The 60,948-nt window shown below is 54.1% G+C and overlaps 1 protein-coding gene across 1 annotated transcript; it reads right to left on the bottom strand.

Annotated features, from left to right (window-relative positions):
- Positions 1-389: 389 nt before the first annotated feature.
- SLC25A33 (solute carrier family 25 member 33) lies at positions 390-29,458 on the bottom strand. Its single transcript, XM_045859946.1, has 7 exons — positions 29,192-29,458; positions 16,923-17,102; positions 9,140-9,217; positions 6,800-6,900; positions 5,148-5,214; positions 2,145-2,425; positions 390-868 (listed from the first exon to the last, which is right to left on the bottom strand). Exons 1-7 carry the CDS (start codon positions 29,242-29,244, stop codon positions 666-668), a joined length of 963 nt encoding a protein of 320 aa, XP_045715902.1. The 5' UTR covers positions 29,245-29,458; the 3' UTR covers positions 390-665.
- Between the last annotated feature and the right edge of the window lie 31,490 nt (positions 29,459-60,948).

Raw genomic sequence — 60,948 nt, 5'->3', positions numbered from 1 at the left:
CGCTGGTAAACAGTTCTGTGACACTCTCACCTTTGGTTCAAACTGGGGACAGAGGATTAACTCCAGGAGAGTGCACGTAGTTTAAAATATTTAATGTCAGAAAGTTGTATGGTTGTTTTTGTTTTTTTATTTAAACTCAGCAGCCCGAAAGCTTGGACCGTCAACCTGCGTGAGACTTGGGAACGTACAAAGGGGCATGGCCAGGCAGTCTGTCCTGGTCTGCCCGGGGCCGCCAAAACGTGCCGCCCCACCTGTCTCGCGCCACACCCGACAGGTTAGAAAACAGCCGTACGTTCGCTCCGGACGTTCCGTCTGCCTTTTGAGGGTTACGTTCCGCTCAAGTCCCGCAGTTCCCAGTGCAGCGAATGTGACAGAGGACACGAGCCAAGTTTATACTTAAATTAAATAGCATGATTTAATTTAGTTGCTGCTGAATCCTGAATCCTCTTAAGTTAAAAAAAAAGTTATAATTAACTATTAACGTTAATGAATTTAAACCTTCCAGAAAACATGAATCCAAAAGGAAATGTCCAGCAGGCGCCGCGAGCCACGTCCTTCGTGGCCTCTCCTGTTGCGGTCTCGAACATCCTAAACATCAACGGAAAAGAAAAGGTCTCTCGCGAGTTTTTCAGTTTTGCTCTCCCACAGCACCACGCGCTGGCCGGTCACTGGGGACGGTCGCCCAGCAGGTACACGATGAGCTCGTAGGTGGACAGCACGATGGCGGTGTTGGGGATCTGCCGGATGAGCTGCGCGAAGAGGCCCCGGTAGAAGGCGAGGTAGCCCTCCTCCCGGAAGACCAGCCGCGCGGTCTGCACGAAGGACTTGTACTTGGTGCCCTCCTCCCGGAGCCGCGTCCTGATGACCTCTGCAGAGAGACACACGCGCTTTAGGCGACAAATAAGCTGCATTCCCAGGCCACGCGAGGAGCCGTCTCCAAGCCCAGCTCCGCCCCTCTGCCACCCTGGTTCCGTCTGGACAGAGTCGTCACAGAGACAAGGAGGAGGAGGATCTGCTTAGAACATTTTCCAACTCTGGGAAACCGCCCAGTAGGGATGTACACACGAAAGTACAAAATAACCTGGACGGGGTTTTTTAAAATCTTAGTTTGAATGGGATTTAATTTTAAGATGGTTTCTGGTTTTCTACTCCTGATTAAGCGAACACTATACTTTCACCGAAGACGGAGTCTGTGTTAAGCATGGCGGTATCTTCCACGAGACTGTCTTTCCAGGTACTCCCCAGCTTTCCCCTCCTGGAACCCTCCTCTGCTGCGCCCATCCAGCTCAGACCCTGCTGCCACCTGCTCCCCCAGGCCTCCGCCCACCTGGCCTGCCTCCTCCTCTTCCCCCAGGCCTCCACCCACCTGGCCTGCCTCCTCCTCCTCCCCCAGGCCTCCGCCCACCTGCCCCTGCCTCCTCCTCCCCCAAGCCTCCGCCCACCTGGCCCTCCCTAGCCCTGCACCACAGCAGGACACGGCCTGGCCCCGCTCACCAAGCAGACCTCTGCACAGGCTCCTCCCTCCCTACCGGGAAGCCTACCCTCTCCATCTCTCCTCCATTAGCCCTGAGGCCACAGGCAGCCCTGGCACACACCGGGGCATCAATTAACTGTCACCGAGCTCACCACACACGTTTGTCATAGCTGATGGTAAGGGAGGCTTTTGAAAACAAAGCCCGTTTTTCATGGCACAATAAACAAAGCTATTTTAAAAATAGTAGGTCAGAAGTATATCAGGCCTATAATTCTTTAAAAAAATAAACCCTGGGGTAGCTCTACTCAGCATTCTATTCAAAGTGAAAGCTGAGAGATTTTTTTTTTAAAGCTTGGCTCCTATGTCATTTTTTTAAGAGAAGGATTTAAAACAAAATCCAGATTTTTGGCTTCTCTGAGGTCATCAGAAGCCCCACAATGCCAGGCCCACATTCTGCACAGCAGGTTTTTGGGACGTCAGCTGGCGCCGAGTGACGCCGAGTCGCTGCCGCTCGCAGGACCGCGCGGGCACGCAGGGCGGAGGCCCCTGGAGTCGGTGGGTTCCGCCGCCAACTGCCACCTGCAGGCGTCTGCACTGCAGCCGGCTCCGGGGACTCTGAGGAACGCGGCCGCCCGACGGCTGTCTCCCTGCCGGGGAAGGCGGCACGTACCGTGTGGATAGGCGATACAGGAGGCGCACCCCTTGGCGACAGCAGCAGCTGCCATAAGTCCAAAAAAGTTTGTGGAATTCTTCTCAGCCCCCTTCGGAGGGGGGGCTAACGGGGTGTCTTTCAGACACTTCTTCAAACTTTCGTAGATCGCGAAGCAGATGACGGTTTCCGAGATGCCCGCGTACGAGGCGGTCAGCCCCCGGTAGAAGCCGCGGACGCCTTCCGTCTGGTACACGTGGCGCGCACACTGCAGCGTGTTCATCTGCTTGGAGCCGCGCACCCTGGGAAGGAGACCGGACAGGCCGTCAGAGCACACGCGTGAGCGGGCACCGCCGCTGCCTGCCGCCGAGGGGGAGGGGAACCAGCGTGGAAGGCGCGTCCTCCTGCGCAAGAGTCCCAGACGCACGCGCACAGCCTCCGACCTGACCTGGAACGAGCTATGTGGAGGAAGCCATTCATCACCGGGGAAATGCAACCAACTCAATCAACACCGTGCAAACACCTAAAAACAGACCCGACAATGAAACCGGGTGCGCGTGCCGGGTCAACACTGCCGCGAAGGCAGGCCGGCCGGCCGGGGAGGCGTGTGCGGGGGGAGGCCGCAAAGGTGGAGCGTGAGGACAGCCGCGGCAGAGGCGCCCGCCTCCTGGATGTCCCAAAGGACACCTCCCAGCCTCCGACAGCGGGGACGGTGCACGGTGCTCCGTCTTACCGCTGCTGGTCTCCGAACGGGGCACCTCGGCTCCGTCACCTCCAACCTCACAAAACCGTGACCGCCAAAGAGACTACACAACCGATCACGGGCCCGGGCAGACTGCTCCTCCCCCGACGGAGAGTGGTTGGGGACCGCCGGGACACACACTGAACCCTGGGACCTGGCAGCGTTCCTGCCCGTCAGAGTCCCCCCTGCGTGATGGGTCTCCCCGGGTCTCCCGCAGGCAGGCTGTTCCCTGCGCCCTGGCCGGGCGACCTTTCTAACGCGAATCCCACCACTCCCCGCTCAACCCCCTCCTGCGCTGTCTCAGCCTGGCGACCACCAGCATTTGGGGCCGGGGAATTCTCCGCTGGGGGCTGTCCTGTGCACTGCGGGGTGTCAGTCCTCTTCGTGACCCCTACCCGCTCCATGCCAGCAGCACCTCACCTAAGTGTGACAACTAAACATGTCTCCAAACATTGACACGTTTCCTGGGGGGCAAAGCCCCCCCCGGGACCACCCACGACCACTCTGACGACTCTCAGCGGCCCCCTGAGCAGAGCCCGGGTCCAACTCCAAGTGCATTTCCAGGGCTGGAAGGACAAGCCCCGCTCACTTCTCCAGCCTCCCTTCCCACAATTCCCTCCCCCTCCAGCGCTCTCGCTGACGCGCACTCGACCACCGTCCCGTCTGTCAGCTGCTCAGAATCACCGTGCTCTCCTGCCTCCAGGTCTTCTGGGCACACGGCTTCCTGCCTGCAGCCCTCTCCACGGCCGGCTCTTTCTCAGACGGCCGCGTGGACGTCGCTGCGGCAGGAGGGCCTGCCGGCTGCCTCTCTCCGTCCTTCCGGCCTGGCTTGCACCAGGGACCCTGCGGGTCCTGCAGTGCGCAGGGCCCTTGCCCCACCAGGACAGATTCTATTTTCTGTGAAGCTGCGTTTCGGGGAGGCGGGGCCTGTGCCTTCTCCGTGCCGCCTCCCCAGGGACTGGTGCACGGGAAGCGCAGCGGGGACACTCCCGGTCGAGGGACAGGTTCACAGGCCCACGCGAATGAGGCTGCACTGTCTCCTGAGCACGGTTCCTACCAGGCCGACTTAGAAGGGTGGACGTGCCGGCTCTCAGCCGACATGAGCCCTTATCCACCACCAAGCAGAAGAGGTGCTAGGACACTGAGCACACAGGGCTTGGGGGTGAAGTCCAAGGTCTCCAGGAAGGGGTGCCGGTCAGAAGCGGAAGGACAGGTCGGTGCCAGCACAGCCACGAAGGGAGAAGGGAGTCCTGGTCAGGGCTGGCTGGCTCTGGGCATGACCACACGAGAGCACATGGTGTTTTCTAGGAATTGTGAAGGACCTTGAACAGTCCGCCAAGGAATTAGGATTTAACCCGGAGAGTAACTGAGATTCATCGAAGGATTTTACGTGGTTTGTTCACACAGGCCGGACCCGATGCTTCTCAGAGGGCCCCTTCAGGCAGAACGGGCGGGGGAATAGAGAACCAAAGGCCAATGCAGGGGCCACTGTGGCCGTCAGGAAAAACGAGCCCCAGCGGCTCCCTACGTGCCCTTCCGGGGCGTTCTTGCTCTGCCCTCTCTCCTTCCCAGGTAGCTCCAAGTTAGACTGGATTCGCTAGCAGTGTCCAGTGCCCCCCCCCCCCAGGGTTCTGGGCAACACAGTTACCCAGGGTTCCTAGACAGAACCCTATCACAAAGCCTCACTAGCCGTCACCATTTATCTGAAAGTACGGTAGTTGCTGGGCCGCACCGGACTCGGCACATTAAGTAGGTGTACCGCTACACCGTAACTTAAAAACCATGGACGACTGGTTTCCACTGCTTCTGCCCCACAAGGGGCTGCAGGTGTCCCGGGCCACCCAAGGAGCCCACGGCCCGAGAAGGGGCTCCAGGGCAGACACCCACGCAGGGAGGGCCTTGTGGATGACCACGGCCTTTGGAGGTCTGAAGGCTTCCGCTGCTCGGCCCTCAGTGGCATCTTCCCACGGGGAAGAGACACACCCGGCAGAGCGCCCGCGGCGGCAGCTGGGGCGGGGCCTGCGCAGAGCCGGGACCCCCGACTGTTGCAGGGGGTTGGCACTGCAGGCCAGGGGCCACACCGGAGTGAACTCCTGACCCTTCCTGTTGGTCTCCGTCCCCCAGGACGCTCGAGAGCACGACCCCCAAACACAAGGAGCTGCTACACGTGCTCCCAGTCGGAAAGGACAAGGATCCGCGCGCTGCACTCCATCCGCAGAGGGGGCTGGGGGAGGCCACCCCCGAGAACTCTCAAATTAAGGAAGCAACCGTTAGTAACTTACTTCCGCTCTAGCTGCATCCGGGTTTTCACCATCCATATAGGATTCATTAAGGAATTTGTGACAAACGCTGGAAGAAAAAAAAAAAAAGAACAGCACATGTCATCATCGAACACGGCCAGCGCAGCCTAAGGCGGTCTGCTCCGTCCGACAAACGCTGAAGTCGGCTTTCGGTGGCTGAGCAACACAAACAGGGAGCAGGTCAATCTCTGTCCTGCAGACAGCAGCCGCAGCCCCCTGGGCAGTCGCAACCAGCAGTATGTTGGGCCTAAAAGGAATCTCTCCAATTTCTAGCTCCACCTGGTGTTCCCAGCCTCTAGGTGGTGCTGTTGGCATTCCTGCCACAGTGGTTCCTCTGGTTAATGGGAAACCGCTTTGAACACAATTTATAAGCATCAGGTCCAGAGGTAACTTGCTTTAAAAAGTTGCTGTCCTAATCCAAAAGGCTGCCTTATGGCAAACTTAAAAGAGAAGGAACTAAGTCTCCCTTTAACTGCACCCAAACTTAGACACTTTAATATCCGACTAATCATTTCAGGAGACTGAAGTTTTAACACTGATCTGCTTACTGGAGAACCTCTTTCTTAGCGAGCTTCCCCCACTCTGACATTGCTAACCAGGCCAGGCCAAGCAAACACAGCCCAGCACGGTGACCCTTTTGAAACAGATAAGCCAGACAGACACCAGGAACCCAGACAGTGGACTAAACACCTGCCTCCAGGTGCGCTTTAGGTACCAAGGGTTCTTCTAAGTGAATTTTGCAAAAGTAGCAAAACCGATGAACAGCGTTTAGGTTAGGAGCCTCAGAAGACAAGACAGCACACTCCCTCCTCAGAGCTGCGTACTCAGCCCCTACGCCCTTCTCGTGCAGAAGCAGCTCTGTGTGATGTCCTTTTCTGCGGGGGTCCAGAAGTTATTAGCTGTAACTATTCAGAGGGGTACTGGGACTTTTACTTGACACTAGAGAGACAGACAGAACTGCATACACTTCACAGGCTGGCAGAAGGTGGGAATTTTCCATAAAATGTCAATTTTAGTTCTTTAAAATAGCTTTCTAGTTAAACAGACATAAGCTTTATACATAAAGACACAGCCTTCGCTCAGCAATCTCCAAGTCAGTGTTTTCTCCCAAGTCTTTTCTGGGGGAAATCACGTTGTAAATTTCCTGTAGAGTAAGTGGGATGACCCCTTCAGAAGAGGAGTGTGCTGATCTGTCCCGGCCCACAAAGGACCCCCAGTCCCACCCCTCATGGAATGCCACCCCTTGGTCACGGAATCCAAGTGTTAAGGACAGAAGTCCCAACTGTGCCCAGGGGAGTCATGGAAAAAGAGCTTGAATTTTAGAAAATAACAATGAAATAGACATGAAAAACACACTAAAATTACTTGAAAAGAAGCATTACACTGACTAGCATGCACGGAACATGGACATTCTGAGGAAAAATAAAAAGTTTTAGTGATCAAAGAAAACAGGAACCAAGTTACAAACTGATTTAAACACTCAATTTAATCAGTTCCAACATGAAGCTTCAGAAAAATGATCTCAGGTGCAGGGGACGTACAGAGCTCATCCCCAATGCCTGGAAAAGGTGGCCGGGCACCAGGTGCACATTGGGAGCTGAGTGCCCCCCCCCCCGCCCCGCGGGGCAACGCACCTGCGGAGCCGGCGGAGAAGATGTGCACCGTATTGCTGTTCGGCACGAACACGCCGTTGAACTGCTCTTTGGCTTTGGAGTAACAGGCGAAGTACACGGCCCTGTTAGAACAGAGAGAGAGGGCCGTGAAGACGTCGGTCTGGCCCTGTGAACACGCCCGTTCCTCCGCAACCTCTGAGAAGTTTTGGAAAATAAAATGGGCCAGAAGTTAACATCTAGCCCCAAGTGTGACCCTGTCTGTGCTGAGACCCAGCCCCACTTTGGCGCCTGTGGCAGGCCCCGCCCATCCCCCCGGTATTCAGTGAGACTGAGCGCCCCAATTAATTGAGGAAAATGAGATTTTGATGATAAACAAAGCCCATTTACATTCTTCATTCGGATAAATGCCAATCCTCTGAGCACAACACAAACCGTAACTTGGAAGATTTGCAACGTTTCTAAAATGCACCACACTCGTTCTGTGGTGACCTGGACGTCTTCTGGGTGACTGAGGGTCACATGGGCGCAGCCACCGGCCCGTGGGCATGAAGAGCTCCGCCCACTGAACATCCCGGGGGGGGGGGCCCCCAAAGGCAACCACGGCAGGTGGGGGCCGGCCTCCCCCCCACCCCCGCCCTGTCTTCTCCTCCCCCTTCTGTCTTGTCTCCCGTGCAGTTGGGGGAGGGCCTGGCCGGGAGCTTCCCGGCTCCCTCACCAGCAATGCCAGGGAACAGGCTTTTTTTCCCCAGCTTCTCAACAGACCATAGAATATATTTTTCAACTCGGGACCCTGACTACTTGTCATTAGTGTGCTGCACAGCAGCCTTCTGTTTTCTTCTGGGTCCCAGCCGGCTAAATGGGTGTGGCGGCAGGAATCAGGTTAGCAGAGGCTGCCAAGTCGGTGCTGCCCACGGCCGATAGGGCTTAGCCTCCGTAACTGAACGCTTGTACGTCACGTGTGTTTGCCGTCCACTGATAATCTCATAGACTAGTGCTTTCTTCTTTTTATTTTATCGTTACTTCTAGTCCTCACCCAAACGTCTGTTCAATAGTTTTAGAGAGCTCGGAAAGGAGAGAGAAACATCGACAGGCTGCACCCCCCGTCCGTGCCCCGACCGGGCGCGGAACCTGCACCTTTTGGGCACAGGACAGCGCCCCAGTCAACGGAGCCGCCCGGCCAGGGCCAGCCCTTTCTACTTTTTCGGTAGAGTGTGCTCATGTGCTATGAAATTCTAACGGAACAAAAGGGTTTCATAAAAACTAGCATGAATGGTTTGCATATAAACAAATCATTCTGCTGATCTGTGTGTAAACTGGAGCCTCCATCTGCAAGAATTCTAGAAGCTTTTCGTTTTTACCTTACGAAACAACGTTCTCATTTTTGTTACAAAGGTTGGTTCTTGAAGTCTAATCGAGCATCGCACGGAGCGACGTGCGAGTCCCATCCCTGCCACCCAGCTTCCCTCCCCGGGGCTGATTTCTAGAAGCAGCTTCCTGCCCCCTTTTCAGGGGTGACAGGACCCTCTCTCCCCTCGCGGTCTGTCCTCCGCACCAGCCCCGCCCCGCCCCTTCTACACAGGTGGGGACGTCACGTATCTGGGGTCTCGGGCCCAGGAGCCGCTAGCCACGTGCCCACGTTAAGTGCTTGAAACGTGCTAGTGAGGCTGAGGAGCTGAATTTTTTCTTTTAATTAATGTAAGAGCCCACATGGCCAGTGGCTATTGTCTCTCTCTGGACAGTGCAGATTAAAGGGAAATAGGCCTTGTAACAAAAATGAGGATGTTGCCTTATGTAAAGTAAAGCCCAGATTCCTTCCTTTAAAACCCCCTCAGGTCAGCGCTCCCAGGGGCACGCGGATCACCTGGGGGCCCTGGGGGGACGGGGTGCTGGGGGACGCTGGCTGGGCTCCGGGGCGTGGGCTGGAAGTGCGGAGGAGGAGCTCCGCCCACCAAATTCGGTAATACACCAAGTCCAGGACATTCTTCCGTCTGGATAAAGGCCAATCCTTTGAGCACTGATGTATACGGTGACTTTTAAAAGCTGCGGTATTTCCAAAACACGCCACGCCTGTCCTGTCTCATGCCACAGCGAGTTGGGCGTCATCGGGGTGGTGGGGCGAGGGTGATGCCACTGACCACGTGTCACACTCACTTAGAGAAGGTCCAGGGACGAGAGCAGACCCATTTTCAACTTAGTCAAATGACTAGAGTCTCTTTCTCACACACGCACTGAAGACACACCCACAGTCACCACTATTTCCATCTGCCAGAAACCGCCATCCGGCAGCACGGCCCGTCCGCAGGAAGGGACCCGCTGCACGACAGACCTGTGTGGGGACCCAGCCGGAAGTCTAATGCTTACCTTGACGGTGCGACTCCAACCAAATTTGGACCCAAGCCTCTAAACAGTGACTTTGGTCCCTCCTTCTCCAAGATTGACCTGGGAAATAAAAAGAGATTCATCTGTAAAATCCTCAGGCCAGCCCTACGCGTCACAGTGGACGGCCCTCCCATTGGGTCCTCGAGTGAAGAAAGAACAGACTGTTCACAAGACCCCAGGCCTCACGCGAGCGCGCTGCAGGACCGAGCCGGGTGCCGAGGAACCGGCTAGTTGGCACAGGGAGAGCGGGCTGCAGACGCGGCAGTCCGGCCGCTGGCCAGACGCCCGGGGCCTGCGTGCGGAAGTCCCGTACGGGGCAACGAGCCCCGGAGAGTCGGACTCAGGGGACGGTGTCCTCATTGTGACAAGGTTCACTGTCAAACAGGCTCAGAGACTTCTTTGGATAGCGCTTCTTTTGGATTGGCTCCCTATTTATAGTAATCCCATCTCTGGATTTTTACCTGTTGTAGGAGAGCCCCAAACAGGGATATAAGCAATAGAAACACCTGATAATTTTCATGGGCTGAGTGGGTGGTATTTAAAGCCAAAGCCACCTATCTCAAGTTCAAAGAGAAGACTGTGCCTATTTCTTTTTTTTTTCACTTTTCCCATGGCGGTAACATATGCATAACAAACACTTTCACCATCAGACCATTTTCAAGTGCACGGTTCAGCGCACTCACACTGCTGTGCGACCATCGCCGCCGTCCCTCCCCAGACTCTTTCACCTCTCACACTGAATTCCACCCCCAGGAAACACTACCCCTCCGCCCCTGCTGCCCCCCCCCCCCCTGCCCTGGGCATCCACCGTCTTTCTGTCTCCATGGATCCCTCTGCTCCAGGAAGCTCCTGTGAATGGGAAGGCACAGTCCTTGTCCTCTCGTGACTGGCGCATCCCACTGAGCATAATGTCTCAAGGTCCATCCACATTGCAGCATGTGTCAGAATTGCCTTCCCTCTTTAAGGCTGAATAACATTCCATTGTGTGGCCCTGGCTGGTGTGGCTCAGTGGGTTGAGTGCTGGCCTACAAATCAAAGGATCACCAGTTCGATTCCCAGTCAGGGCATGTGCCTGGGTTGTGGGCCAGGTTCCCAATGTGCGCAACGAGAGGCAACCACACATCGATGTTTCTCTCCCTCCCTTTCTCTAAAAAGAAATAAATAAAATCATAAAAAACAAAACCCCAAACATCCCATTGTGTGGACGGACCACACTCTGTCCATCCATTTAACCTGTCACTGGACAGCAGGGCAGCTTCCACCTTTCCGCTGCTGTGACTAGTGCCACCGTGAACACGAGTGTCCAGGCACCTGCTCGAGTCCCTAGCTTGACCTCTCTCGGCGCACGCCCGGGAGGGAACCGCGGGGTCACGTGGCAGCACCTGGTTTGCGTCTCTGAGAATGTGCCGCACTGTGCACCACGGCGGCGGCGGCGGCGCCGGTCCACGTTCCTACCCACAATGCACAGGTTCCCATCCTCCGTACCCTGCCACATGAGTCAAAAAACAAGACTGTTGAGCTCAGTTTCTGACTAAAAGAGACTAAAAAAGCTTTAAAAAATGGCTAAATATTGTTTCTGACTAAAATTGACTACAAAAGCCCTACCAGGACTGCGGGGAACATCCTTCAAAGGCCCTTTCCCGCTCCTAATAACGAGTCTTCAGGCTGGCCCAACTTGCTTTCTTCATTGGCTCAGTTTCCATGGCATCCAAGAGAATTTACCCTGTTGAATTGGGGTTCTGATCCAAGCTCCTTTTCTGACTAAGGATTTTCTTCACTTGGTAAGCAGTACTTCCAATCTGACAGCATTCTTAGTCGGACAAGTTCAGAAATAATCACAGTGCTTTCAAGAAAGTTTATGGAACGTTTTACCTTCATTATGACACGGAAGGTAAAAGAAAAAGATACCTTTCACTTTATGGAAAAGATATTCCTATAAAATTAATTGTGAAGTGAATCCTGCCAGTTCTGTTTCTATTTCTACCGACGTGCCCCTGAGGACATGCCCACTGACTTTTTACACAGAGGGCAGGGGGGCAGGGAGGGAGGGAGGGAAGGAGGGAGGAACACGGGGTTAAGTGAGAGGAGCCAGATGCAGGAGGCCACAAGCGCATCTTACGACTTAGTGTACAGGAAAAGTCCAGGAGACAGATCTATAGTGACAGAAAGTAGATTAGTGGTCAGCGGCCTAGGGCTGGGACTTGGGGGTGGGGGTGGGGGGTGGGGAAGAGAAAACAGTTAACTGTCTGCTTTAAATGCGTAAGTTGCATGCGAATTTTATCCTTTTATTTATTTATTTACTTTTAGAGGGGGAAGGGAAGAAGAAAGAGAGAAACATTAACGTGTGGTTGTCTCTCGTGCGCCCCCTACTGGAGACCTGACTTGGCCCACAACCCAGGCATGTGCCCCGAGCTGGAATTGAACTAGAGACCCCCTGGTTTGCAGGCCTGTGCTCAATCCATTGAGCTACACTAACCAGGGCTGAATTTTATCTTAATAAGCTATTAAAAAAAGAAAAAAGAAGAAGAAAAAACCACGGGGATGGCTGGGGTGGGGGGGAGGGGAGGGAGGAAAATGGAGACAACTGTACTTGAACTAAAAAAAAAAAGAAGAAGAAGAAGAAGAAAACACCCACAGGGAAGGAAGAAAGAAAGGCTCACTGAAAAAGGCGCAGAGAGTGGACGAGATGGGCAGAAACAGAGTTTGAACGAAGTTTGCGCCTTGTGCTGAAGCCGTCACTTACAACCGACAGCTGAGCGAACCGGAGCAGGGGCTGCAGATGGGCGAGAAAGGGGTGCGCCAACGCGGAGTTCCCTGAACTTGGAAACTGCTGGCTGAGGCTTTAAGGGAAGACTGTTCTCGGGGAGCACACGCTGCAGCACGGAGGGCGCAGGGGCGTGACAGGTGCGACCTATTTAAAAGGTGGCTCCAGGGAGGCGGGGACACGCAGAGAAGGAGAACGAGAACGAGAACGCGGCGACGTGCCACACGTCGGCGACGGCAAGTTATCTGTGCTGTTCCTGGCAGTTTTCCGTAAGTTTTAAGTTTTTTTTTTTTTCAGAATAAAAAGCTCTTTTAAAACAATAAGCTACCCGCTCTAGGGTGCAAAAACACTGGCCTCACGAGGCCTGCCCAGCAGTCGCGGGGGCAAGGCCGGGGGGTCCAGACGCTCCAGGGGGTTCTGCGAGCCCGACGGCGCACGGGGTTGCTGGGGTCTCCGTGGGTTTCCCCGCTGGCCGAAAGCAAGTCAGCCGGCCCTTCACAGGGGCGTGAGCATCCCGTGTGCCCAGCTTGAGACCCTGTCTCCTCCTCTCTCTTCCCACAGGACTGTGCTCTCAGGAAGCCAGGCTCCCCGAACAAGAACTTTCTTCACTGACACCTTGGAGCGACCTAATACGCCTTCCATCTTGTAAAAGACTTTCAAATGGTCGGCATATTCAAAATGCCTGACGTCTAGATCGCAGCTGCAGTTCCCGTAAACACACAGGAGCCGCCCCACCACAGCGGAGGGCTCTCCGGCCCCGGGAAGCCCGTGGCCTCTCATCTATAATGCAGCAGGGGACGAGCGTCCCGGAGTGACCCAGGCCTCCTCGGAACTGCGGAAGGGCTGTCTCCATAGTGACGCACGCTAACAGCGGGCAAAAAGTCAGCTCCGTTACATAATTCAAACTTCTAACCTTGCTGTGTGTGTACAGAACTTTTCTGGAACAATCAGAAGTTCCTGCTATAAATGGTGCACTTCGGCCTCAAAAGAAAGCATGTTAGGATCCAGACTAGTTTTCCCACAGCCTTAGACACTTCCGTTTAGGAAAGAAATGCAGAAAGCAGCTAGGGTCTTATTTGGGGCATTTCACCGTCACTGGTTTTAGATCACAGCCCGAGGTGAAGAGCTCAGCTGAACACACCAGCTTCATTTTCTGTAAGTTGGTGACTAGATCACTAATAAATTACTTTTCAGATCAAAAAGGCTCCTGAAGAAAAATTACCTGAGTAATGTAAAGAACAGGAAGAACTCTGATCTAAAAAAACAAAAAAGTAAATCGTAAGGCTTTTTGGAGCAGATACCCAAAGTGAATCGATATGTTATTCCCATTTGGCAAACTTAACAGCGAGAGCCTTTTTAAGTAAGTGTATTAAACACACAGAGGCTGAGACACGAGCAAACACTGGTTTGCATTTTGCAAAGTAAACTTCCTATAAGCCAATTCCGTTGTCTGAGGTCGTTTAAAGAGGCACTTCCTGGAAGAGGAAGACCAGCGAGCGGCCTCGGCGCCAGCACCGCGCCTGCGCAGGGATGGCTGCTGGGAGAACGGGAGAGCAGTCCAGTAGCAACCCAGTGGGGAGACCAGAGGCGGCTCAACCAGTGTGATGAGAGAGGGAAGGGCGGTCACCTTCTCCTGCACCACCGACCCCACAGGACAGCCCTGCACGTGCCGCCACCCGGTCTGCACGCGAGTCTGAGGGTCAGGCCACTCCCAGGACCTGCCAGCAGGAAGACAGGCCTGTCCGCTGAGGAGCGAGCAGGCTCTCTGTAGCAGAGCATGGTGTGACATGGTACTCCCCTTTCTGCCTCGGCTACCAAGAAACCCAGGTGTAAATCTTACATTTAAGAAGCACAGGCCGTGCGCAGTATGGCAGTGGCCAATATGCCTTATTTGCACGGCTGGGTATGTGTTGAACTCTTCATATGCAGTATCTTTCTGATGTTCCAGAATCCATTCACTCATTCAGTTCGTACTGAATGCCTGCTGGGTGACAGCAAGCATTCCCAGTGATTGGGGACACCTTGGTGACCAAAATGAATCAAAGTCCCCGACTCCAAGAAACCTCCTCTCTGGTGGGGGCAGGGAGAAAAAATAAATAATACGAACAAGCAAGCTCTCCTCTGTGCTGGACGGAGGTTTAGTGCTGGGGATAAAAATATGGCAGGAAGGAGGGACGGTGCACGAGGGGAGGCTGTTTTAAATAGCACGGTCACTGCAGGGCCTCCCTGCAGAGGTGACATCTGGGAGCCGGTCCCAGGGCCCCCGAGGCGGGACGTGCTAATGCTAATGTTCCTGACCTTTTAAAGGGACAGCTGAAGGGGTGCGGGAGGCGCTATGTCAGGGAAGGGAAGTCCCAGGAAGGGACAGCTCTGTGGAGATGGGCAGGCCACAGGGCCAGGAGGAAGGGGCAGGCCCTGGAGGCATCGGAGCGAGAATCGCGGCTGGCGACAGACAGGGACCGGGAGGGGAGCAGGTCTTGGGCCGGACCAGGTGGGGGCTCGGGCAGTAACCCGGGTGGGGGCCCGGTGGCTTCCATCAGGACAGCAGCAGAGAAAGCAGAGAAAAGGGGTCACAGGTAGGGCGTGCGTCTGTGCAGTGGGCAGAAGCAGCTGCTGGGGGCAGTGAGGCTGGGGAGCTCAGTTCTTCACAAGTGACGCTCTGGATGCCACCACACCCCCGAGCGGAGATGTCACACAGGCAGCCGGACGTATCGTGTGGCCCCGGGGAGAGGTGGGCTCAGGGCCCTGGGCTGTCGGGCTGCTGCAGCCGCAGCAGCGAAGGAAGAGAAGCCACAGGGAGCGGGCGGGCGTGGCCCCAGGAGACGGGGCCGGAGCCCTTGTCTCCAGCAGAAGCAACTCGGGAGTCTGCCGCTTTCACACGTTTCTTTGAAGGTGGTAAATACACATCAAAAATGGCCTCACCAAGTCATTTAACTCCAATTTGCGGTTCCTCTTTTATAAAGTAGGGTAACGTCATGCCTGATTGCTAACCTCACAGGGTTGGTGTGAAAAATCGATAACACAATACTACATAAAAACAGCCATTTTTAAATTGGAAGCTATTACATATCAGCTGAGAATCTCAATAATGTACATATATCAAGCTGCAGGACTAAAGCTTTAACAAAATAGCTCTTGGGCGAGAAGTGCCATTTTACAAACACTTTTCTAACAAACCAGCATTTTAACAGGGTTTTTACTTAAAACTCTCTTCTTTCTATTCTGATGTGAACACGGACTCGAGGGTTTTTTACCAAGCATTCATGCGGAAGGGGCGTCTCATTACTGCGTGGTTGCAGCTGCGGCTGCGGCTGCGGCTGCGGCTGTGGTGGGCCCTGCTCCCGGGTTTTAAACGACAGAGAGGCTCTTTTTCTCTGATTTACATTTCAATAAACAATGGTCCTAATTGGGGAAGAGATACACGGAGAGAGATTTATTGGCGCTGGAGAGACACACACAGCAGAGGTGCAGAGCGCGCAACCGCAGTCAGCTGACCCACAGAAACGGGCTCACGTGCCCCTCCGCCCTCCGCGCTCCGCGCAGCAGTGTCCCGGTGACAGTAAACCTGTGAGCCCTCCACCAGTCACGAGTTGTTTGGGAAGCACGGCGGGAGGAAGTCCATCTTGGCTATTAATAAAGTTGGCAAATTATGTCCCAAGCACTTTATGTTCCTCTGAAGCAAGGTGTCATTTGAGACACTGCCACTGCCCAACTGTATGAAAAGGCCAACCGGGATGGGGACGTTTCACAGCCGTGTCTTCTGGAGGATTGTGGGGGGCTGTCCCTCTCCCTCCTGAGACCAGAGCGGGCCTGCCATCCGCCTGTCTCCTGGGCCCGGCCCCGGCCTGCCGCCTCTGGGGCCCCCCTCCCCTTCGCAGGGTTTAACTTGAACAGCGGACTCTCCTCGGGTCCGCAGCCTTCCTCTGGGAGGGCTTCTGACGCCCTCGCTCGGGGCCGTGCCCCCAGCCGCTGCTCCCGCGCCCAGTTTTGCTCAATGAGCTTGGATGCGCCCTCGTCCACGTGCTTGGCATGGGTGCCTTGGAGGCAAGCTTTACAAACAGAACGTACCCAAAAATAAAGTCGGTGCTTTCCAACTCATTCTTCCTTATCTAAAATGTGACTGAACTCTGTCCAAAGGGCTACGCGTTGCGGCTCTTCGGACAGCGCATTTCCACTTTACTGTACCTTTGTCCGACGTTTCCCAGCTAACCCAGTACCCTGAGCAACAGCAGGGCCTTTCCCGGGGACACACCGTCGTCCCGGGGCGCGTTTCAGGGATCTGACCAGCAGGTGCGGGTAAGTTCAACCAGCGCTTCCTGAGCGTCTCTTTTAAAGCATGAGGGCCCAAGGTGAAACTCGGACATCGTCATGAGCTCTTCTGAATCTCTGATTTTGCCTTCAGCATAGATGCCGATATGTCAAATTCAACTTATATTTAGCTACTTCGTAAGTGAATGAGACATTTTTAATGCAGTAAAAATAGTAAATGAGGCAGGTAGCCTACGTATGAAACACACGTATTAAAACCATTTTATACTAAATATATATCGAAACTTCTCTATAAATGTAAAATTATTTCCAAATAAAAATTAAAACACTGAAACATTTTGTTTCCAGCTCACTCCCTCTTAAGATACTCAAAACCCTTCCTCTGGTAAAGTTTGAAATTTTTGATTTCATCCCACCACGCCACAGTCTCCTGCTAGGCCTCGGAAGGTTCTGGGCAAGAGCACGCTGGCGAAACGATTTGTGTGTGCATCTCTGATCTGTTCCGCCAGGTCTGCTCTGCCTGCCCCTGGATGGCGACCACGTGCACGCCGGGTGACCTGCTGCCCAGGGAGTGAGGTCAGAGTTCAAAGGTATTGGTCCAGAAACCTAATTCTTTGGTTTGGACAAAGGCTGTACAAACAGAACATCCCGTTTGATGGGCTTAGTAAACATTCTGGACCGATAGCGGGGGCGGGGGGTCTGGCGGGGGTCCAGAACGGGGACTGGACTTACTTCAGAACCTGTAGGAGTCCGGGCGTCACGGACGTTGGCCTCACCACTCCAGCTCCACTGATGGTCCCCAGATGGACCTGCGGATAGTAGACGGTGCGAAGGGCTAACCTCGAGGACTGCAGCCTCGTCTTAATGACTTCCAGGGGACAAGTGAAGATAGCGCCGACCGTGCCCCCGCACCTGCAGGGGGAGAGAGCACAGCGGGATGAGAAAAGCCCCACCCTCCTCTGCACAAAGGGAAAGTGAAATCCAACTTCCCTTCACTAGCAAAAGAGGACCTGTGTTCACTTCCTAATCAGAACATACTGGGCAGTAAAATAAATATACAGTTGGAATCCCAGCAGCTGAAGAAATAACTATCGTTGACGTGTTAGCACATCCTTTAGGGCTTTTCACGACTGGCTTTTGAACCTCCCCTCCCCCGAGATCCAGACACTGTGAGTGACACTCCTGCTGTCTGTGCCGGCAGCGCACTGCTCCCTGTGTCGACATGCGAGGCTTTAACCAGCTTCTGACCATCAGTCAGTCAGTCGTGCTGTTTCCAACTTCACTACCAGGTTGCAATGAGTAGTCCAGAAAATGCATCGTTTCTCAGTCAAATAAGTTATTTAGATAATGCTACTACCTGAAAATCAATGTGTACTACGACAGACTTTTATTAAAACCTAATTAATGTGGACTCCACTGAAAATTAAACCAAAGCTTGCCTTTAACGACAAGAGCATTTTCCTCTGTGTTTTCATCAGCCACCCTGTCTCTCCGAGTCAGGGTTCCCCTTGATAATTTCTTCACGTCAAAATATTAGCTGATTTAAAAACTTAAGAAGTTTTCTTTGAGACAACTCTCCTTCCCTCTTTTCTCATACGGTAAGACCCAAGAAACCGGGTGCTTGACGGGCTGGCGGTAACTCAGCTCGCGGACCACCTAAAGCCATCCCGCCCCCCAGCGACGCAGGCCCCGCTCCCGGGGAAGCACAGAGGCGGCCCAGGACCCGCGTCTCCTCATCTCTGCATCCCTGGCACCGGCCATCAGAGCTCCCGAGCTCACAAACAGTGTCTGCTAAGCAACGGAATTACTCAATTGAGGTTTCAAGGAGAGGGTCTTTTAAGGGATCCGAATGTTTGAAGACAGCACCTCCTGCCTGCCTGCTAGCCCAGGTGACTGTCCCAGGGGCACTGGGCTGCGGTACGGTGGCACCTGGCACGACGGGTGGCTGACTAGAAACGACACAGCATCAGCATCTCTGACTGGGAAGAGTCACAGCAGGGGCAGGAAGGACAGCCCTGGTGGTGCAGGGAACATTAAGTCAGCTCCCCCGCACCCCCAGGCGTGCAGTCCCCGCACAGCGCTTCCCAGTCAGGGCCTGCAGCCCCAGGGAGCGAGGCAGACCCGGACAACAGCCGCAGTGCTGGGGGCTGCCGGCTGCAGCGCTGGCGTTCCCACTGCTGACCCACCAACCCACTGACTGTCTCAGGACGAGCATCCGACCCTCCCACAACCCACACAGCAGGGGCTGTGACTGAGCCTCAATCCCCCCGCCCAAAGGAATCTCAATGTCAGAAAAAGAGAGTAAGCGTAGAGATCTGGGAGGCGTGGGAAGGAAAACAGGCATTTTGGGCTATTTAGGTAAACCTGCTTCAAAATCAGGATGGTAATACTTAACCTAAGCTAAGCTCCCCTGGGGGCCTAAGCCCACGGACCGCAGAAGCAAGGCAGGGGATCCGTCAGAAGAGGGTGGGTGGAGGGCTGGCAGGGAGGCCCTGGCATAGGACACGGCCGGCGTTCCCCCATAGGCCGCCCGGGGACTGGGGGTGGTGTTACCTCTACTTTGCAGACGGGGACCCTGGGTCTCAGTGAGCTTATACACCTTCTCCAAGTTGCAAAGCGGTGAAGCATCTAAACTGCAACCCAAATCCAGATTCTAGGCTGCAAAGCCTGTGTCCGACCCACCGCACTCGGGGAACCCTCTGGGGATTCCACGGAGAGACGGGCGCCGCAGGTAGTCTGCTGGCTGATGGACACTGCGTTCACTCACACTCAGAGTGGAAACCTGTTGCTCAGGTAAGCAGGACTTTAAAGCTGTAATGTATCCTTTTGTGCCAAGAAAAAACTGTGAGCTGGGCTGAATGCTGTTCCATGTAACTGGCTCCAAGCCCCAGAATGTTGCTGAAGAAAACAGGCTCCGAGGGGAGCGTTTGAAAACGAGGTAAAAGAGTGACTTCCTACCATGTCTTTTCCCGCAAAATAATTACTCTTATCTATTACCATAACCAAGTGCTTAAAAAGTATACTTTATTTTATTACTATTTTTTAAATTTTTATTGATTATTTTTAGAGCGAAGGGAAGGGAGGGAGAAAGAGAGGGAGAGAAACATCAATCAATGTGTGGTTGCCTCTCACATGCCCCCCACACCGGGGACCTGCCCCAAAACCCAGGCATGTGCCCTGCCTGGGAATCAAATCAGTGACCCCCTGGTGCACAGGCTAGCACTCAACCACTTGAGCCACACCAGCCAGTATATTTTAGCCCTGGCTGGTGTGGCTCAGTGGATAGAGTACTGGCCTGCGAAACAAAGAGTCACTGGTTCAATTCCCAGTCAGGGCACATGCCTGGGTTGCAGGCCAGGCACCCAGTGTGTGGGGCATGTGAAAGGCAACTGCACATTGATGTTTCTCTCCCTCTGTTCCTCCTTCCCTTCTCCTCTGTCTAAAAATAAAATAAACAAAATCTTTAAAAAGCAACAAATTCTTAATAAAAAAAAGCTTTAAAAAGTGTATTTTAAAAACACTGGAAAACTTATATGCTACAGAGTAAGACAAAAAAATAACTGAAATATAGTTATGTTCAATGACAAGATTCCATACCACTATACCGGCCCGCCCCCTGAGAGTTTCTGGCTAACTTCTTTCATCAGAAAGTCAACAAATTCAAATATGACACAGGTCAACCACCTTTGCTTTGTCCCCAAGGCAGCTGCCCTTCCTATCTGGCCAACTGTCATCCAGATCCATACCCCTGATCAAAGGATGGCCTTGAGGACAGCATGTATGCTGAACAAGGCAAATGTCCCGTGATCGATGATCGATGAGTCGGCGGACTCTTTGAGGGTGGCCAGCCCGGCTCACTCTTGCAATCACTCCGTCACCCGCTGCACGCCGTGCCCAGTTGGGAGTGGGCGGCAGTGGCAGGCAGGCCCCGCCCAGCCTTGCAGACCACCCACCTGGAGGGCACACGAAGGCCCTCAGAAGTCGGCGCTCCCTTACCTGCTGGGAAAGGACTCTTAGGTAAAAGACATGTCCAAAGGGTATTCTAAATCATTAGGCTGTGTTGGGCAGGCATTCACCACAATACTCTTAATTAGAAGAAAACAAGTTCTGATATGAAACTGAAGTTCACAGCAGAAGACTCCAAAGAGTCTTTCTGAAACTTGAAACATTTCATAGGAGAATTTTAAAAGGATCTTTCTGTTCAACGTTTTTTCTTTCTTCAAGAGCTAATACGTACAAAATACTCATCAGTCTGGGAAGACAAATGAACCAAAACACTGGCCCTGGCCAGGAGGCTCTGCTGGTTGGAGCATCAGCCCACATGCCAAAGACTGCAGGTTTGACCCCCGGTCAGGGCGCCTGTGGGCGCCCACCTGTTGGGAACCGCCCTGCCTGGTTTCAGAAGCTGTAACCCCCCGCCAAGGCTAAGGCTGAGGAAATGACCTTGGACCGTAAGCCACCAAGGAGACAAAAGCTTATCTCCCTGGCAGGAGCACCGCTTCTGCTGCTTCATTCATAACTGAACCCCAATGCTTGGTCGGTTAGCCAATGACAGGTAAGAGTCCCCAAGGGGGGAACGACCTAAGACAGGCACAATCAAGTGGGAGGCCCCCAAGGAAGGATTTTGGGGGCTACAGCAAAAGGGGGTGATGGACCCTTGCCCCTTGGCTTTGACACAGCCTGAGTCCTCACTGTCTGCAAGAAAATCTCCTTATCTTTTGGCTGCCTTACTTCCCTTGCTCCGCCTATGCCTGAAACAATGACGGAGGGTGGTGCCGCCCTGTGCAGGAAAGGGCGGGTTCCCCGGGTGATCAGGCCTCAGAAAGAATATGTAAAACCCTGTGAAACCTGCTTTGTTCAGAATGCTCTCAATTAACTGATAAGGGTCCAAAGAAGAAGTAAGTTTGTTCCTCAAAGTTTTACAGCTCTTTAGCTATCTGACCCTGACTCAGAATAGGCCCTCAGAGTTCCTTGTTATCTATTGTTTGATCCTCGCTTCCTGGCTATGAGTAATGAGCTTTACCTGAATTCCTGTGCAAACGAACCCAAAAAAAGCCTGCTTGGGTGGGAGAACGGGGCACTCTCCCTCAGGGGTGCTCTCCCCTCGGGAGGGTGGCCATGGTGCTCCCCACCAGAGAGAGTGGCCATTCCGTTCCTACTTCCCCACAGGACCTGGTTGTCTCTGTGTATGTTTTTCTCGTGTGTCGACGAGCCATCCCCAGCATTCCGAGGTCACTGCCGGTTGGTGGTCGCGACACCCACCCACCAATGTTTCCCCCCCTCTAAAATCAATAAACATAGCAGGAAAAAAAGAAAGAAAAACAAAAAAAAAACTGGCTTTCCAAATTTTTCTAATCATAATTCACCATGCTGGGTCCAGAGCACTTAAGAATACAACAAACTGCATTCTTTGTAGAAGGGTTCCTGTTAATTCTTAATTATCTGACATGAAGAAACCCTTTTGTGTCAGCCTGGCTCCCAGCCTCGGTCAGCGGGCTGGGAGGAAGCCCCACCCACGGCGACCCCGCAGCAGTTGCACCCAGGACCGCTCCGGGGTCTCCGGTCCGAGAGGGCAGAGGCCTCGGCCCTGTGGGCCAGCCCTCCCCCCACTGCTTCCCCGCGGTGCTCCGCTGAGCACCCCCCCTCCCACTGTGACTCTCAGCCGGGTTCCATGACTGTCGGCTGGTGACTCAGCTTCTTAAGTTCAGTCCCACCTAAGACTTCAATCTCAAACCTGACTCAAGACCACAGCCGGCTGGACGTGGGGCTCGAGGCTGTGCGGTCCACTGTCGCGCCTCGCCTGTCCCGCCTCTGAAGGTGCTCGGGCACGGGGACGGGAGAGGTGAGCGCCCTCGGTCAACGGTCTCGGCCTTGCTGCGGGAGCTCCCTGGCTGTGACTGTGTCGGTGGCCGCAGCCCATGTTACGACTTCACTGAAATGGTGTGTGACCTCACCAGGTGCCCCAACACTGGGAACCCCCAGGCTGGCCCCACCAGTAGTTCCTCTGCCAACTTCCTTCGGCCTCACTCGGTCTGGGAACCCTGCGAACACCACTGGGCGCTGTTCCTTCCTCTGGTCCGCGCGCTCCCCGACGCCAAGCCGGCGGGGCTCGCTAGCGTCCTTCCGTGCCCGCTGAGGCGAAGGGACTGATACGCGGTAGGAAGTCCCCCCCCACCCCTGTGTCCTTCTCATCCTGCCAGCGCGGGCCAGCGCAGGAGCCCCCGCCCGCTGCAGGAAGCCTCTGGCCACAGAGCAGGTGACCCGCCTCTCAGCCCTACCAGCTCCCTCGGTGCACGGAGCCCACGCCACCAGGGGCCGGGGACAGGAAAGGGGAGAGTGACGGGAAAAGCCTCTCTCAACACCCCACACGTCAGTGCTGACAACTACAATCTCCCCGCTCGGTGTGTGCGGTCTGGGGTGGAGCGGCTGGCAGCGGCCGGACTTTGCCCCCTTTCCACGACCTCGTGCAGGCTCCTCTGGGCTCCGCTCCGGTGCCGGCAGCCGTGGCTCGGCCAGCAGAAAAAGTCACATTCAATATCCAGGGACATGGTGGCACAGTGTCGGCCTCAGGAAACAGACTAATTCTGATGAGCTACCAATGTTTAAGACCTCCCATGTCCAAAGTGGGAGACACAGTTTAAGGGGTGTGCATAATGATCCACAGACACGCGGGAGGAAAACAGCGCAGAAAGAAATACATTCTCATTATGTTAATCATCATAACCTCTCCCATTTAATTTCTATGTTGTGTACACATTCTCTGATGTGTATAAGATCAACAGAGCAATATAAACACACGTGGGGACAGGCACAGACATTTCACTCCCAGGGCTGTGCGACCAGAGTCTGAGGACCACTATTCCAGACCGGCGGTTCTCGACCCGTACAATTTCACCCCCTCCCTGGGCCACTGGCAATGTCTGGAGGCATCTCTGGCTGTCGATATCGGGGAGGGGGCACAGCATCTAGTGGGTGGTAGGGAGGCTGCTAAGCTCCCCACAATTCACAGGACGGCCCTGCCCTATGCGGAGCAAAGACTCATCTGGCCGAGGCTGAGAAACCCTGCTCAGAGCAGAGAAACGGACGCTGTACCTGAAGGCAGTGTAACCAATGTGGGGGCCGCTACTGCCTGTCTTCCCAGCATCCACCCCCTGTTCCTGTCTTAACGAGACCCCAGATTTCTTCAGCCACACAGTTTGGACGGGACAGGACGGGACGGGACGGGACCCATTTCTGTGTTTAGCCCTGACTCAGCAGCGGGCACACAGCTGAGCCCGAGCAGAGTATGGCTGGGAGCACCGGCTGGTTAGAGATGGGTGCGCGCCCGGGTTGGTCCCACCGGAGTGGAGCTCCAGACTGTTCCACGGTGGGGAGGCAGCAGGAGCTGCCGTGAGCCACGTTGTGTGCGTGAGGGACCGACCCGGGAGTCAAGCAGGTGTTTCTAGAAGGCAGAGTGGTCCTCTGGCTCACACAGTGACCCCGCTGAGCTATTTAGGTGAGCCCTGACTGAGGCCTGGCTTTCTCTGGAATTCCAGTGCACCTGCCAAGAATCAAGCAAGGGGGAACTCAATTTTTTCTTGTTTAGAACGGAAAGCCTCCTGAATGAGTCCAGTCCAAAAAACCTTCCGCCCAGGCTTTTTAGGAAAGCGCTTCAAGGGTTTTACTCTTATCAATAATCCCCTAAAAGGGAGTTTCTCACAGCTCTGCGGAAACGCCCTGGACGGTCCTGACTTCGCCCCGAGGTAACGTGCTCTGGTCCCTGGCGGCGAGTCCGGAGCAGGTGCTCTGGGCGGGTCGTCAGCAGCACTACGGGTTTGAACTCCGGCAGGAGGACGTGAGGATCTGTCACAGCAGCCGGCTCCTCCCTGACACCTACTTGGCCTGACTTCCTGAAAAATCTATGACCTCGATTTGTCGGTGCCCTTTCCCTCATTTACGGCTTGTTAGTTTTTCTATAAAAACATCCCTCCTCCCATTCTCCGCCTTACGTCTTCCTGCCCGGCACTGAAGTCCTGTGTTTATTACCTGTTTATTTAACTGTTGATCTTTTTACCCACACAGGCTTGGCTTGATTTTTCCCTGGGGACTGGGCTCCTCTACTCCAGTTTACAGCAGAACGAAGCTATATATATGCGTACACACGTATATATACACACACATGTGCGCATATATATATATATATATATACTTTTTGTTTTACTTTGGAGTTTCTCGGCTAGATTACCTTTTTCTCTGTTTTTAACATATCTTCGTTTTTTACCTTTACAGTTTTTATTTTTTTAATTATATTTTATTGATTATCCTTTATAATTTTTAAAAGCTGAATTTATGGGGGTGACATTGGTTAATTGGTCATATAGGTTTCAGGTGCACATTTCTATCATACGCCATCTATATACTGTATGGTGTGTTCACCGCCCCAATGTGGGTTTTTTAAAAAAAACGATTTGAGAGGGAGACAGAGAACGTCGACGTGTTGTTCCACTTCCTCATGCACTCACTGGTTCATTCTTGTTCGTGCCCTGACTGGGGCTCAAACCCACGATCTTGGTGCATCGGGATGATGCTCTAACCAACTGAGCTCTAAAAATTTTAAATCATGCGTACAAATTTTTACCTTTTAACCCTGAGTTTCAAGTAACAAGTGTCATTTTTAACTCGATGTTTTCAACAAGAACCTCTGCTTCCTACAAACACACTGGCTCATTTTAGGCGCGGCGGCCAAGGCCAGGGTGCTCCTTGCGACAGTGCCACCGGCACGGGGTCCGGCCGGACGCCCGACCCCGGTCTCCGCAGCTCTTCCGCAATCTCCTCTCTCCTCTGCCGGCTCTGCAGTCCTTCAAAAACGCCAGTCCTCTCAACATAGAACTTTCTGGCATAAGGTTTAGAAGATTCTGATTATGCAAATTCTGCATTCACTCAGTCAAAGAAAAATGCATACTTTTTGATGCAACTCATTATCCTTTAGATGCCATTTCTTGTCTTTTATCTCATTCAGAAAGAAAATTTTAAACAGCGCTGGGAATACATTAAAACCACTATAATATTTTCTGAACCTTAAGAGAATCAGTATCTATCACAAATACACAAATCCAAAATAATGTCACCCTATGCCAATACCGTTTCAGCAAACCTTAATATAGACCCATGTTCGTCATTCACAAATAATTGTAGTACTGCTGCTCTCAACTCGGGACACGAATTCAACAAAGCCATGTCAATCTGTACTTCCAGGCATGACGCACAACACCTTTTGTTCACTCAGGTGACCACTGGACAGGTACCTGTTCAGCCTCTGCAGCAGGTGGGGTGCTATACTTGGGATACACCAGTGAGGAAAACGGACAGGGCTGCTATCCTCACAAAGCTTAAATTCTAGCAGGAATCTTTTATCCGAACACCACACAGTTTTTAAAAGTGTTTAACAGTTTTTAAAAGTGTTTGTTATATATATGAAATACACTGGATGAAATCAATGTATAGTCTTGGTATACTAATATAAGCCATATATAAAATACTACATGTACCTTATATTTGTCTTATCAACATTTCTTCAAGCATTTGAAATGTCTTGCATCTTCTCTACATTGCCCCCTAGCAACTATATTAACACGTATCTAACACTTCAAAAGTAACCGTTAGCTAATACAGATTAAATCTGCAGAGAAAAACGCAGTATAGGGGTACACAAGGTGATGGCTGTCCATAATAGGGGTGGAGGGAAACTGGATTTTGAAAATACCTTGGATTATATATATTTAAAACCTCAAAGGCATACCACGTCCCCACTAAGATAGATATTAAGGACTCTACAAGTACGTGTGATGACAAAAGGAAATTTCACGCCATAAAAATGAGACCGGAAGCACATAATCCAGGCCATTAACCTGCACATGTAATGACGGCTTCGTCTATTTCAGGGGCTGAGCACGTCCCTTAAATCGCACGCTGCGAGGCCACTGCTTGTTCAGCAGGGGAAGGGTGTCACTAAGGCTGCATGGACAACCAGAGCCCCCAGGGCGCTGGACAGGAAGATTTAAGGGGTTTTTCTCGACAGACACACGGCCTAGACACAGAGGGGCCACTTCCGCGGATGAGCTGGTTTAGACAGCAGAGAAGGAATGGCAGGTTGTGCTGCGGGGTAACAATAAAACCTGTGTGAGCACATCTTGTGTTTAGACAAGGCTACCCAGACGTTCAGACAGGAGGAAAGAAAGCAGGAAGCGGCAAAATCTCTAAAAATACTACAAGTCAACATCCAGTGACTGCGGTTCACTCACGCAGAAGTCGCCCGCCCTAAGAGACGGTTTATGAACGTGCCGGTAGGTAGGTACCAGACGCCTTAAAAATGTGTTTTAACTCAGCAGATGTACTTCCGATGGTTTGTCCAAAGGAAATAATTACAGAGCTATACACATCACATACAAGGAAGCCCAGTCGCTTGTACTGGCTAAAAACTAGCAACGAGAGATTAGAAATTATGCCGTCAGCGTAAGTAAGTAGCCCCGTGGTAAGCATCCTCACTGACCCCCGGGCCTGGGCTTGGAAACTGCCTCCTTCACTGCAACTGCTGCACGGCGAGGCTCCGTTAGAGGTGCATGCACAGAGCTCACCGCCTACCCTGCTGTCATTAAAACGCAATACGGCACTAGGCAGAAAGCAATTTTTAAAAAATATGAGCCTACTTTAAAGCTAACTACAGAATTACATTCTGTACGCACACACGTCCACAGAAGCTTTTTCTAAAGTGCTCATTTCTAGGTGTTGGTTTGTGGGTGGTTTTTCTTTCAGTTCTCTGCTTTCTTAAAGGGAAACACTGTATTAAGATGATTTGCAGCTTAATGTGGGAGTCTTTCCATCTTTGCAAAGAACCCACAAAACTGTCTTTTTAAAAAGTAATTAAATCTGAAAGACTATTGAGTTGTTCTGAGGGCAGTTCTTATTTTCTAGGACCTAAAATTAATTTTTAACCACTCATAAGCCTGATCCCTAATACAATATTTATTCAATGTCATTAATTAGTGAAAGCATTAAGCTTGGTAGATGTTCGTTTCTAATGGCTGGTCAATAAGCAGGAGAAACGTGACATTTAAAAAGTGAGGGCTGACCTCTTTTCAAAGGAAGTGAGCTTCGTTTGTTGGAAAGACGCCAGCCTGACCACACAGAAACTGGTTACTTAGAACAAAGCGGCGTGTCATCCACTGGACCAGGCAGAAGCACTGGGCTGACTGATTTTAACTGTATGATATACCCATTCCACACTGGGCTCCTACCATGTTCTTCCCTAAAAGAAGTGCAAGTACTGTATTTTAGGCTAGCGGGAAGGAATCTAAGTCCATTTAGTTACTGAGAGCACGCTTTTGGCAGATTTATTTTCTTTCTGGAACATCTACTAGCGGCTCCGGAGTGCTGCTACTGCAGGAACCGACACCTGTTCAATTCGGGGCTTCGGGCTCTGCCCTAATGAACTCTCTGCAGTCTAATCAGTCCAGGGAGCTGTGCCGGCGCCGCCGTGCTCTTCCACCACCAGGCTCCCAGAGGAGAACCAGCAGCCAGAGGGCACTGTGAAGGGCGCACAGGGAGATTGGTCTAGACAGGGCAATCCATCCCACAGCCAGCCAGTCTCTCAGCACGAAACACAAAGAACTCTTTAAAAGACCCCCTTACCAGCAACAATAAATCAAAATCCCTGAGGGTAACATCATTAGAAAAAAAAAAAACCCTTTTTGGCTTGAGAAATGGCTTTAATAATACGGCCAACTTGTTGAAAATTTCCCAGGATGACAAACTAATACACTGTCATAATTTAGGAACTGTCCCCCCACCCAAGCTGAAACATCAAGGGGGAAATGAAGCGAAAGGATGAGAGGGAAGGACAGGGAAGAGATGAATAACTTCTTATTTATGAACAGCCACCTTTTTTTTTTTTTTGGTTGAAAAAACAAAGAAACTGACAGAGCCCCCACAATAAGAAGTACCTGGAGCTCAGAACCCTTTTACCATATTTTCACAGCTAAGTTTCCAACAGCTACTCGTTTGTAACATAAACATATCTAGGCGGCAGTCTAAGCTGCAACCAAAATAAGTCAAGGTGACAATCCAGAATAAATTCAATTCTATGCAGCCTGTCCTACACGGAAAACCTGCCTTGCCAGGCCTGTGAGGTCCTCAAATAAGACTCCGAACATCTGGAAGACTCGAAAAGGACCCAAAGCCACTGGAGGTTTTAAAAGAAAAAAACATTACTAATACTCAAAAAAATTTTTTTTAAAGTGTGTTTTCAGAAAAAAACAAACAAAGCAGCTCTCTTCCTGAACCCCATTACCTCCCAACCTCCATAAAAAAAAAATGCGCTGCCTCCATTACACACATCAGGAGCGTGATGATCCAACGAACGCAGCCCTGCAAACAGAAAACATCCCACCTTGGACGCGTCCACCAGCAGGAAAGAAGCAGGTCCACACGCCTTCCTGCCCTCGCTTTCCGCCGGGGTCCCCCAACGGCTCTCCCACAGGTTGCGGGCCAGCACCGCGGCCCGCCAGCACTCCCCGGCCCCCTGCCGACAGACCCGTCTGACCTCGGCCCTGCGCTACCCCGAGGACCTCCTGGGCCAACCCGAGCGTCCGTCGGACGGCCCGGGCCCCGCGACCGCGAGGGAAGCGCGGCCAGGGCGCCTAGCAGGGAGGACGCAGGGCAGCCGAGCCACCGCGGCCGGGCAGGACCGCCCCCGAGTGACCCTCGGCACGCCAGCCTGTAATTGTTTAAAAGGAGTGAAGGCTGGAGGCGCTGCGGGGAGGGGGGGGGGATGGGCGTGGGAGCGCAGCAGGTTCGGGGGACAACCACCCTCGGGGGAGGTGAGTCCCGGAGGGGAAAAGGCCGGCGCCTCCCGGGCCTCCTCACCGCCCCGACGTCGGGACTTCCTTCTCTGGGCGCCGGCGCTTCTCTCGGGGAAGGGACGGGAGTCGGCCGAGAGGGAGGCGGGGTCGGGCCGAGATGCTCACCCGCCGGCGAAGAGGTGAAGCAGCGTGTTTTCCTGCTGAGTGCCCGTCGCCATGGCCGCGCCGGCGCCGCTGGCACGAGGCAGCTGGAAGAATACCCGAGGGGGCCCGCTCCGCTCGTGCCGCTGCTCTCAGGAGTCCGCCGGCGCCGCCTCCATGCACGCGCGCCCCCACGACCGGCTCCCTCGGCCCGCGCCCTCTGTTCGCGGCGAGGTCCCCCCGGTCCCTCACCGGCCTCTGCGGCTCAAGCCGGGCGTCCAGTGGGACCACACCGCGCGGCCGTCACGTGGCGGGGGCCGGGCCGTGACGTCACGCGGCGGCGCGCGCCGGGGCGGGGAACGGCGGGGGTGTGGGCCAGGATCTGCGCACCCATTGGCGGGCGAGTGGACGTGGGCGGTGCGAGTGCACAACCCGGGGCGGGGTTCCGCTCGGAGCACAAGACTGGGCGGGGCCAACCCGGGCCCAGGCTGCTGGATGGAGAATCTGCCCCAGCGGTCTGCTCCCTCCCTGCTCACACACTGAGACCTTGGGACTGGCCAAGTCCGGAGAGCCCCTGGCCTTTTTACTTACTTAGCCTATTTTTCACTTTAGTTTGGGGTACTTCCGATGTGTAAAAAAGTATATCGATTATATACGATATCTCACCACCCAGCTTAGGGAAAAAAACACAATCAAAAGAGCCTAAAACTCCCCGTGTACCCCCAGTTATCATTTTGCATATATTTTATTTTTCTAGAAATAGCAGTATACGCTGCAATACGCTTTTTGGTCTATCTTTTCTGATCACCTCCAGCCAAGGCTACTGAGTTCCAAGCTTCTATATCCAAGCTGCTTCTCTACTTGTATGTGCTTGGGTCACTGTCAGACTCAGCCTGGCGTCTTCTTACCTCCAGGTCTTGATACCAGGCCTTCCCTGGCTACCCTTGCAGCACACCTACCGCAAGGCTCCGTTTCATTTCCTCGTATGGGTTTCTGCGGCTACTTTGTTGATCGATTTGTTTAAGATGTCCTGCCCCTGGAGCGTAAGCTTTAGAATTGCGGGGACCCTGTTTCATTTGCTCACGGTTGTTCCTGACGAGGTATCTGCAGCTAGTAATGCCCAAGAAATGAATGAATAAATGTCCCTAACCGAACTCATCATTTCAGTCTTTCCCTCCCCCAAACCTGTCTGCCTCTTTCATTTCCTGTCCTGGAAATATGACACCACTATCTGCACGGTCACCAACGCCAGAGACTTTCCTGTTACCTTCAATTCCATTCTCTCCCTCTCTCCTTCTCTTGTCTTTTTGGTTCTCCCCCTGCAGCCCTCAGCAGCCCATCACTCACTCCTATCTCCTGAAATTCTCCCACAGCCATCCCCTTCCTGGTGCTCCTTCTGCTGCGGCTGTGGTTTCAAGTTGAAAGTAGTACCTTGGCCAGACCAAGCTGCTAGCTGTCCCGAGTGTAAACACAAAGAGAGCTTAAGTGGAAGGGGAATTATGTGCAAACACAGGGGCTGGGGATTTGATTGCTGGGACTCTTTAAAAACAACTCTCGGGGGCAGTCATCCAAAATACAAATATAGTGAGCACTCTATATTAAAATCATTACTCCCAGGCCTAGAAAGGGGAGAGCCTTACCAGCTGCTCTGTATATGAGGGAAAGAAGGGAGGAAGGAAGGAAAGAATGCGGGCAGGAAGAAAAAGTGTTTCTCATGCTATGCGAATTTCCCAAATCCCTTGCTTTAGTTGCCTAGGAAGAAAGTGTTAGTGCTCGCTGAAGATTTATGAGGCAGAAGGACAAAGGAGGAGAAAGCAATGCCACCTGGTCAGCCAGGAGGGACCTGTTCCCATCTGGGTGAAATTTTAAACCAGAGGAGGTGCTGCCGTCCTTGGAGCACCGCCCTCCGCGTGGCTGCTGTCTCACACAGGCGTTTGGGTGTTTGGGACCCCAGGCCTCTAATGCTAAGGCAGCACCCAGCCTCCTGCCCTCTTTCCCCAAGAACCGCGAGTCTGCGGCTGGGCTAGACAGGGAAACAGGCCTCCCCACCTCCCTGCTAGTGATAACACTGACTTCTGGTTAGAGTTTTTCCAAGGCGTCTCGTGTATATTATCTTGTGGGATACTCACGGTGTTTGGCAGCCCTGTTGTTTTTGTTCCCTCTTCACGGACAGGCAGGACAGATTTGCTCAAGGTCACACAGTCAGTTAGTGGCTGATGCAACAATCTTTCACGCCTCCATGCCTTGGAACATGCCGTTACCTAGGAATCCCCCTTCCGTTGCCAGCTAGACAGAGGAAGCTACCGGACTCATTCATTCATTCAGCACACACTTACTGAGCTTTTGCTCGGTTCAAGGCAGTGTTCTGGGCTCAGGGGCGGGGCGGGGGGTACAGCAGGGATTAAAATGGGTAAAAATCCTTAGCGAAACAGTAGCAGTCAAACCCGGCAATAGATAATACATCATGATCAAATGAGATACGTCCCAGTAATTGGAGGTTGGTTTAACCTTCCAAAATCAACCAGTCCAATTCAGTCTATGTTGTGCATTGGTTTAATATGATGTCAAACCCACTTGTTCATGACAAAGAAAAAAAAGCTGCTTCGATATAAGAGTGACGTGAGTCGTGCCAAGGTGTCATCACCTTTGCGTCTGTTGTCACTGATGGGCAGGGAGCAGCCTTGCTGCGGAGGGGCTCCCCTGGGCCTTATTCCCAAGAACATGTGGAGAGGCAACTACGGCAAGGGGACATTCAGACTATAAATACTCAGAGCTTGTGAGGACTAGATGAGCGTTTCAGTTTGGACAGAGGGGACTCTCCTTCACTAATATAAAAAACGCCCCGAGACCCTCGGGGCACGTGTCCTGCCCTGGTGAGGTACTTCTGGAAGACAGCAGTGGTTAACAGCTTAGTCCCCCATGAGAGACATCAGCCTGCCCACCAACGCTGGCATCTTCGTTCCCTAGCAACGGAGCACCTACACTTTTGAGCTGGCAGCAGGAAGCCAGCTCTGCCATTGGCTGTCATCACTCCCAGCGCCTCCTCGTACAAAAAGATGCACCTCTGTCGAAATTTAAATTCTATTCTCTCACCTCTCCTTGCCTGGAACAATAAATAGTGCTATTAATCTGTCATTTCTTTGGAGTCTGTGATTTCTTTATTTGGCTTCTTAAGAGCTATTATCCTGGGTGCTGTTGGCTTGTGAAATTACTGTAATTCCCACAGCAAACCCATGCTAAATAATTTACTGGCAAAGACAAAACTCAGTGTCTAAATCATACTTTTGCAGCCTCCCAAAACAAAAACAGAAACAAAGCAGCATATTAGCAGAATAAAGGAGAAAAAAAAACAGGTGATCGTGCCAATATATGCAGAAGAAATGTGTCACAAAACTGAATGCCTATCTCTTAAAAAGGTTCTCAGCACACTGGGAACGAGACGGAATTCTACCACCTGATAAAGGGTGTCTACCACAGACCCACAGCTACCATCACACTTCACGGTAACGGACTGCCTGCCTGCTTCCCTAAGACAGGCAACCAGAAAAAACACCTGCTCCTCTTCAACATGGTCCTAGAGGTACCAGTCAGTGCAATAAGGCATGAGAAAGAAATAAAAGTAGAAAAGGTCAGAGAGGAAGAAGTAAAACTCCCTTCAGCCACAGATGACCTAGTTGTTAACTAAGAAATCTCAAGGAACCTATATAACAACTACTAGAACTACTTATGCAGCAAATTTAGCAACATCATAGGAGGCAAGGTCAATATACAAAAAAGAGCTATTTTTTGCTAGCTGCAAACAATTTGAATACTACATTTTTTAAATCTAATGTTAATACTATGAACAACACCAAGCTAAGAGTTTCTCGGTTTTCTTTTTTTTATTTTATTTTATTTATTTATTTTTAGGGAGGGAAGGGAGGGGGGAGAGAGAGAGAGAGAGAGAAAGAGAGAGAAACATCAATGTGCGGTTGCTGGGGGTTATGGCCTGCAACCCAGGAATGTACCCTAGCTGGGAATCGAACCTGGGACACTTTGGTTCCCAGCCCGCGCTCAATCCACTGAGCTACACCAGCCAGGGCTTCATTTTAAAAAATTCTATTCATAGTAGCATTAACAACAACAACAACAACAACAACAACAACAACAACAACAACCCAGCAACAGCAACAAAGAAGCCAGACATAGAGCACATGATTCCACGGACAGGGAGTTCCAGGGAAGACCAAACCAATGGGCAGTGACAGCGGACAGCAAGCGTCTAGGGCCGAAACTGGGTTGGGCAAGGGCTCGACTACAAAAAAGCCTGGAAGAACCTCTTAGGGTGACAGACGTGTTCTGCATCCTGATCAGGACATTTACATAGACTTGTCAACACGCATCGAAAGTTACACTTAAAGGGGTTACATTTTACTGCACGTGAATTACAAGTATTTCAATAAAGCTCGCTAGACAGAAATGAGCAAGGGACACCCGTAAAATGCACCATGATCAAGTTTAGAAATGAGTCAGGCCAGCACCGATAGTTACTCACAGAGATGCCCTCAGTGAGCGCTGCTGTCGCTGCTGTCACAGACCAGGGGACCACTGCCAGGCTTGACGGGGGGCAGGGGAGGAGAGGCTTCTCAGGTTTTTGGTAACCATTCGGTTGTTAAAGGGCCCCCCAGTTTCTGCTGACCAGTGGCTGGTTTCTGCCAGCCTTCTTTCTCCGACTGCTGGCTGTCGAATCTCTAATTGCTTCTTAACTACTGTTTTTCTGCAAAAGCTGCAGAAAGCTCCAACCTCACCATCCCCAGGGGCTGGGGTTTCCTATCTTTGCAAGGAATTGTAAGCAGCCTAAGGCTGGAGCAGGGCCTGTTTTTCTCCCGAGAGGTCCCGCCAAGAATGAGAGGACAAGCAAGGTCTCGTGGTCTGCTCCCGGGCAGGAGGGCCTGGGGCAGGCGGTGTGGTGGGAGCAGAGGACTCAGTCCAGCTGCTCTCTCTCCTTTGCTTTCTCCTCAACAGAACCAGCTAGAGCCAAATTTCAGCTACAGTGTTTTCTTTCTTTTCTTTTTTTTTTAAATAAAAGTTTTATTGGGGAAAGAAGCACAAAAATGCAACTGATACGGAAGGAGAACTGAAAAGTCACAATGAGCCAATGTTGTTAGCAATTACTTTTCAATTTCTTGAACAGCTCCCTTCAGGAAAAGCAGAACATTTTGTTTGGGTTTTAAAAATCAGAACTGCCTTAATGCTTTTCGCAGGGGACTATTTCCTCAACTGTTTGGAGCCATTAGGAAGAATACCCAGGTTGTAGCTGGAGACTTGGTTCTTGTGTCTGCTATTGAACGTTTTCCTGAGTTCTCAACGACGTGTCAACAGCTATATAAACAAAGTTGCCTATGTCTCTCTAAATGAGTGGATGGCATGGTTGTCTAACAGTGTGCCATATTTTGACTGCCTTCCTAATTTCTTTTTTCTTAAGATTTTATTTATTTAATTTTAGAGAAAGGGGAAGGGATGGAGAAAGAGAGGGAGAGAAACATCAATCGGTTGTCTCTTATATGCGTCCCAACCAGGACCGAACCTGTAAGCCAGGCATATGCCCTGACCGGGAATTGAACCCGTGGCCTTTTGCTTTGCAGAACGATGCCCAACCAACTGAGCCAGGGCCCTCATTTCTTTTTAACAGCCATTACCTATATTGTTTCAGCCCTCTGGCGTCTGCTCCTCTGGCGTCTCCTTATATAAGCTCATCAGACAAGGAAATACTGTTTGGTTTGCCCTTCCTCCATACTTGGCTGTCTACTTCCTGCTCATCCCTGATGGTCTCTGAGATTTGTAGACTGTTCCACGAGACTTGCAAGTTACTCATAAGGAATTTATATGAAGAATTGGCCCTGTTTGGAGGAAACCATTGGTGTCACCGTGGTCATCTTGAAAGCTGGCACCTTCCCTGAGGCTCTTAATTTTTTTTTTGAAAACCTGATGCTGTTTAAGCTGAAAAATGGGCAAGACCAGCTACAGTCTTTTTTGCTTTAAATATTTATTTATTTATTTATTTATTTATTTTTAGAGGGAAGGGATGGGAGGGAGAGGGAGAGAAACATCTATGTGAGGAGAAACATCGGTCAGTTGCCTCTCCTATGCACTCTGACCGAGCACAGAACCTGCAACCCAAGCATGTGCCCTGACCGGGAATTGAACCGGTGACCTTTTTCTCTGTGGGTTGACACCAAACCCACTGAACCACACTGGCCAGGGCCAAGACCAGCTACAGTCTTAACGAGGTTCTGCAGGCTTGAACTTTCTCCTGAATGCAAGGCCGGGCCGCGAGGGTCAGCCACCACCGGCCAGGCTCTCTCTCCACGTCTCCCAGGCTAGAACCTGTTTTTCTGGTCTTTGTCTGCCTGAGGTCCCTGCACCCAAGTTTCCTCACCCCTTTCTCAGAGGAAAGCCCCTTTGGTAAAACGTCAATTCTGAGAGGCCCAGACTTGTGTTTCTAATATATTTTGAATGGCGCTTGGAATCTGAGGGGCGTTCATGTGGACTGGTGACTCTGGCAGCTGGACTGTCCCACCGCCCAGGACAGACGGTGCCCTTTCCCTGGGTCCTCCTTCCCTCCCACTCTCCCTGGTGTCCCGGCTTCTGAGAGGCAGTAGAGCACAGGGTTCTGTTGCCAAACCGCCAAGTTACTTAATCTCCCCATGCCTCAGTTTCCCCACCAGTACAACCAGGCTGGTTATGGTACACACTTCGGAGTGAAGACTGGTAATAATAAACCTGCTAACACTGAATCTGTGCCAGGCACTGTTTTAAGTCCTCGAGGACTCTGTGGTACGAGTTGGGATTGTGTCCCCATGTATGATGCCAGGGAGAGGGCGAACAGCTGGCCCGGCTAGTAGGCGGCGGGGCCGGGATTTGAACAGAAGGAATGCCTTGGCAGAGGGCATGCGCTTCACCACCCAGCTGCACTTAATGGGCATAGCGCCCTCCTCATGGCCAGTATGGAACACAGTCATTTGTTTTTTTACCAGGATTCTCACCGGTATCCGTTAGAATCCATCGAAATGCACAAGAGCTCTTGATTCCCACGTAGACAAGCAGAGTGGGCTGGCGAGAAAGGTTAAGGACGTGCGTAATCCTGAAAGAGCGAAGGCTGTCAGTTACTGAGCATGTACCGCAGGCCAGTTCTGTGCGGCAGATGCTACAGACACAGCGCCGTACCCAGAGCCCCGCGTGTGCTTCTCAGGTCAGAGCCGTTGTGATGACGTCAGAGGTGTCAGACGGTGCGGATGCCGTGACACTCCAGATGACACTCCTGGCCCAGGGCAGCTCTCCGTCGGCCAGCACAGAGCCGTCCTGAACAGTCACGCTGCATGGGATCTGAAAACACCCTGTAAATAGCCTCCTGGTCAGGCAAGGTCGGGGTTTGCCACCAGATGAGGGGCAGCCGGGTCAGGTTCTCTGCCAGTTTTCAGGGCTTTCGGGTTTGGGATTGTGGGTGAGGAGCTGTGGAGTGGTGTTTCACTTCCTTCTGCCCCCAGCCCTGCGAGGCGGGTCTTCTCTCGGCCGGACAGAGGGGCCAAGTGCTTTGCCTGAGGTCGCAGAGCTGCTGCGACAGTCACGACAAGAAGAGCACGCACCGCAGCTAGGTCCAGGACTATCTCATTTAATCCTCCCAACGAGCCACAGCCTCCAAGCCCGCTGGCCCTGCCTGCAGAGTGAGCGCGTTTCACCGCCAGGCTGGGACAGAAGTTGATCATACCCACCCTGGAGTCTGGCCACGTGGGTTAGAACCCCAGAAGGTTGGGAGCCACTTAACCTCCCCAAGCTTCTGTATCCCCAACTGTACAAAGGAGATGGGATAACAGTGCCTGCCTCCCAGGGCTCCGGTGATAATTACATAAACTAATTGTGCCTTGAAAGAGAAATTGCCGGTGATAATGAGTCTTATCATCTCACTTTTGGCTTCCCAACCCCTCAGTAGCGGTTTAAGTCACAGTGATCGGTGGGAGGTGGCTGGCGGTTGGCAAAGCTACTGGGCAAGAGGCCTTGAGAAGTGGGGTCTGGGTTCTTGTCTACAGAGTGCACTGGGGAGATGCCCATTGTTCTTCTCAGCCTGGTACCCTGGTACCCTGACGCTCTGAACTTGAGGGATGCTGGGTCACGAGCATCAATGTGGATGTGTCCGTCCCAAGGGGAGAGGCCATGATGTCTAGACCCACAGCAGCTTCCAACCGCTGAGGGGGCGGGCAGAGCAGAAGAGAGAAACAGGGCAGACGCCATTCATTCATTCATTCATTCATGCAACTAATAGACTTGCCCCCTCTCTGTTGCGAACCTGGGCATGGCGCAAGGCATCCAGAGCCAGTGAACTTGTCAGGGTCCTGCACACCTGCAGCTTCGGTCCGGTGTAGAGGAAAGTGCAACCAGCTTGTACAGCTGCGGGGGCGGGGGGGGGGGGCAGCACGGCTCAGCAGGAGCCCCTGGGCTGCCCCAGGGCGGCTCAGGAGGACCAAGTGCCCTGAGGATGTCACCTTCGCCAACCTGAGTGGGGAAGAGCTCCTTTTCCTCCGTCAGCTTCACCCCAGTCGTACCTGCCAGGATTTTGAGAAGGGACAGCTCTCTCTCTCTGGCTTCCTGTGAGAGAACATGGCAGTTGGTAGGCAGACAGGCCTGTCCGTGAAACAGCAGCTTCAGGCTGGGGCGGGTCACTTTTTAGTGGGCTATTTTCTGGGCCTGATCACCCGGGGAGGCGGAACCAGGACCCCCTTCAGAGGACTTGGAAGAATTCATTAGCTCCTGAAAATTAGCCCAGGTTCACTGCCCTCCCGGAGGAGCTGGCTCTGGTTGCAGGCCTGGCACGGCTGCAGTCTGAGTGGGCAGTGCCCCGGCTGCCACTCTGGGCCCAGGTCAAGGGGACAGGGCCAGTGTGGGTAAAGGACCCAGAATCCGAGCTGATGTTTATAGAGTCTGTGCTGTATTAACTCACTCAACCGTCCCCACAACCCTGCGAGTGGAGACTATTGTAATTGTCCCCACTTTGCAGATGGGGAGACTGAGGCACAGAGGCTTGGAGCCCGTGCAGTTTGCTCCATAGTCCATGCTCCAGCCCCTCCCACGATTGGACCAGAGGCTGTAAGCAGGACATATTCTCAGAGTTTCTCCCTCTCGCTTTCAAGTTATGCTGCCCTGGAAGCCATCTTTCCACCGGTCACCGCTCCGTGCCGATTTGTAAATCTGCGACCAGTGAGGGGGAAGGCAGGCAGACTTGCCTCTTTTAGAAAAAGGTGCTTAAAATGCTCGCCTCACCGGGGGTTCGGAATCGCCCCGACACACGGAGTCTCTCAGAGTTGGAATGGGCCCTTCTGCTTCCTCGGGACTCAGTCTCCAGGCTTCTCCCACCGAACTGCGGGCTTCCCCCGGACAGGGGCTCGGCTGGTTCCCAGCACCAGCACCCGCGGCGTGTGTGGTTCGGCCGGTGAGAGATAAGGGAGGTCACGTGACCCACGGTAACTTTACAGATGGGGAAACGGAGACTGGGGGAAGTAGCTGAGTCGTACAGCTGGTGAAGGACAGCGACGAGAGGACACCCGAGTCTCATCCTCCCCCGATGGCCGCCCCTGAGGAACACGTGCTGGGCAGTTGACACGCTGGCCTGAAACGTGGCCCCACGGCCCAAAGACTGCCGTGCTTCCCAGCGCGGTGTCTCTCTAGGTGACCTCGTGTGGTCCCAGACTTTAAAGACCATCTGGAGGGCATCCGTACGACCCCCAGGTTCCATCTGCAGCTTCCCCCTTCCCCCGAGATATGTCCTGGAACATCCACCTACCTGAGATGTCCGGTGGGTATGGAACGGGCAGGTGGCATTGAACGTTGACAAAGCCTCACGTCCTCCCCATGGGTGCCGTCCCCCAACCTGCCTCAACGTCCCCACTGGAGAGGGACCGTTAAAGGACACTGCCACCCACAGGTTGATTTCTAAGCCTAGAATCGGTTCAGGGCTTAATGGTGCCATTGAATCATGAAAAGTCTGATAACTTTTTTTTCCCCCACAACTTCTCTCTGAATTCCTCCAGGTGTGAGCACTAGGGACTCAGGTGAGGACAAGAAGTGGCCCCCACCCCTCATGGAGCTCAAGGTCAGTAGAGGAGAGCATCGATGAACAAAGGGACAAGTGCACATGAAATCATTACCTCGTGTCCAAGGTCAGGAAGGAAATAAGTGGGGTGCTGTGATGGTGGGTTGCTTAAGGATCCAGTGTTCTCTTTGGAGAGGGTCGGGGAGGCCCCTCCGCAGAAGTAGCATGAGGCGAGATGCGGAAGCTGCGAAGGAGCTAGACCGGTAGCACCCTGGGGAGAGAGCCCCAGCCAGTGGGTACAGCAGGGACAGAGGCCCTGAGGTGGGCTTATGCCTGGAGGCAGGAGGCCTGGTGAGCACTCGGGGGGAGTCCCCAGGGGGAGGAGAAGCAGGTCAACGCCAGGCCAGCGAGGCCGTGTGCTCACAGACCCTGTCAAGGAGCAAGTTCGGAGAAGTCCTCAGTTGAACAGGAGCAGGCTGGAGGGCAGGAGAACCCAGCACAAGACTGCCCGTCTTCCTGAACGCACGTGAAAACTTTGGATCACCCTCCAGCCTCTGTCCAGATAGAACAGCTCACCACCAGCCACCGGCACACCTGGCTTCCGCAGGAACTTTCTGAACTGTTGCTCAGAACCAACTCAGGAACAGCAGATGCTTTTTCCTTGAGGACGATGCCCCAGTCCCAGAACGAGGCCTGATCCTCCTTCCCCTGCATCCTGTAGGTACAGCCAATGCACATTCTTTCAGAACAACCCACTTCTTTCTTCCTCTAAATTAATGTGTGGAAGGGCCCGGCCAGTCCCGGGCCGGCGGGCATGTCTGTCTTATCCATCCAGCCGTACTGCTCGTGGTTTAGGCGGCCCGCCCAGGGTCTGGGCCTTTTCTGGCTGGTATATGCTCTGTAAACCCTTTCTTGCAGAAAACCTTTCAGCCTTGAAGGTCTGTGTTTAACAACACAAACTTCTACCTCTGGGAGTTGGTTTTACCACCTACGTTCTGAACGCATCCCAGTCCACGTGCTGAAACACCACTGACCCGGCCTCGTGCCTTGGCGGCTGTGGCTGCGCAGACGCAGCTGGATCGTGCGCTCGGGGCGGGGCAGGGGGCGGAGCCACCAGTGGTGCAGTCGGGCTGCAGAGGACACGGGGCGGCCGGGTTGCTGGGCACCGTGGGGCCCTTTACTCTTCCGTCCCAGAGCCTCTGCTTCTGGAAATGGGGCTCATTTGAGATCCCGAACAGCCCCGCTTGCCACCAAACTACTAATCCCAGAGGAGACGTAACAAACCACTTTAAAAAAAAGATTTTATTTATATAATTTTAGAGAGAGGGGAGAGGAGGGAGAAAGAGAGGGAGGGAAACACTGATCGTTTGCTTTTCATACGCGCCCTCACTGGGGACCTGGCCTGCGACCCAGACACGCGCCCTGACTGGGGGTCGAACCGATGACCTTTCACTTTGCGGGACGACGCCCAACTGGCTGGCTGAGTCAGGGCCGGCCAGGGCAACAGACCGCTTTTTGAACACAAAACTGAGTTGTTCTCTGGTGCATTGATTTACTTTAATTGTAATAATGTGGACATAGCATTGACCATTTCTAAGATCGCGGTCCAGTGGCATTGAATACATTCGTATCGCCGCACACCCATCCCCACCGTCCATCCCCGGAAGCTCTTCGTCCTCCCCAGCAGACACCCTGTCCCCGCGGCTCACCCTCCACTCTCCCTTTGCAAGTCCTGGTAACCACCCTTGCACTCTGTCTCTGTGAACCTGACGCCTCCAAGTACCTCCTATACGGAGAATGATTCAGTATTTGTCTTCTCACTTAGCTCGTGTCCTCAGGCCCCGCCCACCCACGTTGCAGCCGCACTGGAGTCGCCCCGCCCCCTGCTCCCCACGAGGCCGAGGGATGCTCCCTCCTGCCGGTCTGCCGCCCTCTGCTCCTCGGTTCCGCTGGCCGTGGCCGCCCGGGCTGCTCCCACCTGCCGGCCCGTGTGAATGACACTGTTAGGAACACAACAAAAAATATGCCCAAGATGCTGCTTTCAGTCCTTTCCGGTCTGTGCACGGGAGTGGAATTACTGGATCGTACGTTTGTTCTATTTTTAATTCTTTGAAGAACATCTGTACTGTTTGTTTTCCATAAAAGCTCAAGGCATCTCCAGGGGTCGGTAGAGAGGGGCTCGGGCCTGCCCTCCAGCCGTTCGCTGAACTCTGTAACCCAGATGTGAGGGGCGAGGTGGTTGAGGAGTGAATAGGGGGGCGGGGGGGGGGGGTTCTCCAGGGGCCACAGCCTCTGTGAAGGGGGGACTGTCACGCAACTGCCAGTGAAGATTTTTGAGGAAAGTTGTGAGTCCATCTGGGCTCAGGGAGGAAGGAAAAAGTGCTCCTTGGAGAATCCGTGTCCCGCACGTGAGTCTGGGGTTGGAATGTACTCCGCCTCTGAGATCCAGAAAGAGGCCAGTGGGAAAGTCTGCCTGTGCTCCTCCCCAAAGCATGGCCTGGGGCAAGGGGGGTGGTCCCAGGCAGCAGGGAGGTGAGGGCGGGGGTGGAAGTGTGAAGAGGGTGATGAGGAGCTGGTAACACTGCGGGGGCACAGGACCAGGTCCTGCTCGGCCCCCAGGGAGACCGTGGGAGCAGCTCAGGATGTCCCCGCCACCAGGGGCCTGAGGCTGGGCGTCTGCCATCCAAGGCCCAGGGTTGCACCTGGTGCGGCTTACTCCTGGCTCCCTCGGACGGCACGTGTCCCCACAGTGCCGGAATGTCCTCGTGGGGGGTTCAGAGAGACACAGGGGCCTGCCAGGGACGTGTCCGCCGTGACTTCTGGGGCTGGCCAAGGCGGGGTCCTCGGCCATGTTTGCCCTGTTAAACTAAACAGTCCCGGGTGGCAGTGCTGGGCGGCGTGGGGGCGGGGGCGGGGGCGGGGAGTCTAGCCGAAGGCTGACACCCTCAACAACAGCTTTGACTTTGCAGGTTTTCCATCCTAAGGGGACCCAGCTGAATGCAAGCTCATGTCTACTCTTTCCAAGCACCATCCGTCCCCGGCAATATTTCCAGAATCTTCCACTGGAGATATTCCTTCATGCCTCCAGGGCTCTCTATACACACCGTGCTTGCTGCGGTCCCTCCCCAACCCTAGCTGACCCAGTCCCCTCCCTCTGCACCCTTGGGCACTTTAGCTGCGAGTCCCAGCTCCGAAGCTTTTGTTTACAAGTGTCTTTCCGGCTTTAGTTTTCACTGCACCGCCTGTCACCAGCCCAGGAAACACGTGCAAGATAAACACAACACAGCCGTGGGCTGTCTGGCCTGCTCGGACCTCCCTCCCGCCCCTTCTCCAAGGGGCGGCCTTGCTGTGGGAAATGTGGGCAACTCAGTTTCAATAGCCCCATGGTTTTGGGGGTGCAGACGGGTGCAGCCACTGTGGAAAGCAGTGTGGAGGTTCCTCAAACAATTAAAGATGGAACTGCCTTAAGACTCAGCGATCCCACTGCTGGGAATATAGCCCAAGGGTCCTGAAAGACCCATCAGAAAGACTCCATGCGCCCCCATGTTCGCTGGAGCGTTATTTCCAGTAGCTGAGATCCAGAAGCAGCCCCAGTGGCCACCAGTAGGTGAGTGGATAAAACAGCTGCAGTATATTTACACAATGGAATACTACTCGGCTGTAAAAAGAGAAGAAAATTTTACCCTTTGCCACAACGTGGATGGACCCAGAGAGCATTCTGCTGAGTGAAATATGCCAGTCAGGGAGAGACAAACACCATGTGACCTCACTCATTTGTGGACTCTAACGAACAAGATAAACTGACGAACGAAAATAGAACCCGAGGCGTGGGCAGGTGGAGCAGCCGGACAGACCCCAGAGGGGCGGGGGTGGGGGGCTGGATTACAGAAGGTGAAGGGTTTAGCCGAAGAACATGCATGCATGGACCGTGGATACAGACACCAGTGTGGTGAAGGCCAGGGGGGGACATGGGGGTCATCTATAATAGTGTCCACAATAAAAAAATAACCCTGTGGCCTTGAAAATGATAACATGTAACTCTTCAAAACAATCTGTGAAGCTCAGACCTCATCTCCCTTTAAAGCGTGGGTGTCGGTGTTTTTGTTTTCGTTTGACACGGTGGGGAGACTCGCCTCCCATGAGCTCGTGGGTTTTAGATGCACCCTCGGGTCATTTGTGGCTGGGAGCAGGGGCTGGCTGGTGCTGCCCAGCCCCAGAGACGGGCTGACCCTGGCAGCCGTCCCTGGGAACTTGCTGTACTGAGGGAGCATGGAGACGTTTCCTTCCTCCAGCTGTCCTCTCACTCCAAGGGCTTTCTCCCAGGGAGGCCCGGGGGGCTTGGCCAAGGCTCCCGGACAAGCCTGGGGTTGCCAGAAATTCTTAAGCAACTCCAAGGACACGCCAATCCTTCAACGGCTCTGCGACCCTGGTTTTAAGGACACGGTGCAGGGACTTGGCCCCCACGCGCCCTCGCCGGCGGCCGTCGCCGGCGGCCCTGACGGTCACCGATCGCATTTCCACCCCAAGAAGTCGAGAAGCATGTTGTTCCTGAATGGCAGGCTTGGTCACAGGTCACATGTCCCGAGTGAGGTGTGAGCCGGGCAAGTGACATGAGTGGGTGACGCCAATCCAGGGCCAGCTCCCCAGGAGGGGTGGGGGCGGGGGTGCCTGTCCCGTGGAGACAGCCCCTGGTCATTTTTTGTTTTAACAGCCTCGGATTTGACACCAGGAACCATATCAGCAACAAGGACCAAAGCAAAAAAAAATAACAAAAAAGCAATTAATCAGTTACACTCAGGGTCCTTTTATGGTACATCTGGCTTGATGGATTATTATTATTATTATTATTATTATTATTACTTTAGAATAAGGATCATTAAACTACAGCCTGTAGGCCTGTTTTTGTATGGCCTGGGAGCTTAGAGTGTTTTTTACATTTTTAAGTAATTGGGGGAAAGCAGGAGGAGAGTAATACGTTGTGACATGTAAAAAGTGTAGAAATTCAAACTTCTGTGTCTTTAGATAAAGTTTTATTGGAACACACCCGGGCCCAGGTATGGGCATGTTGCCTGGAGCAGTTTCCCTCCCGAGGCAGAGACGGAGTGGCTGCAAAGCTGAAAGTTGTTACTGTTTCACAGAAAGATCGTGGGGCCCTGAGTTAGAGTATCGGTGATCAAGACGCTAAGGATGTTGCTCGCCTGTGGCCCCTGGCAACACAGCATCCCAGACACATCTGGTGAATGAATGAGTGAATGAATGAGTGGAGTGAACAAACACTGCCCCTGGGTCTCACACGGAGGCTGAAATGCCGCTGTGCCCCCGACCCAGGCGGCACCAGTGCCTGGCAGAGGACGAGAGGTCAGGGCCCCCGCAGACCCCTGCACGGCGAGGGTGGGCCCACGTGAGGAGTCTCATGGCTTCAGGAAACCGCCCCCCGGACAGCCACCACGCCAGCTCTGCTCAGGAACGCACCTGTTCCAGTGTCAAATGCCCCTCCCTGCACTCGGAGCCAGGACCGTCAGATGACCTAATGTCTCAGTTGGCAGCGGCGAGGGCTGTCCTGACCAAGGACCACGGACTGGGTGGCTTAAACCACAGACATTGCTTTTCTCGCTGTCCTGGAGGCTGGTAGTCCAAGGTCAAGGTGCTGGAAGGTTTAGCCTCTCCCGAGGCCTCCTAGGACTGTCCCTGCGTGTGTGCACCCCCGGGGTCTGTCCTTACGACCGCTGCATTCGAGCCCCCCCATCCGGCCCCGTTCAACCTTCACCACCGCTTTCAAGGCCCTTCGTCCAGACAGGGCCATTCTGAGGCGCTAGGAGGTAGGACTTGAACGTGAATTTTGGAGGAACCGAGTTGAGTCCATAGCGATTTTCTTCAGATCAAAGCGCACATGCTCTGGGGCCCTGCCCTTGGGCACAGGAGGCCAATTTGTTGGTAGGCGTTCACGCCGCTCCACACCCTTGTCCCCCCACAACCCCTCCCCGTGCAGGTCCATCCTGAAGCCCTTCCGAGGCCCAGACACTGGGACGGGATCTCGGAACTCCTGGCTCCCTGGTCACTGCTGATGTCTGTCCTCACTGCTCTCCTCTTGGTGGGGCTGGGAGTACCCCCCACTCGGCCCCAGATTCTGAGTCTGTCCCCCCACATGCACCCGAGCCCCCAAGGACGCGGGCCCGCCCTCGCTCTGCCCTTCCCCACCTGCCAGTCCCGAAGCCCCCAGCCCCCCAACCCCACTTCAGACTAGTCAACTCTTTTTGGAGAAAAAAAAACAAAAACAAAAAAACCCTCTGAACTTCCCAGAGCCCAGATTCCTGAGCATCCAGCCTCAAAGCCCAGCCGGTACACGTTCAGGTGGGGACAGGGAGGGCGTTAAAAAGTGCTTTGTTTTCTTTTGTCCTAGAGCAGGGAAACAAAATACCCATTATTCCAGAGCTCAGTAGGTGACGTGCCCCGCCTAGCCAAGGCCTCTGCAGACCTCCCCTCAGTGCACATCCCCAGCCCCAGCCCCGCCCCCCGTGTCCCTAAGGGATGCCAGCTTGGCCACAGAGAGAAAACAGATGACGGGGCTGCCGGCCTCAGACTCGTGGCCGCCTGCCAGGAGCACGTACACACCCTGGCTTCCCCTCCCTTCCCCTGCAGCGGAGGGGCCCCCCGCCCCAGGCCGAGGGCTCCCCGCCCCCTCCATCCACGACCCCCTCCTCTACATTTTGGTTTTGTTGAAATTAACCTTTTAGTTTCAGAATTGTTTAGGTGGACGGAAAACTTGCACAGACGGTTCGGAAAGTCCCCGTGCCGCCCCTCCCCCCAGTTTCTCCCAGCGCCGCCGCCCTCCATGACTGCGGTTCACTTGTCACAAGTAATGAACCAATGTCGATGCATGATTATTAACTAATGTCCACACTTCATTCAGGCCTCCTTAGTGTGTCCCTACTGGCCTTGTCCTGCTCCAGGAGCCTGCCCAGGACACTGAGTGACATCCAGTTTCCTCTCTCCTTAGGCTCCTCTGGGCTGTGACAGTCCCTTAGACAGTTCCTGCTTTTGATGACCTTGACCGCTTTGAGGGGTAGTGACTGGGTATCTTGTCGCACCCATTTGGATTTGTCTGGTGTGTTTCTCATGATTAGGCTGACTTGTGTGTTTTCGGGGGCGGGGGAAGACCAGAGAGGGGAGCCGGACCCTTCTCATCCCATCACACCAGGGACGACTGACCACTCACTGCCCATGCTGACCTCGGCCCCCTGGCTGAGGCGGTGCTTGCCCGGTGTCTCCACGGTCAGGTTCCTCTCTGTCCCCTGGCGCAGTGGGTGGGGGGTTCCGCTTCAGCTCCTCGGGGGTCAGTGTCTACTACATTGCTGCTTCAGAGTTCTCCCGTGCGGGAGGTTTATCTCCCTCGCCTAGTCACCCCCTCCATCATTTATTTGCACCAGGACAGACGCGCGGATATTTATTTTGTACTTTGCGTTGTTACCCAGTGCGGCAATGTTTATCTTGTCGCCTAACCTGTCCCGCCGTCGGTCCCCAGGAGCCCTTCTGGTGGGTTGGCGTCCCTCTGGCATAGCCCCAGAGTTGAGTTGTAATCGCGCTTTCCATCTTTCTGGCTTCCCAAGATGCTTTGGGCTCCTCTGAGCTGCTCCCTCCTGCCGCCTCGCACCAGCCGTCTCTCCCAGGAGCCTCGAGGCCTGTTACTGGGGAGAACGGGGTGAGAACCCCAGGTCTGGGTGCAGTGTGTGTGCTCCTCGTCACTTGGGTGTCACTGCTTCCAGCCCTCTCAGGGGACACGACTGGAAATGTGTGTGTAAACACACGCCCCCTGCGTAGGGATGCCTGTCTATGATTTCTGTATTTATCCATCTGCATTTCTATTCAGCTAAACGTGAGTTTGTGCTGATGTCTCCGAGCCCATACTGGGACCATGAGGTTCAGTCTCGCCTCCCCTGCCCCCCGGCTCACCTGCAGCTCTGCCCTCCGACGGTTGGGGGTGCCAGCTCCCCGCCCCCACCGTCCACCCAGCTGTCTGTTTCATCTGAGCACACAGGGGCCCAGGTCTGCTAGCCCAGCCCGTGTGCCGGGGGAAGCGACTTTCCCAGCCAGATGCAGCACCTACGTGTATTCCTTCTGTCTCAAGTTTTAAAGTCGCCCCTTGTGTCCCGAGTGGCTCAGGGGCCTCTGATAGCATTCTCCCGCCCCCCCGGCTCCTTCCAGGAGGCGGCCACACACCTGAGATGCAGTTAGATTCCCTGTCCCAGGGTGCAGCCCATCCTGGGGACCCCAACCCCTAATCCATGTTTTAAAAATCTGTGCCCATGAAGATGAAGGCTCCCCCGGCGCTCGGAGCCCCAGCACACCGTTCCGACGGTGCACGCCGCTGCCCGCCCAGTCCCATGCACGGCGGTGTCACTTGGTGCCCCCACACGCCCCCTGTGCCACCTGCTCAGTGCTCCTCCCAGGCCTTGGCAGCCACCCATGTGCCTTGCCTCTTCCTTTTCTGCCTTTTTTGCCTGAACTTGACTTTCCCCACGGGCTCCTGCCCACCCGCATCGAGCGTCTTTCAAAAACCTGCTCTCAGGGCGACTCGGGAACCTCCCACTGTGGTGTCACCCGTCCTCTCCCTTCGCAGCCGAACTCTGTGTCTGTCCCCAGCCTGACCTCCCCTCACCACTGGCGCGGCTCCTGCCCGAGTCCCCCCTGGCTTCCCTGCTGCTAAGCGCAGACGGCCCTCTGCCCCCCTGGGACCACTGCCTGGCGCCTGACACCCTTCTGTCTCCACGGTGTCTCTCCCTGTGTGCTGGGGGCTGCCGCGGGGTCGCCTCCTGGACACACTCACTCCGAGGGTCAGCCTCTCTGGCCCCCTCCCCCCACCCCAGCCCCGCTCCGATGTTCCTCCAGGCGCTTCCAGCGCAACAAGACCCAGCCCCGGCGGGGTCCCTTGCCGCCCACCACGAGACCCGGGGTCGCCCCGAAGTGCGGAACAGAGAACAATAAAAATTTAAAAAAATGTTTGCATCCGGAGATAAAAATGGTTTTACAAGATCCATCCGCTGCCTGGCGGCCTCCCAGCATTCCACCCTCGATCTGGGCCACAAGGCCGAGAAGCCATCTCCTGGCTCTTGCTTTCCTGTGTGCGGCCTCCTGCTCCCTGGCGTGGACCTCGCCCCCGCCCCGGCACCGCGTGGGCTGAGCTGTGCTGCTGAGCGGCAGACGTGTTTCTGGAAGCCTTTTCTGCGTCCACGCAACATGCCCGGATTGACGACGAGCCCAGCAAATCCACCGCCTGAAACCCAGCTCCTCTCCCCAAACACCGCCCCCCCCAACCCCAGGCCGTGGCCGGAAGCCCCTGTGAGGTTTCCCGATGGGGGCGTGGCAGGGGCAAGCGTTGGAGGGGAAGTCCATCGGAAGAGAAAGAAGCAGTATCGGATTGACGGAGGTTAGGTCTCTCACTTCGGCAAAACCACGTGGCCGTGACGGGCCCGTGACTGGGTTCGCCGACCCTGGAGCTCCAGCCTCTCCTCCACGCCCCGGGGGGGCTCCTCACACGAGCCGTCGTCCCGTCCCCCCCCCCTCCAGGCGTGCGTGGGTTCTCTGCAGGACATCTGTGCGTCGTCTGGGTGGTACTTCCAAAGGAACAATTCCAAAGGAAAAGCAGTGTTTCAAAAACGTGCTTCCACAAATATTTATGAAAGCATCCTTCATGATAGCATAAAATAGCATAAAAAAACACCCCAGATGTTCACTGTGGGATGAGCAGAGGAGCCAAATGCGGTCGGTCCCCGCCACGGTGCATGGCTCCGCCTGAGGACACGCCACGGCAGGGGCGGCCGCGGAAACCACCGCCCTCCGCCTCGTGGAAGGAGCCGGACCCCGAAGGCCCCCAGTGGTGGGTTTCACTTACACGACGTGTCCAGCACAGGCGACACTGTGGACACGGAAAGCAGATTGGCAGTTGCCGGGGGTGGAGGGGAGTGAGAATTAGGGGGTGAGGGCTAAGGGGTGTGGGTTTCCTTGAGGGAGTAAAGATGCTCCATAAGTAACCGAGGTGACGGTGGCCGCTGCCTGTGAATTCAGGAAAGGCAGAGTGTGGGTGACTTGTATGGTGTGTTTGAGTTCACGCTCAACAAAGCTGTCACCAAGGAACCAGCAAAATAGGCCCTTGCGGATGGCTTCCAGGCAGTATTTGTTTTTATCAGGGATTCTCACAAGGGGGGGGCGGGGGGTTCCTCATGTGAATTTCGGGCTGACTCAGAGTGAGAGAGTTACTTTCCTGACAGCCCCAGCCTAGGGCTGACTCAGGGCCAGCCCTGGTGACTTAGTCACGGGGGCTGAAGGCTGCAACCCCGCAGGGGAGCTGTGGGGTCCTGCAAGCTGAGCTGGCATGGAAAGGAAGCAGGTCGTGCCCAGAGCAGACACGGTCGCCCCTCTCCACTCGAAGACACGGATTTGGAACTAGAACCCGGGACGCTTCTGAAAGTGGAAGTCTGCCGGACTTCTTAGCCCCAACCGCAAGACCGTGGCCCTGCCTCGGAGAGAGGCCGCTTCCCGATGCCAGATCAAACACAGACATGGGGGCAGCCGCCAAGTGGTCAGGAAGCCTCAGCAAAGACACAGGCCAGGAGACCGATTCCAGAAGCTAATGGGAGCGGAGGGCTCGCACGCAGGGTGACCCTTCACGGGGGACACGGCGGGAGGCCAGGTGGGTTTCCAGAGCGGCGACAAACGATGTGCTCCTGCTCAGACCCCAGGGCCACCTGCAGACCGTTGGGCTCCTTTGCGGAGCCCGAGTCCAGGCGTGGTGAGCCCGGCCCCTCTGTGGGTTTGCCGTCCCCGGTTCTCCCCGTCTGAGCCCAGGCAGAGCGTGTTAAAGCAGCTGGTTCCCCTCCCCCCGTTTCCACCAGTCACTCACCTGAGCATTAGGCCCTGTGCGGGGTCGAACGGTGACCCCTCCAAAAACGTTTCCACCCAGACAGAAGCTGCGAATGTGACCTTCCCTGGGCAAAAGGCCTTGGCAGATGTGATGAAGGGTCTCCAGGTGAGATCATCCTGGATTCTCCGGCGGGGGGGGGGGCCTTCAATGCAATGGCTGGTGTCCTTAGAAGGGACAGAAGAGAAGAAGACACCATGGAGAAGAGGCTGCATAAGGACGGAAACAGAGGTTGGGGTGATGCACCCACAAGCCAAGGGACACCTGGAGCCGCCAGAGGCTGGGGGAGGGGGCGAGGAAGGGTCCTCTCTGAGAGCCTCTGGAGTGGGGCACTGTCCCGCCAGCACCTTGACGTTGAACGTCTGGCCTCTGGAACTGCACGAGAAAACGCTTCCGTTGCTTTAAGCCACTCAGGTGGTGGCCATTTGTTACCGCAGACCCAGGAAACGACTACGGTCCTCCGGACTCGTGGGCACAACGGTTTTAAATAAAGTGGCCTTTACCGCGTGCCAGGGACTGTGTAGGCTGAACGTTAACCTACTTACACCACCTGACCCTTGGACCGACCTGCATGGCAGACACCACGACAGCCCCGTTCTGCCCGGTGGGGAGGGAGGGGCAGTGGGCTGAGTGGCTGGGTCAGGTCGGGGCTGCGTGTGCGGCCCGTTCCCCCAGTGCCCTTGCCCTCGGCCCCCTCATACTCTGAGCGCCACGCCAGACACCCAGCCTCTGCCTGCTTGGTCCTCGGGAGCTTTGATGCTAGGCCCCAGGTAGCACTGAGGGACCTCAGGACCTATGGGGACAATTCAAGGGTTAAACACAAGCTCTAAGTAGCCAGGCAGGTAAATAACCCTGGGAGTGTCCTATCGCCCCGCCCTGCCCAGAAGGACCCCTCCTACAGCAGCTTCCCGGCCTTGCCCCCCCGCAAGTCCCCTCTCCGCGGGGTCAGGTGGGAATGAAAGGCCAGTGCTGGAAGCCACCCCGGAAGTCACCTCCCCCTGGTGTGGGCGAGACCCCCCGTTGTCCCGTCGCCTCGTGTAGGCAGGAGTGATGGCAAGATAGTGGACGCTGGCCGGGTGCAGACACGGCCGCGTGAGAAGGGACAGTGGCCACGAACAGTGTGCAAGGGCACTTGAGCTCTCTGAGACCCCTCGTCGGGGGGGGGGGGGCGGCGGGGGGAGGGGCCCTTGTCCCTGCACGCGGCCAGAGCTCCTAAGGACAGATGACTCTTCTCCCCCAGGCCACCCCTCCCCTCTCATGCTCGTGCCCCAGAAAAAAAGAAGTATTGTTCATTACAAAACTTTTAGTAATAAGTAAACAGGTGCGGGTCCCGGAGCATAAGGCAAAGTCACTTGAGCCCTGTGACCTCTCCCCGACAGGGAGCCGGCCTGCCTGTCAGGCCGGAACAAGTGCACCTGGAGAACTCGCCCGAGCTGCCTCCCTCGGTCCAGCCCCTTCGCTCCCCGCCCCCCCCCCCCTCAGTAAAGAACAGCTCCCAGAGGCCATGCGGGGAGGGGAGAGTCATGGGCCCGGCGGCACGGACTGTACCGGCCGCTCGGCTCCTCGGGGCCGGGCCAGGCGCAGGGGGTTATTTATAAGCCCTGGCAGCCGCGCCAGCTCCTGGACCAGACTGGTTTGTTTGAGTTTCCTGCGCCAGGTTATTTCTCTTCCTGGTGAGGATCGGAATCCGAATGCAGCCAGGTAAACCCAGCATCAAATCCCTGGGTCAGTGCCGGCTGGCCACCCCCTGTCCAGGCCTGGGTGGTGCCAGCGTCCAGTCTGTTTCCCATGTCCCTCTCGGACAAATCCCTCTATGGCGGGGAGGGAATGCTGGGGTTGAGGGGGTGTGTGGGGAGGGGGTGCCCCCAAGAGCGCGTGCCTAGAGTCGGTTCCCGATGGTGTCCTTCTCAGCCAGGGGCGCGTCAGAGCGTCACTGCCGGCAGACGGAGGCTGCCGGAGCAAAGGCCTTCGGGGGCTTGCTGTCAGCTCGGGGCTGCGGGCTCGGGGCTGCGCTGGCTTCCACGGGCCCCAGGCCCTTCTGCTTCCGTGGCTCTCTTCCGCCATCAAAAATATATATTAAGCCCTGGCTGGCATAGCTCAGTGGATTGAGCGCGGGCTGCGAACCAAAGTGTCCCAGGTTCGATTCCCAGCCAGGGTACATGCCTGGGTTGCAGGCCATGACTCCCAGCAACCGCACATTGATGTTTCTCTCTCTCTCCCTTCCCTCTCTAAAATAAATAAAATCTTAAAAAAAGTAAATAATAACAATGCTTTAAAAATATATATATATATATATTAAAAGTTGTATTTTATAACTGCCTCGGTATAAAGACAAACATAATTCAGGCTGGGTTCATTACTATATGTTATTAGTGTATTGCTTTTTCTTCTGATTTGATAAAGTAATGAAAACACTTCTAGGGGCTCCTGAAAGTGTCAGGACGCCGGGCCTCCTGGGCCTGGAGGTAGCACCCGCCCTGGTGCTGCCCGGCCTCCCTCCCCCGCTGGTTTGTCCTTTGACGGTTGTCAGTTGTCTGCCTCTGGGTTTATTGCATAAAGCAATTTCCATGCACAGTTGTATTTTCTTTCTCCGTACAGGCCCATGGGGTGGGGAGTCCTGTGACTGCCACCCCCGCCCCCCGACACACAGAGGTGGAAACTGAGGAATTAGATAACTCGTCCAAGGTCACACACAGCTGGGGCTGGACTCGCAGCTCCTCACCCCCCACAGCCCTGTGCTTCACCTGTGTGCTAGAGGCCTCCCCACCCACGTTTGACTTTGACATGTTTACATGCCCACAGTTCATTATGGAAGCAGCGCACGGCCTCCTGGAGGCCTCCGTTAATCAGTAGCCACCTGCACCTGGCCCAGTGGGCACTATCTAGGGCAGAAGGTACGGTACAGATGGAACCGCGAGGCTGCGGCCGCCCCCGGGTTCGTGCTGGGCCCGCCCACCCCTGCCTTGCTTCCCCCGGGCCCAGTGTCCCGCGTGTGGTCCAGTCTGCCTGTGCTGTGGACGGTGCTCCCTTCGACGTATGATGGGCCCAACCACACAGGGCGGCCCTGTCCAGGCCTCCAAAACGCCCCAGCGCCACGGCCAGCTTTCCAAGAATCTCTGGTCTAAATGGCGATAAGCCAGTCCCGGGAGAAGGCAGGGTGAAGGCGGTGTTCACAGCAGGAAGGAGGGGGGCAGTGGGAAGGTTCTCAGGCTGACGTCAGAGGGAGGGCTGGGGGGGTGCCCTGGAGCCGAGAGTGGGAGCCCAGGCTGCCTGGTGGGACACGGTGGCCACACAGGGACCTGGAGACCAGCACCACACTATCTTAGGGAGTCACCCTCGGGGTCGGGACCACCTGGCATAGTGCGCACCAAAGGTGGAGCTTGGAGTGCATACCAATGGCTACAAAAGCAAAGATGAAAAGGCAATTAATTTTGCTTGGGCAGAAGGGACAACCAAGACAAGTTTCATGGAAGACGGAACATCTGAGCTGGGCTTCGCAGGACGAATAGGAGTTTGCTGTGCCAAGAAGCCAGGAGGGATAATATGAAAGAAGTGTACAAGAAAAGGATGGGAGACCTAGAGGCCTGAGGCCACGGTGCACGCAGGTGCCGTGCTGCCCCTGTGCTGGCACTGCCTCCCCCGGGGTGACAGGGGTTGGCTCACTCGCATCTCCCTCCCACTGCACTGGAGGCCCCCGAGGGACTGGGTCCAGGTTGCCTTGCGCTCCAGAACCAGGCTCAGGGCCCGGCCCAGAGGGGCCGCCAGTCAGTGTCTGCAGGAGGAACGCACCACCGGCCGGTGTGTGGCCCGTTGTAGCCGGAGTTTAAGGAGCTGGGAGTGAGTGAGGAGGTGAGAAGATACGAGACGGACAAGCCCCACTGGAGACATCGTGTGGGCCCATGGGCTCTGCCTCGGAGCCTGGGATTCCCCGCACAGGGCTGTCAGGTCAGCAGAAGGGTGAGCTGGACCTGCCCAGGCCCCCTGCTCTGTTAAGGTTTGGGGTGGCTCCCAGCTCAACCGGGCAGATCCCAGGGGCTGGCCGCTGGGTCAGCAGAGGAGGGAGGAGAAACGGGGTCAGGCCTGCAGGCTCTCGGCCCTGCCTCCCTGCTCCACGACGACGGGAACAGTTCCGCCCAGGGAGCTCTCCGGATTGGAGGCCTGAGTCAGGAAGAGCATCACCATCTCCTGGGTCAGTTTTGTCGGGGGAGCAGGGGTCGCAGCACACGGGACCCATCGCATCGCCCATCACAGGGCTAGCGTACCACAACCACGTGGGACTCATCCTATACCAGGCTGGTCTGATGTTTTAAAAAATCACTTGGTATAATCCATCATATCAACAGATTAAAGCCAGAAAACGACACGATCGTATCAGTAGAGGTGGGAAAAGCATTTGATAAAATCTAACACCGATTCAAAGTTAAAAAAAAAAACCCAACTCACCTCTCAGTAAACTAGAGATAGAGGGGGAACTTCCTTACCCTGGTAAAGAACATCCACAGAAAACCTGCAGCTAACATCAGACTTAACGGTGAGAAACTCAAAGCTTTTCCACTCACATCAGGAACAAGACCAAAACGTCCCATCTCATCATTCCTTTTCAGCATCGCACCGAAGTCCTAGCTAATGCAATAAGAAAAGAAAGGGAAGCAAAGTCCTGGCTGGTGTAGCTCAGTGGATTGAGCACGGGCTGCGAACCAAAGTGTTGCAGGTTCGATTCCCAGTCAAGGCACATGCCTGGGTTGCAGGCCACGGCCCCCAGCAACCACACATTGATGTTTTTTTCTCTCTCTCTTTCTCCTTCCCTTCCCTCTCTAAAAATAAAAATAAATAAATAAAATCTTAAAAAAAAAAGAAAGGGAAGCAAAAGGTATACAGCTTGGGAAGAGAGAAATAAAATTATCTTTATTCGTAGATGACATGATTGTTCATGCAGAAAATCGGAAAGAATTGATTACAAAAAGAACTGGTTAAAAAAAATCATTGCAACCCCCCCACTAAGACACGCTTAGGTATAAATTGAACCCAGATCTGTACGAGAAACCATAAAACACCGTTGACAGAAATCAAAGAACTAAGTACTGGAGAGCTGTCCACGCTCACGAGTCAGAAGACTCAACACTTGCAAGAAGCCATCTCTTCCCGACCTGATTTGCAGATTCCACACGGTCCCAGTCAAAACCCCAGCGAGCTGCGTTGTGAGTGTCGGAGAGGAACAAACCGGGGGGGCGGACGTTGCCCGACTTCAAGACCTACTATAAAAGCTACAGAAATCAAGACGGTGTGGCATTGTCCCAAGAACAGACAAACAGATCAGTGGAACAGAAGAGAAAGCCCGGATGCAGGTCCACGTGCAGTCAGCTGACCTTGGACAGAGGAGCAGAGAAGGTCTCTTCAACAGCTGGCGCTGGAACGTTGGACATCCGCATGCAAAACAGGAATGTAGACACAGATCTTACACCTGTCAGCAAATTAACTCAGAACGGATCATAGACCTAAGTGTCAGATGCAAAACAACCAATCTCCTCGGAGGTGATGTAGGAGAAAATCCAGACCACCTTACGTATGGAGATAACTTTGCAGGTAAAACACCAAAAGCATATGATCTATGGGAGAAAGAACTGATAAACTGAATTTCATCAAAATTGAACATTCTGCTGTGAAAGACAAGGCCAAGTGAAAGAGAAGACAATCCAGACTGGGAGGAAAATCTTTGCAAAATATATCTCTGATAAAGGACTAGCACTCGAAATACACAGAGGACTCTTAAAACTCGACAATAAGGAAATGACTGAAAAATGGGCAGAAGACAGACACCTCACCAAAGAAGATACACAGCAAATAAGCACATGAAGAGATGCTCAGCGTCATGTGTCTTCAGGAGACTGCAAATTAAAACTAGGAGACACCGCTGTGCGCCTGCGGGAATAGCCAAAATCCGGAACTCTGACAACCCCAAGATGCTGGCGAGGACACGGAGCGGCAGGAATCGCACTCGCTGCCGGAGGGAATGAACCCAACACAGGGCAGCCGCTTTGGGAGACAGTTTCACAGTTTGGTACAAAATTAAACATACTCTCACCATACGATCCAACAGTCACACTTCCTGATATTTACCCAGAGGAGCTGAAAACTTATGTCCACACAAAAATCTGTTCCTTTGGGAGCTTTATTCACAATTGTCAAACATGGACGCGACCGTGATGGCCTTCAGTGGGTGAGCGGGTGGATGAACATCCAGACAGGGGAACACTGTTACTCAGCGCTAAAAAGAAACGAGCTATCAAGCCATGAAGAGGCTTGGAGGGACCTTACGTGCATGTTGCTAAGTGAAAGAAGCCAATTTGAAAAAGGTTACATATTGTGTGAGTTCAACATTACGACATTCTGGAAAAGGCTGAACTATGGAGACACTTTCAGTGGTGCGTGGGGGATACGGGGGTGGGGTGGGGGGGCTGGATGAACAGGCAGAGCACCAGGAAGGTTAGGTTACACCATGTCCACACCCACAGAACCTCCAACATCAGGAGTGAACTCCAGTGTGAGGTCAGCCCCTGGGCGATGACACTGGGTCCGTGTGGGCTCCCCCGGGGGGACAAAGGTCTCGCTGTGGGGTGATGTCCACAGCGGGGGAGGCTGTGCATGTGAGGGGCAGGATGTACGTGGGAAATCTCTACCTTCTGCTCAGTTGTGCTGTGAACCTAACAGTGCTCTAAAAAATGAAGTCCGTTAAAAATCCTGCCCAGAGCCCCCCACCCCGCATCAGCCCCTGAGCTGGAGTGGAAGGGAAGGGGGTGCTGGCCGGAAAAGGGCCTCTGGGGAGACCAGGGGAGGCGGCAGGAGGAGGCAAAGAGCTACAATTGTTCCACAGCCACGCCTGCCAGGTCACCCTTGGGTCCCCAGGCCTCGTCAGCCTGGGAGAGGATTACAGTGGGGGCGGCGGGGGGCAGGGGATTGACAAACCAGGGCTGGGCGGTCCCCCTCCTCTGGGTAGGCTGCGTCTGGGTTCCCCTCCCACCCCACCACTTTCCACCTGGGAAACTTGGCAAAGACGGTGCCCGTCTGCAAAACGGGGGTAGTAACTGCGCCTCCCGCGGGTGCCGGTGAAGACTGCGGAGATGACACACCCAGGTGGAAGGCCCCGTGTGGACAGCAGAATGTGGTCGCCAGGCGGACTGTTAGCTCCCGGCGATTCCTGCTCGCGCCGCCGCGCCCCCTGGTGGCCGCAGCCCCTGCAGCTGCCTCCGCGGGGCTTTGTATGGGTGGCCACTACCCTTGACTAATAGAGTCCTCAAAGATGGCCATACTGAATTTTCTCCCAGCCCTCTCTTTCCAGGGTCCTTGGCCACTACCCCCAAGACGGGATTGGTGGACACTTCGGGGTCAGTATAGAGGATTGTGCTCCAAATCTCTTCAACAACCCACAACCAAACTTCCCAGGGATGGAGACCCCTCCCCTCCGTCCCCTATGTCCCCTCTGCCCCTCGGGCTCTTCCTGGACACACCCAGAGAGGTGGAGGCAGCCCCCCCCCCCAAAATCCCACACCAGCCCAGGGCAGCCCACCCCACTGAGCCCAGCTGCTTGAGTTAGGGGTACAGAGAGGTCCTGCCTGGGACCCTGGGTCAAGGGGCAGGAAGCCCGGGGGAGGGCCCTGCCACCTGGTTTTGGAGGGAGGCTGAGCATCCAGACTTTCCAGGCTGACGCCAAGGAGCGTGAGTGGCAGGGCTTCACCCACCCCCACCCCCTCGGCACCCCCAAGTAACGGTGAAATAACTGGCAAAGTGTGTGTTTCAAATTCCCCATTTGATGGTTTAATTCACAAAAGGCAGAAATTAAGAGAAAGGGATAATCCACCGGTGAAATAATTGATTGGCATTAGGGGAAAATTCTAGATCCCACTGAAAGAACCTTATTAGGTGACCCATTTGTGAGGATAAAGTATGGACCAGCCACGTCCTGCTGCATCACTCTTTGGTGCTGTCCGTGCGTGGCCAGTGGCACCTTTCACACCCAGGTGCCCCCCGGCCCCAGACTAGCTCAGCAGCCACGCCCAGCCCTCGCTGAGGGAGCCGGGGAGCTTGCACTCCCCACGCAGACCCGTACCAACCCCGGGGCATCCTGGGTGTGACTGCACTCTGGAGGACACAGGTGTGCCGACCTGAAGCTGAATGGCGATGAGTATGTCCGAGTTTGCGGCTTTAGTCTGGACTCGAGCAGGTTGTGAAATCAGGGCATTGGAGCCATGTTTGCCTAAATTTCAAAAGGCCAAGGTGGCCCACCGTGACGTCTGAGTCGGTCCACAGTGCTACTTTATAGCACTGATGTTGCCTTGGAAGTACAGGTGCTGTCAGCCAGGCTTCGAGGTGTGGCGGCTGTCCCTGAACATTGACCGGCATCTGAGCTCAGGGCGCCCGAGCAGCTGAGAGGGAGGCCACAGGCTTCCAGTGCAGACGGTGGCCAAGCTCAGGAGGGAGTGGGGTGAGAGGCACAGCCTGCTCAAACCTGGGCCCACCTGCTCAGACCTGAGCCCTGCCTGCTCAGACCTGGGCCCACCTGCTCAAACCTGGACCCACCTGCTCAGACCTGGACCCACCTGCTCAGACCTGGGCCCTCCTGCTCAGACCTGGGCCTGCCTGCTCAGACCTGGGACCCACCTGCTCAAACCTGGGCCCGCCTGCCCAGACCTGGGACCTACCTGCTCAAACCGGGACCCACCTGTGCATAGCTCCTTGGATTTCACACCACCTTCTTCATAGAGAGGATCTTTCTTCTTCACAGGCTCAGAAATCTCAGGGCTTGGACACATTTCAGGTTCTGGTCATGTGAAAGAGTTAAACTGTGCTGCAGTTTTCATTTTTCTCTGACTTTGTCTCAGGTGCCTTTTCTGTTTAAGAAATGGTTTTTCTGTGATAAAAGGAACAGAGCCACGGGAGAGCTGGGGAAACTGGGGCAGAAAAACAAATAAACCTTTGTTATTTCCGTCCACAAAACACAGTTGGTCTGCACTTGGCTTGGTTGCCTCTGCTCATCAACATGGCTGTAACCCCAGACCACTTGTAAATTATGTGTTAAGATAGAAAAACACCGAGAGACTAGATTGTAAGCATTCTTCCCACCCACACACAAAAGCAACTACGGGAAGTGATGATGTGTTAATTGGCTTGATTGTAGTGATCATTTCACAACGAATATGTATCAAATCTTCATGTTGTACGCTTGGAATCTATACAGTTTTTATCTGTCAATCATACCTCAACAGAGTGGGGGAAAAACAGAGAAGTAGGTTTCTTCCAGAAATGAATTGCAGGATGAACAGGGAACCTAGAAAGAAAAGGAAATTTAAACAGCAGATCATCCAATCTCAGTGGATCCTGATTCAAACGGGCTGTTAAAAAAGAGAAAAAAGGAACAGTTTTGGCATCGATGAGGCTATTGTTGATATGACAGTGATAATTTAATGACGCTGAAGAATTTTTCAAAGCTGTGATAATAGTAGTGTGATGATGTTAAAAAGAGTCCTTATCTTTTGTGCATTTGTAAATATTTACAGATGAACAACATGCTCTCTGGGGTTGGCTTTGAGATGACCTGGTTGCAGGGAGTGGGTGGAGGTCAGGGTGACATGAGAAAGAAATTGGGCCCATGGCCATTGGTGAAGCAGGGGGGGTTATGCGGGGGTTCATTAGAGGATTTCTCTATTTTTTTATGTTTGAAATTCTCCATAATCCATGCCAATAGTAAAAAGATTTTAAAAATCAAAAAGAGTGTCACACAGGGCTAGGGCTGACCATCTTTGTGTGCAAAGGGACTGAGTCACCTAGAGGTACCCCTGTGGGCTGGGAGAGAGCCTCAGGCTGTTTTAGCCAGCTCCCTGCTCGGCCCCCAGTGCCCGCCAGGGGGCGTCCTAGACCACGTTAACTGACTCAGGGCAGGGGGCGGGGGCGGGGGTGGGGGTAGGGGGCACTGGGCTAGAATGGGCTGGGCTGGGCTCCACCAGATCCTCCCCATCCTTCCTCAGCTCCCTCTGGAGATCTGCTGAGATGTCCAACTCCTCTGTGGGGAACAGTCTAGGCACAAGCCTACGAGATGTGCGTGAGGCCAAGGCGAAGGCCAGGACTGCAAGAACGTCGCTGAAAACCTGTCCATGAAAACTGGACTCTCCTACTGTTTCCTTATCCTGGTGTCACTGCAGAGCATTTTATTTTTTTTTGGTTTCTGTCCCACAGTTTCTCAAGTCTCCCTGGTGCTTTCTTTTCTTTTCTTCTTGAATCAATTTTTGGGATATACTCACATATCAGACAATTCTTCCATTCAACCTGCACAATTCAATCGTTTTTAGCATATTCGCAGATTTGTGCGTAATTGCTAGGCTTTTTTTTTTTGCCACCTCGGATGGAGACTGTGCACCCCGCAGCGATCACCCCTCTGCCCTCCCATCCCCCACCCAGCCCTGTGCAACCAGGAATCTCTGTCTTTCCATCTCCCCAGTCTGGACGGCCCCGGTGGTTCTGATGGGCAAGCAGGCTTCTTCCTGTCCCTCCAGAGGGGAGAGCAGCGCGGGAGGCCCCGGGGCCTCCTGCCCTTCCTCCCCTCTGCGAGCTCCGTCCCGGACACGGAAGTTGCCGATGGCCATTGTCATGTCTAGACAGCTCGATGAAACTGGCCTCTCCGAATCAGAGTCTAAAGGGTGCGCATGCGCTGCCGGGGATCACCGCCCCCCACCCCCTACAAGCACGTGTGCACACACAAGGAGTTAGACCAGAGGGGTGAGGGGCAGTTACAGTTCGCAGGGGCCCTGGTTG

This window comes from Phyllostomus hastatus, unplaced genomic scaffold (genome assembly GCF_019186645.2).
Source record: "Phyllostomus hastatus isolate PE091 unplaced genomic scaffold, TTU_PhHast_1.1 phas_scaffold_182, whole genome shotgun sequence".
NCBI classification, from domain to species: Eukaryota; Metazoa; Chordata; class Mammalia; order Chiroptera; family Phyllostomidae; genus Phyllostomus; species Phyllostomus hastatus.
This window is presented reverse-complemented; position numbering and strand designations above follow the sequence as displayed.

Bases quoted from the DNA above. Each gene is read 5' to 3' on its own strand.
- SLC25A33 (XM_045859946.1), bottom strand. From the start codon at position 29,244: ATGGCGACGGGCACTCAGCAGGAAAACACGCTGCTTCACCTCTTCGCC. The intron at 9,218-16,922 runs GTAAGTCCAGTC...TTTATTTCCCAG, and splicing joins GGACTCCTACAGGTTCTGAA to GTCAATCTTGGAGAAGGAGG. The intron at 5,215-6,799 runs GTGCGTTGCCCC...TTTTTCTTCCAG, and splicing joins CTTCTCCGCCGGCTCCGCAG to CGTTTGTCACAAATTCCTTA.